The sequence below is a fragment of the Quercus suber genome, unplaced genomic scaffold (assembly GCF_002906115.3).
Source record: "Quercus suber isolate HL8 unplaced genomic scaffold, Cork oak 2.0 scaffold_333, whole genome shotgun sequence".
In the NCBI taxonomy this organism is placed as follows: Eukaryota; Viridiplantae; Streptophyta; class Magnoliopsida; order Fagales; family Fagaceae; genus Quercus; species Quercus suber.
In genome coordinates this window covers 349,160-421,248 of record NW_027069786.1, presented here as the reverse complement: position 1 = coordinate 421,248, position 72,089 = coordinate 349,160, and the positions used below count along the sequence as shown (strand labels likewise).

The window sequence follows — 72,089 nt, the reverse complement described above, 5'->3', positions numbered from 1 at the left end:
AAAAAAAAAAAAATGTAAGGATTGAGAAAAAAAGAGAGAGAGACTCTTGTTAGGACTCTCTTCCCTCCTAGCAATTATCACCTCGAAACCTTAAACTTAACTTGGCAAAGCAACATTCTTTCTTTTTTATTTGCTTTCATATGTGCTTGAGATTTTCTTTCTATCTTATTCTTTTGTTATGTTTAGAATTGATTTCTTTTGAGTATTTGGGTTAATCTCCATATTTTGACAGTGTTTTTTGTGGGTTTGGTTTTTGGGTTGAAATTTCACAGCAACCCTTTTGATTGTTGTAGTTGATTTGTAGCAGCTTCACATAAAAATACCAATAAGAAATTTAATTATTGGTGCAAGAGACTTTGCTTGGTTACAAAACCCAAAGGCGCACAAGAATCACAACAAGATCTCTTTCTTATGTAGGAGGAGGTTAGAGTTTCAAAAAAAAAAAATCATACGAAGCATTCTAGGGTTAGGGTTTTCTTTCTCTACCACCTTATTTATATAGGAGATTAATGAGCATTTTAAATGAGCTCTCCTATTCCTGTTAGATTCATAAGCTCTCTTAGCATCACTTAACAAAATTCAAAGAAAAACTAACCACCGAAAAAAAAAAAAATCAGGTACTAAAAACAGTAAAAAGGTAAAAATAAAACAAATAAATTTCAACTAGCCATTGCTTAATTGTAAGGCACATATAAAATAAAAAAGTATTCGATATTTATTATACCATATAGCAATAGTTTTTAAAAAAAATAATTTTTTCTGTAAGTAACACAATGTGTATGATTTTAAAAATTGGATCAAACATAAAATTTGAATGGAAATTGGTTCTTAATTAGTTTTTTTGGTTTGAATAGGGTTGAACTCATATATGATGAATTAATAATTTCATAAATAATTTTGTTATAATTATAAAAGTAAAAACATAAATAAATGTATAATCGTTTTATAAGTAATGATAGTTATGAGAAATATATATAAAAAAAAAAAAATAAATAATAACTAGGTAATACAGTCAAGTCTGAATTTTACCCGGTGGCAATAATTCCTTCTCCCCCAAAAATTCCCAAACCCACAAACCACGAGCATAAGAGAGAGACCCAGCTTAGTTCACTCACTATGGCGATAACACTGACACCCTTAATAGAAGAAGAAGAAGAAGAAGAAGAAGAAATACACTTAGAGTTGGCTACATCTTATCCAATTCTTCTAGTGTTTGCGTATCAGCTTGTGCTTACTTGTTTGAATTTCCCTATATCCTAATTCCCTTCACTGCATTCATTTACATTACAGATTTACAGGTATTTCCATATTTCTCTCTCTCTGTTTAAGTGTTTAATGTTTATGTTTTGTCGGAAAAGAATTGTAATTTTGCAAAAACCAAATTGTATGTGTTGGGTCCAGTTTTTATTAAAACCAAAGACCGACCATACAATACATGCTCACATTGTCCTTGTCCGCTAAGCAAGAGGAATTCAGACCCAATGAATCAATCACCGCCTCTCTCTATAACTTTTTTTAACAATCTACTATCTACCCACAACTACTAAGCATACAAAATCCTTATATATATATATATATATTTTTTTTTTATAAAATTTTATGGCCACAAAATCCTTATATATTACAACCCTCTCACTATGTACACATTGTCTTCGAAGTGTTTGGTTTAGCTGTTTCCATAACTCAAAACTCAATTTCCATCACCCAATTCTCAAAATCCATGGGTTCCACTAGAATTCAAGTTGTTTGGATAAGTTCCCATAACTCAATTTTCACTCAAACTTATAAAATTGAGTTTGGGTGATGAAAATTGGAAACAAATTTTGGTTGTTTCTGAGAATTGAGTTAGGGTATCATTTTTGTAATTATCCGCAATATATGGGACCTACTTCTTTGTGTTGTACACATCAATTCATAATTGCATTTACACTCCCAATAGACTTGTTCCCTTTTTTTTTTTCTTTTTTTTCTTTTTGGCAAAGGAAATGTTCTCCTTCATTACCAGTGCTCTCTCCATTATCAAATCTAGTGCCGGCTAAAGCTATATGCCATTTAGGCCACCGCCTAAGGCCCCTAACTTGTAAGAGGCCTCCAATAGTAATATATATTATATAATGAAGGTGACAGATTGCGTATAGACGGAAGTATGGTGGACGGATTGAATAGCCATGTGCCATCCGATTTGTTCTTATGTGGTTTCCAAGAAACCCTAAGCTAAAAATACTTGCGGTACATGATTAGCCTTAGTTTATAGAGTCCCAATGCAAATAGAATTTGAGAAGGAAAAGAATTCTAGAATATGCGCGTATTAATGAAGATCTTCCTTATAAGGAACAGACTTGTTACACAAGTATGAGAAGTTCGACTCTACGCTACTATAAAAGCCCAAGGACCCTCAGAAAACAGAAACGCATAATTCCCCCCCCAACTCTGGCACTCTAGAGTTGTAGAAAGGTTTTTTTGACTTAACATTCAGAGGGTCTTTGGCTGGTACTACATCGATGCTCTCTTAAGGTTTTCTCTTTTCAATTGTGCTGGGACTATTTCGAGTGCGCGAGGGTCGTGTGACTCATTGGTGATTTTCTCGGCATCATCAGTTGGCACCGTCTGTAGGAATTTCCTTGCGATTTGTAAGCCATATTATCGCTTCCCGGAAAAAAGAGTTTCATGGTGCTCACTCGCTCGATGGCAACCACTAATAACATACAAGAAGAGAAACCACCCACAACTGCCCTTGAGAGACAGGTCCAAACTCTCGCAGCTACTGTGGAATACCTCACCAAACAAAACCATGATCTAGAAGAACAGCTGCGCCAGAAGAACGCAGCACTGAATAATCAAAGGGAAGACCAAGAAGGTACTAGTGCTGAACGGAGAGACCAAGAGGGGTCGGAAGGGAGTAATGCCCTAAGCAGGCTAGAAAGGCAGGACATGAGCCGTCCATCAACCACTGATACGACTCTGCCACACATTATGGCGGAGATGCAGATGATGAGAGAACGGATGGATTTTATGATGAACGCTCTCAAGGGACGAGTGTCGAGCGATCTCGATGACTTGGTCCACTGAACGGATTCGCCATTTACGGCACCCGTCACTTCCTTCCCTTTTCTGCCAAAATTTCGTATATCGCAGGTGGAAAACTACGACGGGAACAAAGATCCGCTGGATCACTTGGAATCTTTCAAGACCTTGATGCATCTTTAGGGGGTACCAGACGAAATCATGTGCAGAGCTTTCCCCACCACGTTAAAGGGCCCTACAAAGGTCTGGTTTAGCAGGCTGACGCCCAACTCGATCAGCACCTTCAAGGAGTTAAGCACCCAGTTCGCCTCGCACTTCATCAGCAGACACAGGTACAAAAAGTCCACCGCATGCTTGATGAATATCAAGCAGCGAGAGGATGAGATGCTGAGGTCTTACATAACCCGCTTTAACAAGGAGGCTCTCTCGATTGACGAAGCGGACGATAAGATACTCGTGGCTGCCTTCACAAACAAACTGAAAAAAGGGTGAGTTCCTGTTTTCCTTATACAAGAATGACCCCAAAACTATGTCGGATGTGCTGTACAGGGCAACGGAGTACATGAACGCAGAAGATGCGTTGCTGGCTCGAAAAGAGAGGCCCAAAAAGAGGGAAAGACAGGAAGATACACGACAGGACAGAGGACCAAAAAGGGGAAGGATCGGAGAACAACGGGAGGACAGGCGCAAACCCCTTACGGGGAAATTCATGAATTTCACCCCGCTTAATGCTTTAATCGACCAAGTCTTAATGCAAATGAAGGATGAAGGAGCCCTAACCTTTCTCGGCAAGCTAAAAGGAGATCCTAATAAGAGGCCTAGAGAAAAGTATTGCCGGTTTCACCGCGATCACGGCCACGACACATCAGACTGTTACGACCTGAAGCAACAGATCAAAGCCTTTATATGACAACGAAAGTTGCAAAGATTTGTCAATAAGGATCAGACAGACCAGTCGCAAGAGTAGGCCCCTCGGCGGCAGTATGAGTGGCCCAAGCCACCCATAGGGGACATAAGAATGATAGTAGGGGCATGGCGGCCACTGGGTCATCCAAAAAGGAAAACGTACTTGTGGATGGTTCAGAACGTTCAGCTAACCGGCTCCATGCCAAAAATACATCGGATGGAAAATCCCATCATTGGGTTCTCAGAAGAAGACGCCCAACGTCTTCACCACTCATATGACGATGCACTCGTGGTTAGCGTACGGGTAGGAGATTACAATATGTACGGAATTTTGGTTGATAACGGCAGCTCGGCGGACATTCTCTACTACCTAGCATTCCAAAAAATGTGGATAGATAAAGAACGATTGATTTCGACGGACGCTCCGCTTGTTGGATTTGGAGGAACACGGGTATTCCCCCTTAGGGCAGTCACATTATTCGTGATGGTGGGCGACTACCCCCAACAGATCACTAAGGACGTAACCTTCCTTGTGGTCGACTACTCGTTCGCTTACAATGCTATCATAGGACGGCCCACCCTCAACTCATGGAAGGTAGTAACCTCGACCTACCACTTGATGATCAAATTCCCTACGGATCATAGAGTAGGAGAGTTGTGCAGAAATCAGGTGGCAATGCGTGAATGTTACATAGCGATGATGGAGATGGATGACCACCTCCAAGCCATGAATATAGAAGAGCATCGGATGATAACAGAACTCGTGGAGGAGCTTAAAGAGATACCCCTCGACGACTCCAGAAATGACCGAACAACAAGGATCGGTACCCTTGCCAGCCCGATGGTTCGCTAAGTGCTGACAACTTTCCTTAGGGATAACTAGGACGTATTTGCCTGGAGCCATGAGGATATGCCAGGGATAGATCCGTCTGTTATGGAACACAAGTTAAATGTGTCATTTGCCTTCACACCTGTCCGACAGAAGAAAAGGGTATTCACCCCTGAGCGGGACCAAGCTATAGCGGAGGAAGTCCGTAAGCTACAAGAAGCTAACTTCATTAGGCAAGTCTACTACCCCGACTGGTTGGCAAATGTGGTAATGGTCAAAAAAGCCAGCGGCAAGTGGAAGATGTGCGTAGACTTCACCGACCTAAACAAAGCGTGTTCGAAAGATAGTTATCCCCTCCTACAGGTTGACATCCTTGTAGACTCCACGACACAACACCAGTTGCTAAGCTTCATGGATGTCTTTTCAGGCTACAACCAGATTAGAATGGACAAAGCCGATCAGGAGAAAGCTTTGTTTGTCACCAACTAGGGTCTCTTCTGCTATAGAGTAATGCCCTTCGGCCTTAAAAACGCAGGCGCAACGTATCAGAGGCTCATGAACAAGATGTTCGCATAGCAAATTGGGAGAAATGTTCAAGTCTATATTGATGACATGTTGGTGAAAAGCCGAAGGGAGGAAGATCATTTAACAGACCTCAAGGAAACATTGGACACCCTTCGCTCCTACAACATAAAACTCAACCCAGGCAAGTGTGCTTTCGGAGTGACGGCAGGAAAGTTCCTAGGGTTCATGGTGTCTTAAAGGGGTATAGAGGCCAACCCAGACAAGATCTGTACCATAATCGAGATGGCACCCCCAAAGAATGTCAAAGAAGTCCAAAGCCTCAACGGCAAGATAGCGGCACTAAACAGATTTGTGTCTAGGGCTACGGATAAGTGTCTGTCATTATTTTGCATGCTAAAGAAGTCTTTTGAATGGACGGCCGAGTGTTAGCAAGCATTTGAAGCTCTAAAGGCCTACCTCTCATCCCCTTCGTTGCTCAGTCCTTCCCAACTTGGGGAAGAGATGTTCCTTTACCTAGCAGTATCTGCAGTGGCCGTTAATGCAACATTAGTCAGGGAAGAAGACAGGGTACAGAAACCCGTATACTACACAAGCCGCGCACTCCGAGGTGCAGAAGAGAGATACCCACTGATGGAGAAGCTTGCATTTGCCTTAATGACCGCAGCACGTAAACTCAAGCCCTACTTCTAAGCTCACACAATAATCATCCTAATAAACAAACCCTTAAAGAGAGCAATGAGTAATCCAAAAGTTGCTAGATGGGTGGCATTATGGGCAGTCGAATTAAGTGAATTTGACATACAATATCACTCCCGCACATCCATCAAGGGACAAGTGGTCACCGACTTCATTGCAGAGTTCACCAGCATAGGACAAGGGGCAGAAGAAGTCCTATTATGGAGCATTCACATTGACGGGTCCTCCAATAAGCATGCAGGTGGAGCCGGCACGATACTTCATAGCCTGGAAGGAGATAAGATCGAATGCATGATTCATCTGGATTTCCCTACGACAAAAAATAAAGCGGAGTATGAGGCCTTAGTCGAAGGACTCAACCTCGCCATAGTTGCTGGAGCTGAAAATTTGGTCCTCTACTACGACTCCCAAGTAGTGGTGAGTCAAGTCAACGGAGAATACAATTATAGGAGTGATCGGATGAAAAAGTATCTAAAGCAGGTGAAGGACTGGGTCAACAATTTCCAAGCCAAGTTCATTCAAATCTCGAGGGAGGAGAACAAACACGCCGACTGACTCGCTAAAGTAGCGTCAACAAAACATATGGCCATCCCCAGTAAAGTACTATCTTTCATCCAAGTTTCACCGCTAATACACTTTGTCAGCATACAGGAGGTTGGACTGGATAGTTGTTGGACAACATCGATAGTATCCTACTTGAAGGAGGGGACAATGCCAGAAGAGAAGGAGGCTGCCAGAAGATTAAAAGTCCAAGTTGCCCGCTTCGTCATAATCAAAGGCATTCTTTATAAAAGAGGATTCTCTCGACCCTACCTAAGATGTCTCGACCCCGAAGAAGTTCACGAAGGAATTTGCGGGAATCACTCGGGATCACGCTCATTAGTACAGAAGCTGATCAGGGTAGGATATTTTTGGCCAACTATGCAGAACGATGCCTATGCATATGTGAAGGCTTGCGATAAATTTCAAAGATTCGGCAACCTCATTAGGCAACCAACAGAGAAACTTACCCCTACAACGGCCCCCTGGCCATTCGCTCAATGGGGATTAGATATCATGGGTCCATTCCCAACGGTAGCAAGGTAGCTAAAGTTCCTAGTGGTCGGCATTGACTACTTCACCAAATAGGTGGAAGCGGAAGCCTTGGACACTATTGCTGAGAAGAATATATGAGGTTTTGTATGAAGGAACATCATATGCAGATATGGCATACCCAAAGTACTCATCTTAGATAATGGGAAACAGTTCGACAACAACGCGTTTAGGGATTTTTGCTCGAAGCTGGGTATCAAGAACCATTACTCATCACCCGCCTACCCACAGGCCAACGGGTAAGTTGAGTGACGAACTGATCCCTGCTCAAAATCATCAAGACTCGGCTCGAGGGGGCAAAGGGTATATGGCCCGAGGAGTTGCCAAGTGTTTTGTGGGCATACAGGACAACGATGTGGACACCTATAGGAGAAACCCCGTTTTAGCTGGCATACGGGAGTGAGACATTCATCCCGACAGAAGTAGGACTTACAAGCTATAGGGTGGGGAACCACGACGAAAGTAAGCATGACGAAACCATGCGCCTATAGCTTGACCTGGTGGACGAAGTGAGGGCAACGGCCGAGCAAAGATTAGCACGGTATCAAAATCTCATGGCCAAACACTACAACTCCAAGATTAGACATAGGGACTTCCAAGTAGGAGATCTTGTCTTAAGAAAGGTAATGGGTGCTACAAGAGATGCCTCTCAAGGAAAGCTCAGACCTAACTGGGAAGGACTATATAGAGTGGCATCATGGCACAGGAAAGGAACCTACCACCCGGAGACGCTGTATGGATAGAAGTTGCACCACCCATGGAATACGGAACATTTAAAGAAGTACTACCAGTAGGCCATTGGCAATAGACAAGCAACAACACTCCTCACCACCAATTTATTTTCTTTCTAGCTTAGTTTTATTACCTACTTTTTAAGCCCTAAGAGGAGTTATTCAGAATTGCTTGAGCATGTTTTCTACAAAATTATAAAGTCCACAAAGTGGACGGAGTCTATCATTGAATAGAAAAATTTATAAATTCCATAAAGTGGACGGAGTCTATCATTGAATAGACAAAATTATAGTCCACAAAGTGGACGGAGTGGACAGAGTCTATCATTGAATAGACAAAATTATAAAGTCCACAAAATGGATGGAGTCTATCATTGAATAGACAAAATTATAAAGTCCACAAAGTGGACGGAGTCTATCATTGAACAGACAAAATTACAAGTCCACAAGATGGACAGGGTCAATTATTAACTGATAAATTCATCAAGTCCACAAAGTGGACGAGTTCCATCATTAGATAAAAAAATTCACTGCCCATAAAGTGAATGGGATCTATTTTTAATAGAAGAAATCACAAAGTTCGCAATATGAACAGTATATTTACTCCTTTTGTCCATAGAATAGACGGGTCAAATAATAATAAAACAAGTTCATTAAATGAACGGATCGATTAAATAGTTCACATAGTGGATGGATCCAAAGATTCATTGAAAGACACAGAATGTTAACCTACATAAAGAACGAAATCAACATTACAAGTCCGAAATATAGACGGAGTCAATCGCAATTGCAAAGCAGATCCATTCATAAAATAAAAATACGATAGAGTAATTAAGCTGAAACCCAAGAAGGGGATAAGTTCAAGACGATGATTATACATCTAATGTTCTACAAGGGCATCTAAAAAGACAATAATAAAAATAATTAAACTACACATCTGCAGCGGGGGTCTCATCCTTCTCCTCAATATGACGAGCCTGACCATCTTTTGGTTCAACTTGGCTTTCAACAATAGTCCCGTCACTAAGGGCATCATTGACGGGAGCATTCTCACCGAAAAGCTCATTCGTATTCTTAGAATGAATAGGTTGGACGGACATTTTCTCTTGGACATTAATGTTGACGGTAGGCAAATCCAACTCTGGATATAAAGTCTTCACTTGACGAATGGCGTCATCAAAACCGTCAACATATGAGACTCCAAGCTTTGACAAAAGGGCGTCGGAGTCACGGTACTCTCGTACTGCGACTTCCTTCACAAGACAGATCTCATTTTCCTTGTCCTCCAGGACCTTCTTCAGCTCCTCCGTCTGCTTGAAAAATTCGTCCCTAGCTTGCTCCACCATAACAAGTTTCTTTTCTTGGACGACCTTCTAGGCCTTTAGTTCATTTAGCTCATCCCCTGTCAACCTTGCCTTTGCAGATATATGGTCCAACATTGTCTTATGATTTAGACACTGTCCCATTAGCCCCTTCATCATAATCATGGCCTACAAAATGGAAGGGAATAATAAGTTTCGAACTAATTTAGAGGAGAGGATGGATGAAATAGGAGGGGGAGATTACCTAAGCGATGCTAAACGACCCGGTCTCCCCTATTGTTTTCATCAAGTGGTTGCTTAAGTCCTCATAATCTTTAGGTGTTATGAGGGACGAAAGCCTTTCTAAGGCGTATTTGGGGTCTTCTCGAAGGAGGATAGGTGGCTTCTGTTGTGAGGTGGACGGACCCGTCATGAAACCTTTTCCTGCCCCATGTTTTATTGGGGTAACCGTCTTCGCACCAGCCTCCAATCCCACAATGGGCTCCAACACAGTGTTTGGTCTTTTTGGTGCATGGTCTTGCTTGCGGCACCTTCCTTTTTGTGGAAGGGACGTTTGGGTTTGTGGTTTTGGGGATTTGACCTCCCTCTTCCTTATTTTTGGCCACTTGTGCCTTGATCATGGCCCTCCTCTTAGTAGCATTCACCTCTGCCAAGGACGGACAGACTTAGTTCTGAAAATAGAGAAAAAGTAATATACACAAGTGTTGGTGACGGTCTTACATTGGAACACTTGTTCGTCATAACAACGGGCTTCAGGGGTAGGCTTCGGTCTATCACAGTACCAATAAATGGTATCTAGTGTGACCAATTAGGCCCAAGTCCTCTCCTTTGGTTTTGTTTTGGAAAAAATTCTTTCTAGAAAGCTCCATTGCTCGAGTGTAACCTGAGGACGCTTCTTAACTACAAAAAGAGGACGGTTAAAATAATAATAATAATAATAACAACTATGAAGAATTAAAAAGATGACGATTATTTACAAGACTAGTGCGCTATAGGACGGGTGCATACCAGACGAAGACAATATGCCCTAGGTAGTGTCGACGAGCATATACTCTGTATCACCCTGACAGCCCATCCACTCATTCCCCTCAAGGAAGAAATACCAGTTCTTCTAGTTCCTATTTGAGTCCATAGTCTCATATACGAGCCTCAACAATGGACTCCGAGGCACAAAACTATACATGCCCTTTGATTTATCAATTTCATCTGGACGGTAGCAGTGGAGGAATTCTCAAACTGTCAACCTCCTGGCACTGTCGGTCATAACCCCGTAAAGGACCTCTACGCTGAGGAAAACCTTCCATGCGTTTAGGGATATTTGGTTGATAGCCAGACCTAGGTGTTTAAGAAGCTTACGATGAAGGGAGCCCAGGGGAAACCTGAGCCCAGCCTTTAGCATCTGCTCATACACACCGACGCCCTCCAAACCTTCATAATAACACTTCTCCAAAATGTATGGTAGATGGATGAGGATGTTATCTGGTATTTGGAATTTGGCCCTAAGCATTTTGAAATGTTTCTCTTTGATTGTGGAAGTAAACGCATTCATCGTCAACTGGGGTAGCATGATGAACTCCCTAAGTCCATCAGGATCCACGTCGGACTAAATTGGGGGCTTGGCATCATCCAGACTGACACTGGATTCTTCTGGTTCTTCCATCTCCGAGTCCTCATCTCTTGAGGATGGAGAGGAGGCAGACGGGCTTTTATCCTCACTTGGACCCTCGTGATCTTTGTGACTTGACGGGTACACTTTCTCGTAGCCCGTCCCGTCACGAAAAAATGACTGATTACTTGATGTACTAGACATAACCTATATGCGACGATGAAACCTAAGGTTAACGGGTCTATAGTTTATGATGGAAGTAAAAAAAATCTAAGAATTATAGAATGTTTTCTTCTAAGTAGGAATAGAATACTCACCGTAATTGGAAGATGAACGGTGAAAGGACGTTGACGACGGACACAATGACTGGACGGCTTCGTTCGTTTGATAAAGATGATGGAGGCGCTCTGATCACAAATTTCAGTAGAAAGTGAAGAAATGAGAGGAAGAGGATTTGGTTTATATAAAGGGACTGCACGGAAGGCGAAGGGATGCATCGATCCAAGAGAAAGGCCAGTCGTTGAACGACACGTGTTTAGGGTCATAAATGATTTCAGACCAACCTGTTGAGGACGGCCGCACTTCATTGTGATCCAGATCAAGTCGTCACCCAATTAGCCCTTCCCTTCAGAGGTCACAAGCCCATGGGGTGAAGGAGGCAACTAAAGGTGATAGATCGCATATAGACGGTCGTATGGTGGATGGATTGAATAGCCACGTGCCATCCGATTTGTTCTTATGTGGTTTCCAAGAAACCCTAAGCTGAAAATACTTGCGGCACACGATTAGCCCTAGTTTATAGAGTCCTAATGCAAATAGAATTTGAGAAGGAAAAGAATTCTAGAATATGCACGCATTAATGAAGATCTTCCCTATAAGGAAAAGACTTATTACGCAAGTATGAGAAGTTCGACTCTACGCTACTATAAAAACCCAAGGACCCTCAGAAAACAGGTACGCATGATTCCCCTTAGCTCTGGCACTCTAGAGTTGCAGAAATGTTTTTCTGTCTTAACTTTCGGAGGGTCTTTGGCCGGTACCATATCGGTGCTCTCTTAAGGTTTTCTCTTTTCAATTGTGCAGGGACTGTTTCAAGTGCGCGAGGGCCGTGTGACTCACTGGTGATTTTCTCGGCATCATCATATAATATTGCTTTCTCATCTGAAAAAAAGAAAAAAGAAAAAGAAAAAAGAAAAAAGCCCATTTCTCACAAAGCAAAAGGAAAAAAAAAAAAAACAGGGAAGAAGAAGACGACTAAGCAGAGGCTGCACTAAGTACTTGAAGCAGCAGGTTGCCCACACAAGTCGCCGGTCTTCTGCTACTGTTTCCTGTCATGCCCAATCTTCTGTTGCTGCTTCTCGTTCTTCTTCTTCTTTGTTCTTTTTCCTCTTTCTCTTTTCATTTGTCCTTCTCCACTCTCTCTTTTAGTTTTTATATTCTATTTTTATTTGTGTTTGCAAAGCCCCTCCATGTGATTACATTGGAAAGGTAGACAAGTTTCAGCCATTCCTTTTTTTCACCTTGCCCAACATGATGTGACAAATATCTTAACTCTTAAAAGTACTTTCAAGTTTCAATTAATATTTACAATGTTTTTAAAGGAAAAAAAAATCTAATATCACAATTTATCACATAATTTCTTTATTGTAATTGTGATGCAATAGAGAGTAACTAATAAAGAAAAAAAAAATAATGAGTCTATATGTAAATCATAGGCGTACAAATTCACAATTATGCCAAAAAAATTTATAAAATTGTATGATTCTAAAATTACTTTCTTTTAAAAGTAATAGATATAATTGAGTATATAATTATTTTAATTTAAAACTATTAAATAATTTAAAATTTTTATTTTACTTAATATAATATAAGTGTCCTTATAATTTGTATATTATTACTGCTATCACAAGTTTAACTAATCAACATATAAATAAATACAATATCTACCTTTACTTAGTATTTGATATTTCTTATTTGCCGGTCTTCTGCTACTGTTTCTTGTCACGCCCAATCTTCTGCTGCTGCTTCTCCTTCTTCTTCTTCTTTCTTCTTTTTCCTCTTTCTCTTTTCATTTGTCCGTCTCCACTCTCTCTTTTAGTTTTTATATTCTATTTTTATTTGTGTTTGCAAAGCCCCTCCATGTGATTACATTGGAAAGGTAGACAAGTTTCAGCCATTCCTTTTTTTCACCTTGCCCAACATGATGTGACAAATATCTTAACTCTTAAAAGTACTTTCAAGTTTCAATTAATATTTACAATTTTTTTAAAGGAAAAAAAAATCTAATATCACAATTTATCACATAATTTCTTTATTGTAATTGTGATGCAATAGAGAGTAACTAATAAAGAAAAAAATAACGAGTCTATATGTAAATCATAGGCGTACAAATTCACAATTATGCCAAAAAAATTTATAAAATTGTATGATTCTAAAATTACTTTCTTTTAAAAGTAATAGATATAATTGAGTATATAATTATTTTAATTTAAAACTATTAAATAATTTAAAATTTTTATTTTACTTAATATAATATAAGTGTCCTTATAATTTGTATATTATTACTGCTATCACAAGTTTAACTAATCAACATATAAATAAATACAATATCTACCTTTACTTAGTATTTGATATTTCTTATTGGTCTTCTTAGCGGAACTTAAATGCAAAAATTTAATTAGTAATTTTGCCTCTCAAAAAGCAAGAAAAATAAATTTTAATTGAAAAAAAATATATGAATTTATAATTAAATATAATAAAAGGCCTTGTTTAAAGCTTTCGCCTAGGGTCCCCAAATTCGTTGAGTCGACCCTGATCAAATCTCCAAGGCTTCTCCACAACTAGACACTGGTAGCACCATAAGCCAGCAGAACGAGTTGCCACCACAACCCTCCAAATCTTCAAGTCTCACCCATCGCCGCCACTCACCAGCGGTGGGCCAAAATAAAAGATTTGGGTTTGGTGTTTGAAAAATGGAGTTTGATTTGGGTTTGATGTTTCTAAAGAAAAGAACTTTGTTTTAGGTTTTGTGGTTTGTTTCAAAATGGATTTTGATTCTAAAGAAAATATTTTTGTTTTGGGTTTTGGGGTTTGTTTCAAAATGGGTATTTGTGGGTTCTATATTTCCAGATTTAGGGCCATGGATGAAGCTAATGAAAATAGTGAGTTGACTCCTCTAATGTGTTTTGTCCTTATAATTTGTATATTATTACTGCTATCACAAGTTTAACTAATCAACATATAAATAAATACAATATCTACCTTTACTTAGTATTTGATATTTCTTATTTGTCTTCTTAGCGGAACTTAAATGCAAAAATTTAATTAGTAATTTTGCCTCTCAAAAAGCAAGAAAAATAAATTTTAATTGAAAAAAAATATATTAATTTATAATTAAATATAATAAAAGGCCTTGTTTAAAGCTTTCGCCTAGGGTCCCCAAATTCGTTGAGTCAACCCTGATCAAATCTCCAAGGCTTCTCCACAACTAGACACTGGTAGCACCATAAGCTACCAGAACGAGTTGCCACCATAACCCTCCAAATCTTCAAGTCTCACCCATCGCCACCACTCACCAGCGGTGGGCCAAAATAAAAGATTTGGGTTTGGTGTTTGAAAAATGGAGTTTGATTTGGGTTTGATGTTTCTAAAGAAAAGAACTTTGTTTTAGGTTTTGTGGTTTGTTTCAAAATGGATTTTGATTCTAAAGAAAATATTTTTGTTTTGGGTTTTGGGGTTTGTTTCAAAATGGGTATTTGTGGGTTCTATATTTCCAGATTTAGGGCCATGGATGAAGCTAATGAAATAGTGAGTTGGCTCCTCTAATGTGTTAATATTTGTGAGGAAGTGGGTTTGATGGGTTCTGTATATCCAGATTTGGAGCTTGTTTTTGGGTTTCTTTGATGGTGAGTTCTTTGACGAGGAGACTGAAGCTTGAAGGAGCACATGGGTATGTAACTACCTATTCAGACCCAACACAATAAATGAGTCCCACTACTTTATGCAAAATTTTGAGTTATAAAGACCAAGATATGAAATGAAACAAGATTTTGAAACCAAACAAGATTTAGTTTGAGTGAGTGAAAAAATAGAGCTAGAGAAATAAGTTATGGGAATTGAGTTTGAGTTATGAGATTTGAGAAATGAGTCGTGAGTTATGGATGATGCTCAATCCAAACAGGCAATGGTTGTGTGGTGACAACTGCTTTTGAGACATTAAACTCTGATGCTGCTGTTCCTGATGGTCTTATTTTTGCGGACCATGAATTTGAGTGAGGTTTGAAAATAATATATTTTAAATTGAGCATTCAATAGAAATGACACCATTTAGAATTTACAAGTTTTGAAAACTTTTTATTTTATATTTAAAATACTCTACACCTACGAAAAATTTTCTCATAGAAATGTGGTCATCTTTTGCATTAAAAGCATTTTTTTTTTTGGTAACCTGGGAACATATTCAATTAAATAGAAATAGGAGTGTCAATTGTAGGGTAGAATTTGATCTGAGTCAGACCATACAAATCAGAAAGAAAAACCTTCAAAATACTGGGGAGGGGGGGGGGGAATTGAAGAACATAACATTCAGAGATGTAGTGCAGCCTAGTCTTGCGAGGGCATCAGCACAATGATTTGCTTCTCGGTAACAATGGGAGACTTTAACTTGGGGAATTTGAGATAAGAGCTACTTGCAGTCAGCCACAATGGCCACGAACTCAACATTCAAACTTGTGGTATTGTTCATCAAGTCAGCGACCACTTTAGCGTCTAATTCAACTTTAAGAGCTGGAATTTGGATATCCACACACATGCTAAGACCATCCCTAAGTGCCCAGAGCTCAGCTTCAAAGCTGGTGGTTATACCAATCTTCCTAATGAATGCTCTTATCCAACCACCCACCTCATTTCACAGAATACCCCCTCCACTAGCCAAACTGGGATGGCCTAGGGAAGATCCATCCATGTTTAACTTATGCCAGCCTCTATTAGGCCTCTCCCATCGAATGCCTCTTTCATTCCGAGGCTTGCAATTTGAAAAGTTTTGAGCAATGAATGAATACTCTGCTGCTCTATGAATAATCTCCTTATGGATGGAGTGGTTGATTGGTTTGTTTTTAAAAACCACACTGTTACGGTGGTTCCAAATAGTCCATATCCCAAATGCAAATAATGTGCTCCAAGGAATTTGAAGATGGTTTGAGGTTTTAATAGATTTACAATTATTTTCTAGCCAAATTGGAAGGATCAAGGAGTTAAACTCAAGAGTACAGACCCCTATACCAAGGTTCTGCCAGTAGTTTGCAGCTATATGACAATCCCTCAACAGATGGATGATGGTCTCTGGATAGGAATTACAGAAAGGGCACATCAAGGACATTTGCATACCTCTAGAGAACCTTTCCCATATTGCAATGCTATTATGGAGGCACATCCAAATAAAAAATTGAATTCTTGACAGTACATTTAACTTCCAAATCTGCTTACCATTAAAAGATTGAGGAGTTTCCCATTGACAAGGGTATATGCACTATTGAGGTTGAACTCTCCATTGGAAGAAGCATCCCAAATTATTCTATCTTCCTCATTAGCCATATGAGCTCGGGGCATCGCTTGAATTTCTAGACAGATTTTTGTTGGAAGAACCATAGAAAGTTTCTCCCAATCCTAACCATTCAATGAAGCAATATCTCTAACTTTGATCTCATCTTCTTCTCTAGTGAGAGGGCCATGAATGATAGATCTCAAGGGGCCATTTGATGTCCAGATATCGTACCCAAAATTCAAACTGCTTTCTCGGCCAAGACTCCATCTCGTTCCCCTCTTGAACACTTTCATACCCTTCTTCATGACCTTCCAAGTTTAAGAGCTAGGGAGGGAATTTTCATTGCTAGAGGAGATTCTTCTAGGAGACATGTACTTTTTCCTGATGAATTGAGCCCAAAGTGAGTCATTTTTTGAGTGAAATCTCCAATTATGCTTGGAGAGATAAGCCAAAATTTTGCCTTTTGCTATTTGAAGGCCAAGACCATCTTTCTCTGTAGGTTGTGTGATTTTCTCCCATCCCACCCAGTGCATCCTTCTCTTAGAATCACTAGTTCCCCATAGGAAGTTCCTATTAAGTCTATCAATATTATCCAAGATTCTACTTGGGAGGTAGGTTGTCTGCATCACATAAGTGGGGACAGCACTAACAGAGGCTTGGATAAGAACTTTTCGGCCAGCAAACGACAGAAGGTTGGCTTTCCAACCAGCTAGCTTCTAGTTTACCCGGTCCAGAACAAAGTTTAGGTCTTGGTTCGACGCTCTGACATGTCTAAGAGGAAAACCCAGGTAAGCTCCCAGCTTGGGAGTAGAATGAAAACCAAGAATATCATAAAATTCAGCTCTCTGGTCTTCGTCTATATTAGGAGAAAAATAAACTTTGGATTTGGTGGGGTTGATTTTATGGCTTGAAACCATACAAAATTCATTTAAAGCTTCCTTTACGCTCTCACAGTTCTTCTAGTTCACCTTAGCAAACAAAAGGAGGTTATCGGCAAAGAAAAGGTGGGAGAATGTCGGACCACTCTTTGAGGATTTCACGGGATTCCAGTACTTGTTATTGCATTTATCCTCTATAATTCTACCTAGAACTTACATGCAGAGGATGAATAGGTAAGAGGATAATGGGTCCCCTTGCCGAATGTCCCTTGATGGAAGGAAAGGTTCAAAAGCACCACCATTAAATAGGATTGAAGTAGAGGCTATAGTAACACAGCTCATTATAAGCTGGATAAGCTCTGAAGGGAAATTTGCTGCACACAAGGCTTCTCTTATAAAGGACCATTCCAATCTATTGTAGGCCTTCTCTAAATCAATCTTTATAACCATGTACCCCACTTTACTTTTTTTTTCTACTGATAGTGTGGATTATTTCCTAGGCAATAATCACATTATCTACTCCTTTCCTACCCAGAACAATTGCTAACTGGAAAAGAGAGATAAGGTTGTCTAGAAGCGGTCTAACTCTGGCCACAATAATCTTAGTAACAATCTTGTAGTCAAAGTTGCATAAACTAATAGGTCTAAAATTTCCAATGGTTTTCGGGCCTTTGGTTTTTGGAATGAGAGCAATATGAGTTTGATTGAGAGCTAAAGGAACTTTTCTATCATTGAAGATTTTTTTGATCTCCTTCGATACTGATTTACCAACCACCAACCAAAATCTTTGAAAAAATCCAGCGTGCAATCCGTCTGGACCAGGGGATTTGAAAGCCTTCATAGACCATAGAGCATTTTTTTATTTCCTCATCTGTCACCGGAAATGATAGGTAGTGACACTCGGATGAGGAGATTTGGGGACAACCCAAATTATCTGAGGCCACAGATAGAGGGGAAGAAAGTAACTCAATAGAGAAAAACTTGGAGAAGTAATTCCGAACATGCTCTATAACAGCAGGCAGGTCATTGATCTAGTCACCTTAGGTATTTTTAAGACCAAGGATTTTATTGTGCTTTCTTCTGATAAGTGTGGAGACGTGGTAGAAGGAGGTATTCCTATCACCTTGAATCATCCAATTGATTCAAGATTTGAGGGCCCATAACTCCTCTTCTTGGTTCAGTACATCCAATAGGTCAGCTTGGAGAAGTTTATCCAGGTTAATGAGATAATCCGATGGCCTCTCTGCCAAGGCTTTTTGAATGCCACCTAGTTGAGTAAGAATTCTTTTCTTTTTTGCAAAAATATTCCCAAAGTGTACCCGATTCCACTTCGTAACATTTCTAGAAAAGCTTGAGATGGAATCATACAAATCAGAATTATTGGACCAGGCATTTCGAACCACATTTGGCAGTGAGTTATTCGAGAGCCAAAAGCTTTGAAACCAGAAAGGCCTGTTGAGTCTGAGAGAGGATTGAGGTTCCAATTCTATCAACATAGGATAGTGGTTTGATGAGCATCTTGGGAGGTGAGTAAGCAAGAGCTTCAGGGTATAGAACACACCAACCGGGATTTACAAAAAATCTATCAAGTCTTTCTTGAATGAGAAAGCTTAGACCATGCTTGTTAGTCCACGTGTACCTTGGTCCTTGGAAGCCAAGGTTAGCCATGTTACACGTGTCAAGGCAGTCTTTGAATAGATTAGCTCTGTATAAACTAATCGGCCTACCTCCTAACTTTTCATCATTAGACAAAAGCTCATTAAAATCACCCGCAATAATCCAAGGCAAATTATAAGTGTTAGTAACAGTAGCTAAATTATTCCAGAGCATAAATCTTTCCCTAAGTCTTGGACTAGCATAAACAACAGTGAAAATCTAGTTAAGGGAAGAGGATTTTACGTTGACAAAGGTGTGGATTTCCTGCTGTGTGCTAGTGAGGTAAGTGACTTCAACTCTGTCAGGATCCCACAGAAGCCAAAGGCCACCCGCAAAGTCGATAGAATCGGTATAGAGTGCTCCTTGAAAAGGAAGCCTATCAGTAATATCCTGAGCTTTATCATTGCCAATGCGAGTCTCCATAACCACTATCATAGTTGGGTCGTGGTTGGCAACTAAATCACGGACACTTGATTGAAGGGAGGGCTTTAGTGCCCCTATACAATTCCAAATAATGATGTTCATCATAATTGAAATGAAAAAGGCAGTACTTTCATCATCAGCAGGCATGAGACACACCTCCTTCCTCGAACTCCATCCAATCTGGTTTTTCAATTTCTTGGAGAAGCCCCTCCTTGGAATGAGAAAGACACATTGTTGGGGCACTTCCATCATCATCTCTCTGACCCAAGATTGCAAGCTGACCTCGATCATGGAATGGCATATCTAGGTCAGTTTCGGTAAGCTTTTGCTCCCCATTACTAAGGTTGAGATAGGGAGGTTTATTAGCCACCTTCTTTCCGTCGGTATCCACCTTTGGTTGAATCTGCATGAGAACGGTATTAGAGATGGCTGAGATACAATCCTCCAAACTTCTAGACTTACTAATTTCTTTACCAGCTTGCCCAATTTGCAAATCCATCGATGTTGCTCCATCATTTTCCATCCTGGTTCCTCCACTATGACCACTCTTATCCTTACGGGCTTCACTAGAGAACTTGAAGTTGCTGTTGGTGGTTCCATTTGAGATGACCGAACTGCCTCTAAATTTAAAACTAGAAGGAAAAGAAGCATTGAATGAACTGGGCTGAACGGCGGAGGATGTGGATGCTGAAGCTTGAGTCTTATCCCTAGAAAAAACCTTGAGTGAATTACCTTTTTGTCCTTTAGATGGCTTTAAATTCCTCAGGCCTTTATCAGCATGATTAGTTGGGCCAGAACCTGAAGGTTCTACCTTATTGGGCTCCGGAGACCCACTGGCTTTCCTCTTTCCCTCTTTTGCGAGGCCCACTCCTGCTTTGAATAAAGGCACTGAATAGGGAAATTTGGACTCATTCACTGCTGCCTTTAGTGGCTCACCCCCACTACTTTTCTTGTTAATCCTATTTCCTTGCTTTTTACGTGTCATTATAAGCCAAGGGCCATACTTGTTTACATCCACCTATCCCGAGTGGGATTTGTCTCCATTATTCGAGACGTGGGCGTTATCTGTACTATTTTCCTGCTCATTCCCATTCACCTTGCATAGGTGTACGTTTTTGTCTTGATCCTTAGATGCTGGGCTTTTTATTGTGTAGTGGCAGGCCTCCTGGCAGTGACCAACTCGGTCGCAAAAGAAGCAAAGCTTGCTAATTCCCTCATATATCACTGCTTTATGGAAGCCGTCGATCAATAAAGTGTATATCAATGGTTTGTTGACGTCGACTTGCACACAAAGTCTTACGTATCGTCCCTTGGACTCTGTTGCTGTATGAGTGTCAATACGTAAAATTGTGCCAATGGCTTGTCCAATTTCATTGAGCGCCTTTGCATCATAATATTCAATGGGGAGCTTTGGAAGCCTTACCCAAACAGCAATCGATGCAATGTTCACCTCATCGGGATTGAAATTTGGCTCCCACAACCTTATAGCTAGAAAGTGCTCCCTTATAAACCAGGGGCCTTTCTTCAACACCATGTCATGATTTTCTCTACAGGAAAAATGGATAAGGAAAAGCTCACAACCCAGATTGACGCAGTCAAGTCTCCTTGTGGGCTTCCAGAGGGAATGAATCCTTAAGTGAAGGAAGTTAAAACCAACTGGTCTCCTATACACCTTAATGATGAGTGCATTGGTCCAGTTGGCTCTAATTTATTGCTTGGTTTCCCTAGAAAGGTTGACAGCAGCGAACCCTTCCCTGAAGACCTCTACTGATGCTTCCGATTCCATCTCGTTCTCAATGTATCCAGTGAAGTCAAATGCCTGTATATAGGCACCTGGTATTTCACCTATCAGCTTATCCTTGTGCTCCAAATGAAGCGAAAGAGCTATTCCCTTGCTGCCTAACATCAGTTGGAGGCTCAGGTGTGTGGGATTCCTTGGCTTTCTTAGTGCTTTGTCTTAGTTCTACTTCTTCTTCATGGGAGAGCCCTACGGAGCTCATACTCTCTGTTTCGTTACCTTGGATAAAGTTTGTGGCATGTTAAATGCTTTTTATGTAACATAAATTTATGCAACAGCTTTTTATTTATGTTGCATAAAAAGCAATTAACATGCCAATAACATGGCTAATATTTCATGATTTGGGCATTATCATAGTGATATTAGTACAAAGAAACCAATTTAATTGAGGTCAAAGTTGTTAAAAAAATAAATATCAAATTGATAGCTTTACAAAGTGATGGTGAACTAAAAATCGAACTCCCTCTAGTTCATCCATAGAGTCGTCCAGGACCAAAAAGATTAACCTAACAAAATAAGGCCGTTCATGGGTATTGAGCTCGTCCATCAGGGAAGCACTTGGATGACCCCTTAACACTTAGAAAATTTTTTGAATGGATTTATGTACGAAAGCTTATAATTCGGACCATGTTCTACTATTTTGAAGTATGAGCAAAATTCTTGTTCATCGCTATAACTTCCCACTAAGTTTTTAACTTCTAATGACAGTTGTAGAAGATAAGATTGAACATTCTAACTTCTATAGCAATTGTGGAAGTTAAGTCTGAACCTTCTAACTTCCATACACGTTGAGGAAATTACTAAACAAGTAATTACTCCAAAGCTCAATATATAAGGACTCATCCACATAAAATGAAAGTAAGTTTCCACTACTCCTAAAGTTGGAATTCTTGAGTTCTAGAGAGGAAAACTAACTTAAGCATCGGAGGGTTCTTGGCCAGTTCACCTTGATCACCTTTGATCTTGTCTTTCTTTCTTTTCAGGCCTTCCAAGCAATCACTAGCCCATTGAAGCCCGAAGCATTCAGCCTACTGATATTCTTTGCATCATTAGTTGGCGGTGCCTATGGGAAAAGTTAAATTTGTATTTTGCAATTTATCTTTCTTAGACAAAAGGTTGTATGGTCCGAACAAGGTCAATAGTCACTAGTCGAGGCCACCAGGAGAGTGGGAATGCTTCTAGCCACCCCAACCGCGCTCACCAGTTAGCACCTGTCATTCAACCACATTCCGTCTAACAAATACAGTCCATGGAAACCGCTATGGCAGAGCTGACCCGTCAGAATCAAGAACTGACCCAGGAGATCAACCAAAGGAGGCAACGTCATGAATGATGCACGGAAGGGCAAGCTTAAAGTCAAGAAGTTAGAGAAGAAGAAAATGTTGAGCGTCAGAACCACTCAAGGGATACCACTTCACGTAGGGTGCCACGCTTAGAGAGAGAAATGGATCCAATAAGGAGAGCCGTGGAAGAGATGAAGGAGAATATGAGAAGAACGAATCATGTAGATGATTTAGTTCATTGAATCAATTCCCCTTTTGTTAGCTTTCCATACAAAGTAAATTGTTTAGATTTTTATTGTTATTTTTTCTCTAAACTAATGGGCATATATTTTTTTATAATATTTCTATTCAGATATTTTGTATGCCAGGATCTTGAACATAACATATTGCAATTAAGTTGAATGATCCCATGCACTTATCCCTATTCAATTTAGGAAATACTATTGGATCAATTTTTTATTTATTTATTTTGTGTTGTATTTAGTAGAATTTCATGGAGAATGATTGTGAATTGATATTGTATATGTAATATCCAATAGTAATTTTCAAAATTATATACATAATAGCAGTGTAATGAGAAACTTAGAGTGGACTAATGGAGTCGCCACCTAGATTAGGTCTATGAATCATTGGGCCTTTTGGGCTCAATCACTTACACACATGAATCTACGTACCAGATTATGGGTCTAGAGTTTGGGTACGACTTGGGAAGGTGTTAGAAACCCAAGACCGCCTGGCTTGTGGGCCGGCCTCCATTATGTATTGCTAGGCCATATTTAATGAAAGAGTTTATTAAGAGAGTCCTAATTGTCAACCTAAATATACATCATGCACTTATGGAAAATAACACACACAACATGTTAAAGACCACAATATAAAAGGAAATAAATAAAACACAATCAAACAAAATAAATTGAAAATGGCAAGTTGACAATTAAAAAAAAAACACACAAGGAAATAATATCAAATAGACTAAACATGGCAAAAATACTAAAACAAACATGAAAAATAGTTAAAACTAAATAATTAACCTAAAATAGAGTCAAACAAAATAAAAGATTATGTGAAAAATGATTAAAACAAATAAAAACAAGATTTTACTCTAATCTGGATTCGGGGTGTGTGTGCATACTCAACTATGCTTATGTATGGTTGAACCACGCACACACATACTCAATGATGTGCATGCATCCTTTAACACAGATTCTAAAAAAATACATTTTTATAGATTTAATCAAACAATGATATAATATGTGAGGTCAAACAAGCATGTTAGAAACCCTAAAGAATAACTAACATAAAACATCAACATAAACAAATAAACATGAAAAAAAAAACAAATAATTAAACAAAACAACATAAATAAACATACTTGTTATACTTTACATGAAACCAAAATAACAAACCAAGGAGATCAAGAATAGATTATAAACAACCTAAAATCATATTAGAACATATCAAACATAATTAAAACATCAAACACAACAAATATAACAAATCGAGAAACTAATTCAAGAAAATCATGTGAACCATATTAAGCAAGGTGGTAAATCATGGAAAAGAGGCTCACCTTGCTTTAGAATCACAGATTTAATGCTATTTAATTGGCCCTTTAGTGCCTACAATCACAAAGGTTAGATGGAGAAGACAAAGATAATTAAAGAACACAATATTTGTTAGTAATTACAACTCAAGAACAAAATGTTTTGAAATGGTTTTTAGAAAACAATTTTGAAAACAAATTTTCTGCCTTAGAACTAACTAAAGAGAGGTTTTTGGATCATTAATAAATGTGCTAAGGGGCTGCCCTCCAGTTTTGAAAAGAGAAAAAAAGGTTTTAGAGAAAATGGAGGCCAAAAAATCACTCTCTTTAGCTAGGATTTTGATTGGAGGCATAAGATGAGTATTTACGAGTTAAAATTAGGGTTTTTGGGGCTTTTTAATTGTCTTTGGACATTCCAAGGGTCTATGGGCTAGCCTACATCAAAGCATAATGTTTTGGACCCTTAAAATGAAGTTTTAAATCCCAGAAAATCTGACTGCCTAGTTGACCCAACTTCAAATGGGCATAACTTACTCAATATAAGTCCAAATTAGGCAAAATTTGTGTTTATATTGAAGTCCAGGTTGTCTATTTCCAATGAAATAAACTTCACTCACAAATTCTTTGTAGATCCAAAATTATGATCAAAACAGTGAGAAAAAGTCATTTTTCAATATCGATTTCAAAGCGATTTGAGCACTTTTGAGTTGTGATTACTTCCAAACTATTGTGAACTCTTTAATTACCCTTGGTTGACATATATCAAGCTCATCATTTGAGCTGGGGACCAAAATTTATTAACGGGTACAAAATGTGGTGTCTATACTTAGCGTAACTAATATCATAAAAATTGCAAGAAAAAACTATTTTAGTACCTCCAAATATCCTGGTCGAATTAATATTTTATATGTTTTATAATTCAAGCTAATATCAATAGTACCACTACAATTCATAATTTTCGTGTATAAGCACGGGTTATATACTAGTAATAATAATGAAGGACCATGATAACCCTAATATAAAAGTGTTTTCAAAATATTATTATGCCAAATATTCATAAGGCATAATACACAATAAAATTTCACACCAAATTTTTTCTAAAACATCTATAATAATCAAAGTATCTCTATATTCTCCAAAAGTATCAAAATATGCTCAAGAATGTCAAAAATAACCTTAAAATGCCCAAAATATTACTAGAAACTCCAAAATTATCAAAACATCCCCAAAACTTCTTAAATGACCATAATACCCTCTAAATCTGCAATATGATCAAAATATTTCTAAATCATCAAATTGACTAAATGCTCTTGAAACACTCAAAATGATCAAAATGCCTCTAGAATACACAAAATACCATTGAAACCTCCACCAAAAAAAAAAAAAAAAAAAAAATAATACCATTGAAACCTCCACCAAAAAAAAAAAAAAAAAACTACCAAAACGTCTAAAATAATACAAATTACCATTGAAACCTAAAAATGACCAAATTATTCTTAAAACCACCAAAATGGAAAAATACCCCCTTTCAATACCCGCTAAGGTGTTATATATTTTATTTTAACTCACATCAAATACTAGAAAATATTTTCTGAAACATTTTCAAGAATGTAACAAAACACTGGAAATTAAAATGTTTTCCCAATAAATATTTGATGCTGAAGTGTTTTTCATTAAAAAAAAAAAATTTATGTTGAAAAAATCACTACCTTTAAATTTTTATTTTTATTTTTATTTTTCCCCCTCTATATAATTATACTTCACTTTCAGCAAACCAATAAATTAGTAAAAATTTAATCTAAACATACACTAAACTAGTCTTCATTCACTAGAAGAAGCAAAGAGACCAAAAACATTTATTTTATTATGATCGAATAATAAAATAAGTAATAAACCATCTGATGAACTAATATCACCTTGCATTCTCTTTGCCAGGATCCAACATCTCCAGGTGGTGCCAGTCCCACATAAGCACAGTTTGCAGAAATGCACTCATCACATAAAAACCTGGGCAAGGGCCATAAGAGATGAAATAAACCATATAAAAAAAAAAAATCCCCTATAGCCAGATAAGAGATGAAAATTTTAGTTCAGGATCAAATATAAAGAGTAAAGACAATCAGTAGATGTTTGATATTTCCAGCTGTTGTTCCCTTCCCAAGGGCAGGTCCTTACACATCTTCATTTTGGTGCAGTAGTAATAAACATAATAAAATAAATGTTTTTGGTCTCTTTGCTTCTTTGTGGTCTCTGTGTTTGATGAAAAGTGCGAGAATTGCAAAAAAGTTCATAACTTTTGTCAACAACTCGCCACGTGGTGAATTGCAAATAGTAGAGTTGTGAATTCCCATTTTACTTCGATCACTCATAGCTCATCACGTATACTTATTGAATTGTGGCAAAAGTTATGAACTTTTTTGTGGTAGTAGCATTTTTCATATGTGATTCATAATTGGCAAAACTCTTTTTGAGATTCAGATCTTTTAGATTTTTTAAGGTACTCTACAATAAAGAGTTCTTTAAATCCTCACATTTCTTTTGAAATAAATGGGTATGATGTTGCCATATCAACGATCCAAAAATACAAAATCATCAAAACATAAACAACACACTTTTATCTATCCTAAACATTGTGTCGTTGAACTTATAGTTTAACTTTTCTATGTTACTTTTCTTCTTCCATAATAATCACCAACACAAAAAGGCAAAAACAATCCTTGCCTCCGTTTATTAAATAAGAAATGAACCAGTAAAAGTTAAGGTACAGTCTCAAGCTAGAGCAAATCCTAATATTAGAGTCTATATTCAATAGTTGGATGGTTAAACTTAATCCTCCCAAAGATGAAACAGTAAATAAGAAAATTGCTTGATCAGCTCAATTGGGGAGGCAAACGTTTTGTACTGGTTTCAAAACCAATGCTGAAGATCTCAATCCAACAACTCCAGATGCAAGCTACCCTTCAAAAACCATCTGATGAAATATGATTGGATTTTTATTTGGTTTTCAAAAGAGAATTTTGAAGTAAATTGATTGGATTGTTAATTGTTTTTTAAAGATAAAAATATGGAGAAAAATGCTAAAGTTATTAATGATTAGTGTCTTTGAGTTGAAGGGTTTTTTTTTTAAAAAAAGAAAAAGTAATAGAGATAAGTTTATAAGATTTTAAAAAAAAAAAAAGAAAAAAAAAAGAAAGAAAGATAAAGTCTAGAAGTTGAACGGCATTTAGGATAGACATGAATGACTTTTTTGTGTTTTGATGATGTGGCAGCTGCTTGACCATTTAATTTAGAGGGAGGGTGATGATTTAAAAAACTCTATATTGCAGAGGACCCTAATAATTCTAGAGAATCTGACTCCATCTTATTGGGTTTGTGTTTGCAAATCGTGCTTTTGTGCTACACCAACGCTATTTCCAGCCAAGATGGTGGAACTGTCGTTTAGTCACAAACATTCAAAATGGCTTGCCGTTTTGGACCCTGAGGTTTCTGCCGTCGTTTAGGTCCATTAAAAATGCCACAGCCACAACTTGTAGTATTAGAAGAATCTGGAATAGTAACCGATCATTGATTAATAATAGTAGTATTATTTTCTCAGCTAAAAGTAAATCTTTTCTTAGGGGTTTCAAAAAACAAAAAAAACAAAAAAAAAAAAACTTCTCTTAGGGTTTGGGTTTGGGAGCTCTCTCTCTTTCTCTCTCTCTTTGTTTTCTGGGACAAAATGGGTGGGTCAGTGAAGGACGTGCAATCAAAGGCGGAGCTTGATAAAGTGGTGGCGAGTGGCGCAGCGGTTAGTGTACACTTCTGGGCGTCATGGTGCGAAGCTTCAAAGCCCATGGACGATGTCTTTTCCCACCTCTCCACTGATTTCCCTCATGCCCACTTTCTCAGGGTTCGTTTCTTTCGCTTTGAACCAAACATTAAATTTTCTTTTATTATCTGTCTCAATATTTTAGATAGTTTTGGTTTGGTCATTTATGTTCAAACTGAATGAATACACCAGTGAACACGAGTGATTTGATTTTAAGATAAGTAAACGAAAACAGACACACACACACTAAACTTACTTAAAATAACATTGGTACAAGTACTAAAATTTTTACATATTAATTAAGGAAGTAATCGAGAATATGATTTTGGATTTGAAACAAATATGAGTCCTACGAAAAACTTAAAATTGTGGTGTTACTGTTACAAGTTGAAAAAGTGACATGTCAATTAAGGAAGTCACTTAGAATATTATTTTGGATTTGATTCAAGTTAAAAAGGAACCCAAAAAAAAAAAAAAAAGCTGATGAAAAGGTTAAATGGTATTATTAGATGTTGTAGAAAGGTACCACATTAATTCGTTATGTATGGATGATGAGATCGGCCTAGTTCATCTGTTGATGATTCATGGCGGATCCCAAAGTTTTAGGACTAAGGCTTGTTGTCATTGTCATATTTTTGCTTGTCAATTCATCTCATTTTATTTGTTTGTTTTTTTTTTTTTTTGGTTGAAATTTATACCTTCTGCTTGTCAATTTCTCTCCTTTTATTAATTTCTTGGAAATTTTGGGTAAAACTATTGTAGGTTGAAGCTGAAGAGCAACCTGAGATATCTGAAGCTTATGCAGTTTCTGCTGTGCCTTATTTCGTTTTCTTCAAGGTTTGTTTAATGAGAATTTCCTAGTTACTATTTTATTGGGTTGGGTTTATTATGGAGATGCTGTGGTGTTTAATGGTTGAAAAACTATAGAATTTGAAAATTAATTGATGTGAAATTTGGATTGCATTCCAACTGCTAGCATATTAGGTTACACTTGACAATAGTATGTATTGGTACCAGGTACAGTAGTATCAATGATTATGCTTTTTGGTAGTCTCCCCTATACAGTTTTGCAACTACTGTTTGTGAGAGTTATTTTTTGGTGTCAAGGGATGGTGCCACCGTATTGGTGTGTATGAAAATAATTTGGTGGTAATTTGTCAAATATTATATTCTAAATTTCTAATAGGAAGATTTTAATTTTTTTTTTTTTTTTGAGAAATGAGTAAAAAGTATATATGTCTGCATAATTTTAGTGTCTTAATTTGCAATAAGACTTTGAGCTTGTTAACATTGATGAAAAAGGAGAGGAGAATTATTGGTGAGTATATGATGATACAAGTAGTTATATAGGTTTTAGATGGATTGGAAGTAGACTAGCAACAAAAATGTTGAATTGCATGATTTGAGGAAGAGGGAACAGTGGATCAAGACATTTACTTGGCACTAATATTGTTTATAAGGTTAATGTCATCACTTCTATCAACTTGAGTGACAACCTATTACAAATGGAATCTAATGTTTAATGGAAGTATTAGAAAGTGAGATGCCATGATATAATGAAGTGATGCACTATATCCTAACTTGCAGAAATTTTTTGAGTGTTTTGGAACTACTAAACGGTCCATTTGGGTATGGTAGTAGACTTAAAATTCTCAAAAAATGCTCAAATAGATCTTGAAATTTGCATATTTATGTTGTAACTTTAGTGGCATCTCGTTATAAATTTTTATAACTATTGACCCATGAAGTGAATTAAATAATTATGTTGGTAAGTTTTACATGCTACCCTTGAACTTGTGACCTCACCCTCACCCCATACTTTTGGAATAATTGCATTTGAGCCAAGGCTTATCTATCACCTTTTTGTGTGTGATTAGGATCATTTGTTACATTTGGGTTCTGTTTTATGGGTGGTTTTTTTTCCATGTTTTCCCTTTAATAATTATCGAAGTTTGCGAGGGTTTTTTTTGGGGAGGGGGTTTTGAAAGATCTTATTATAACTTGTTTTAGATACTCAAACTAGGATGGGATTTGGAAATTTATAATTTGATTTTGTACTTTGGTAATTGTATAAATTTGAAACCACTGCATCTAAATACTTGACCCATCTCTTCCCCCTCCCCCTTAGAATATTCTTCTTTTGGTGAATCCTTGATTTTTATAAAAAATTTACTTTCTTTGTCAGGATGGTAAGTCTGTAGATACATTGGAGGGTGCAAATCCATCTAGTTTGGCCAACAAAGTTGCTAAAGTTTCTGGGTCTGTTAACCCTGGAGAACCTGCTGCGCCTGCCAGCCTTGGGATGGCTGCAGGACCTACCGTCCTTGAAACAGTCAAAGAGTTTGCTAAAGAAAATGATTCTTCAGAACTTAAAAATCAAGTGCAACCTGGTGATGCATTGAAAAAGCGACTCCAGCAACTAGTTGACTCTCACCCAGTCATCCTATTCATGAAAGGAAACCCTGAAGAGCCAAGATGTGGGTTTAGCCAAAAAGTTGTTGATATTTTGAAGAAGGAAAAAGTTAAATTTGGAAGCTTTGATATCCTAGCTGACAATGAGGTTCGTGAAGGGTTGAAAAAATTCTCTAACTGGCCAACGTATCCTCAGCTCTATTGCAAAGGAGAGCTTCTTGGTGGGTGTGATATAGTAGTTGCAATGCATGAGAGTGGTGAATTACAACAAGTTTTCAAGGATCATGGGATTGACACTAATGACACTAATGCGTCTAATGAGACAAGAGTAAGTGAACCTGGAAGTGGAAAGGGTGGCATCTCTGATTCCACTGGACTAAGTTCTAACCTAACCTCTCGGATTGCAAGCCTGATCAATTCAAGCCCAGTTATGCTGTTTATGAAGGGAAAACCAGATGAACCCAAGTGTGGTTTCAGTCGCAAGGTAGTTGAAATCCTTCAACAAGAAAAGGTGGAGTTTGGGAGTTTTGATATTCTTTCCGATGAAGAAATCCGTCAAGGGCTCAAAGTTTATTCAAATTGGTCTAGTTACCCTCAACTATATATAGGGGCTGAACTCATTGGTGGATCAGACATTGTGTTGGAAATGCAGAAAAGTGGGGAATTGAAGAAGGTGTTAGCTGAGAAAGGTATTGGTCAAAAGGAGTCTTTTGAAGATCGTTTAAGGAAATTAATCAGTTCTTCACCTGTGATGCTCTTTATGAAGGGTACCCCGGATGCTCCTAGGTGTGGATTCAGTTCCAAAGTTGTAAATGCCCTACAGGAGGATGGTGTAAGTTTTGGGTCCTTCGATATATTAAATGATGAGGAAGTGAGACAGGGGTTAAAGGTATTCTCCAATTGGCCTACTTTTCCTCAGCTTTACTATAAAGGTGAGCTAATAGGTGGATGTGACATTGTAATGGAGCTGCGCAACAATGGAGAGCTAAAATCTACTCTATCTGAGTAGGGTTGTGATTTTATCGAATAATTCGGGACATCTTTTTGAAGCCAATTTACATGCGTCAGAAGTGTGTCTATTGACATTATAGATGTTTTAAATGTTTTGCTTTATATACAAATATGATTTATGTTATGATATTTTACTATGGTTTTGGGGTATATTTAATGTTTGTGAAACTCCTGCGTTAATAATTTTGACGACGCCATGTTTTTTTTGCAAGACTCCCTCTCTCTGTCTCTCCTTGTCAGGATTTACATGCTTCGGAATAGGTTGCATACGAACACTTCCTCCCTCTCCCTCCAACAAATAGGAATGTATAAATTGCCATGTTCTTATTAACGAGAGGATTCTCAAATCTGGAAATTTCCTCTTCTTTTTTGATTTCAAAATCTTGATGGCTTTTGTGAGCATCTGAGAAACAATTCATGGGATACTTAAAAATAAAATAAAATAAAATAAATGAAACGATAGCCATGGAATGGGACGCAATTAGATGTTGCTTCAGTGTGCCAAAATCTGTATCCACTAGAACCATTGGACCCAAAAAGCTGCCTTTTTCCTTTGGGGATTTGCTGCTGGATAATTTGTTAATTGTGCCAAATTCAATCTCTCTCGTGTGATATTTCTGCCTATTTTAAGCCTTTGGCCATGGCTAAATTGCTGGCAAACAGGTTAAAAGAGATCTCTCCTATACCAGCTTGAGCATACAAATAAGGAGGCCAATAGAGCCTGGTATCCTGCTAAAAAATCTTTAGCTTACAATATGGACTTCTTACCTTCTCTCCAACTTCTTGCAAATTAGTATCTTGTAAGGCCATCATATGTAATGCTTTCCTCACACACCTATGAGGCACATATATATTGTGTATTTATGTGTGTGTATATATATATTATTTTTTATTTTAATTGTTTTTGGTGTAGACCATTTCAATTCATCACATTATTATTGTTTTCATTTTAAGGGGGGAAAACAAAAAACCAAAAAAGAGGTGAATTACAATGGTACAGACTACAGAGTACATCAATGACTGCATATTTTTTCATTTATTTAAATTTAGTTGGTCAGGAGACTGCATAGTTAAAAATGGCACTTTCAAGTGAGCACAAATCAGGAAGCACAATACGATCCTAATAATTCGAAAAGATTTGTTGTTTTGTAATTCCTCCAAGGAGCAGCAATGCCGTGATATAACCCTGACCTCTTTTGAGCAATGAACGGCCTTTCAAAGCAAAATTAGCCACTAAAGGACATAGAATGGGTTAAAAAATAAAATTTTAGGTCTGCCTCATGTCAAGCATTTTCTGTGTCTCCTCATCTTTGCCTATCTTATCGGTTTTCATGCGGTGCAGAAGTTCATCCACTTCTTTACCGTCTCTTATATTGGCTTTGATTAAAGCATGGTACATCTGTCTGTTCACTGGGATGACAGTCCTCAGTGAGCTCACAAAAGCTTCCACATCTGCAATGGTGCCTTTATCACCAAGCCAAGACAGTATCCCTGTGATCACCTTCAGGTTGGGTTTCCATCCTTTCTTCTCCACGTTTAGAGACAAGGCTGCTTTCAAGCATTCCAGAGCTCTCTCCATCTCACCCTTATCCAGGTATTTAGCTGCCACTATGCTCCAACTGTTAGGAGTGGTGGCCTTTCCTTTCTCCATCAAGTCTTCAAGAATTGCTTCTGCTTTCTCACATAAACCTTTTTCAGAATACCCAATAATGACAGTATTGGGTACTCGAAAATCGTAACAGTTACCAGATGATTCCCACTCCTTTAGTACATTCTCAGCGTCTTCAAGCTCACCAAGCCTCACAAGAGACTCTAGCATGTTGATAAAATCCCTGTTTATGCATCTCTTACAATCACTTTTCTCCAGACCCCATAATCTCAAGACCTCGTCCTTCTTCCCTATACTAGAATAAAGTGAGATTAGATGGTTGTAGCCAAGCCCATCTTTCTTATCTAGCTTCTTTTCTGCATTCTCCAGGGCATCAATCGCCTTATTGGTTAGGCCAGCTTTTATGTAGAAATTAGCAGCTACAGTGTAAGTGTTCCAATCCATGACAATATGAGGTTGGCACTCCATCTCTTTTAAAATCTTCTCCATTCTCTCAAGATCAGATCTTACACCATAAGAATTGATGCAGATTCTGTAGCTGAAATTGTCAGGGGAAACATTTTTCTCCTTCATCTCCATTAGCACATCTGGAACTTTCTCGTGCTGGCCAACGTTTGTGTATAGACACATAATGTCATTGTAAGTGAGAGGCGATGAAACAAAACCCATCTCCTTCATTTTCTGCAAATGGGAAAGGGACTTCTCAATTTGGCGCTGGCGGACGTAGCAATTCAATAGAGCACCATACGTCTTATCAGTCTTGTCTTGATCCTTCAACTTATTAAAATAACTTTCTGCAGAATGAAATCCATGAACCTTACCGATGAGATCCAACTGCACCGCATGTTCACTCGGCGAAAAAATACATATACCCTTTTTATTCATCCACTCAGATACCTGCACCACAAAGTTGGAGATTAGGAACAAATCACTCACAGCAAAATTCTTAATATTATAAGTACATTAACTAATCCAATCTTAGCAAAATCAACTACTCTACTGAAATTCCTTTCCAACGATTTATATACGCAAAATCAATTACTGAATATGATTCTCCCCATTTCAAGCGAAATGAAGACAGTCAATTTTACAGTTTTAAGTATTATTTCTTGTATCTTATAGTGTATGATAACCCACAATTTAAAGTTTTGGATGATTTATAATATTTAATCTGAACCATGAAATGTATCCATAAACAAATTAAAAGAAGCTATTAAACTAGAAATCCATCCATACCACTTAATAATATGCAACTAAGATAGTAAATGAAACTTAATTTTCATTTCCATTTGCCACATAAACATGCATTATCGTCAGAGACAAAACCAAAAGCATTCAGCGAATTTAGAGAAATTACAAACCTGGAGGGCCTGAGTGAACCTCTTTCGCTTGCGAAGATCGTGAACGATTCGCTGAAGCTCGGCGACTCGGAGCTTGTTACCATTGTGGACCCAATCATCGAGCTCTGGTACCACGCTTGTCTTAGGATTTCCGAGGGGACTGATTTTGGAGTACAGACTAGGCTTGTGGGTTCGAGTTCTACTAGTGTAGTACGATCTTCTTGCAATCGCAATTTGGATTAGGGTTTTGGTGAAGAGCTTCGGATCCATTTAGGAAAACAGCTTTTGCGAGTGTTTTACTTGGAATGGAATTTGGGAGAGCAAAGAATAGAAATAAAATGGGAGAGTAGGGTTTAAGGTTTTGGATAAATGGGCTTCCATGTTGGGCTCATTCAGATATGGGCTTCGAATTGGGTTCCGTCACTAATGTGTAGAAATAAATTTTATAGAGTTTTAGGGTCCGTTTGGTTTGGTTGAAGTAAAAGAGAGATGACAGAAAAAATAGGAGAGAAAAGTGGAGATAAATGATTTTATGGGTGTTTAGTTGGAGAAAAGAGGAAGATGAAAAATTGGTGGGGTCTAGGTGATTTCTTTCCTATCTCCCCAATAAGGAAAGAAAATAGAAGGGAGAAGAATAGTTGCAATCAATGACTAAACTACCCATCCTTCTCCATGTAAACTTTTTTTTTGTTGAGAAAATTCCAACTTATGACATTCGCTTCTAATGATAACTTTTTATCATCAGATCAAAATACCAATTGATTTTTGATGTAGGCGAGGGTTAAACCTTGGATCTCTTGTTGACTTGGTTGCCTTTTTTTTTCTTTTTTTCTTTTTTTTTTTTGGTTTAACAATATGTGAATTTTTTTTTTTTTTTTTTTACTTTTTTTTTCTTGGGCATAATTTTTTTTTTGGTTTAACAATATGTGAATTTTTTTTTTTTTTTTACTTTTTTTTTCTTGGGCATAATTTTTCATTTTTAATTAATTTGTGTGATTGGTTTTTTTTTTGGTTGTTTGACACTTTTTTGTTTTAATTGGGCATCATTTTTTAATAAGGGTATATGAGAAAATTTATATAAACTCTTTTTTTTTCATCCCTCCACTATTCTACTCCAACCAAACAAATATAAGGGAAACTAAAATCTTTTCTATCCTCCCACTTTTTTTTTTATCTCCTCTCCATTTTCTATCCTCCTATTGGACTCACAACTAAAATTCTTGCATTACATGACTCTTTTTAAGAGTCATATGACATGCAAAATAATATACATGAATAGTCTTATATAATTTGCCACGTAATAGGTTGAAAAAGATAACTCCCAAATAATTTGGAGTCAAACTTTGTCCTTTGCAAATTGCTAATATGGTTTAATGACAAATAATTTTTTTTTAACTTTAAAATACATGGTTAATCTATAAAATTTACTTATTAAATATTGTGGGAAAATAGGATTCAAACACAGCGTAGAGCCCATGGGCCCAGTCCGAGGATGGGTAAAGGCCAATTCGGCATCAATTCGAACCCGACACGTGGGTTAAGTCTGAGGAAGGAAGACATAGAGACCACGCTATTAGGACATATATGATTCGCTTGTTAGGAACATATGTCTGTTAGGAACATATGTCACTACTTTATGTAATTGGCTAATTTTTTGACAAAATGCACTTTACTTGTATTTGGGTAGATCTAGGATGTGTTTAATACTTCAAGAAACTTTGTTTCAAGATCAAGTGTTAAAACCATGCAAATCTGTCCAAGATTCAAGCTGAAGAAGTGCCTGTTATTAAAGCTTGACAGCTAGCCATTTATCGAGCTTAAGAAGCTGTTCCAGCCCCATGGCTTGACAGCTGCTCGATAGTAGCTCGACAGATAGGGTATCTGTCGAAGTTTATGAAAAACAAAATTTCAGTTTTGTTTTGACTCTAATTCGTGTTTATTTGTTTGGGCTTTTTTTTTCCTCATAACCCTAGACATATAAAAAGATTATTTTAAAGGCTATCAAAGAGGACACAAGTTGCACAAGTATTGAGCAAAGTTTGTTCAAGCAAATTGTGACCTGAGACAAAGTTTCGCCTTAATTCATAATTCTTGTAGAAGTTGCTGTGTTTGTGCACTATATGGTTTTGTAACCAAGCATCTTCTTGATCTTCATCATGGATGAACTGAAAAGCTTTGCAACCAACAACTTTTTCTAGTTCGTGATTGAAGTCACATACTGGGATCCGCGCAATTGGTTAGTCACGTACTAGAAGCCGTGCATCAAAAAAAGAAATTGTCACTACAAAACAAGTCCAATTGGGTATTGGGGTAACGGTTCAATTGTAGGTTGGTATAAGGTACTGTGATTCCTTTACTTGTAACCGCTTGTTGTGATAATAGTAGAGTTTCAAGAATGGTGACCTTAAATTCACCCGGTGGGGTTTTTGCTGTGTAGGTTTTTCCCATTCGTAAACAAATCACCATGTCAATTTATTTTTCGCTGCATACTTATTTTATTAGTGATTTGTTTGTGCTATCATGCGTTTGCATGTTAATCTGATTAACTAATAAACTTGACTAATTGGTCAATTAATTCATTACAATGGGTCAATACGTTTTTGGCCTATCGCACGCTAATCTAGACTTGACATGTGGACTAAGGTTTGAGGATGGAGAATGAGTAGACCCATCATCCGAGGAGCCCAAGGAATGAATGCACCTTGGGAATGCCTTAGTTGGCCACCTACACCAAAAGACAGGTACTATGGAAGACATCAAAGACGTGCAAGTAAAGAAGAGAGGAAATATCTAGAGAAGGTAGCATCACCTCCACATTCAATGCTCTACACCAACTTAGCTGGCTGCATTTATGAGAAAAAGACACCTGAATGGTAGTTTCATAGCTCACAACACTCTCTACAACCTCCAGCAGGGTCCCGTTGGGACAAGCATCCCAATTTCTACCCAGAGATGTACAGGTGGAAGACTCAGATGCATTATGAGGGACTATATAAAGGAAAGGAATCCCTTTAGGAAAGGGGTTGGAACAATAGAACTTGAACAAAAAGGGAAGAGAGTATCAACTTGTACCAAGATTAGAGAAAATAATATATGAACATTGCATCCTCGGACTAGCTTGAGGAAGAGTTTTATACTTATTCTATGTTTCTTTTCATCATATTGAGAGTCATGACTTTTTTCATATTTGGACCATATAGAGCATTATAGTTGACTTAGAAAGCCCATTCTCTTATAAATTAATTGTGTTGGGCTAGAAATACTGAGTGCCACTATTCTAAGTGGGCTTGGGGATCATTTTTTGGGCTCTTACAAATACTTTTAGTCCCTAAAGTTTCAAACAAAGGTAGACCCAACGAGGGATGAGGGGGTTCAATGACCTCCCCCCATGCCCCAAATTCCTTTACAAGGAGTCTGCAGATTATTTTGCACCCAATCGGGTTTTTAGATTAGTTTGCCCTTTCATTGCCAAGAGACAAGTATTAATTACATCTTATTTATAAAAAAAAAAAATAATAATAATAAACTAGACTCACAACACTTTTTTTTTTTCTTTTTTGATAAAATATTGGAGGATTAAAGGCACTTTTTTTAAAGAAGAAAAGAGACTAACAATATTTTTGGTCTTTAGTAACAAGCGGAACTAAATTTTCCCATATTATAACATTTTTTAAGTTCAAATCAAATTATCTTTCTCACTATACTATAACAAACCTTGGTTTTATTTTTATTTATTTTATTTATTTATTTATTTTTTTTTGTGTTCTAGGTTTTCTCTAGAAACCTTAGGCACTGAAAACCTTTGCCTATCCTTGCATAGGCACCTCTTTCCCTTCCATGGTGAAATTTTTTTCTTTTTTCTTCTTTCTACTCTATTAGTCTTGCTTCTCTGCCGGTCTTGCTTCCTTGCCATCTAGTCTTAGCGATGGAAGATCTCACAGGTCGATGGGCAAATCTTTTACTCAATACCAAGGAGAGCACTACAATAACGAATTGTGGTGCATATGTTTGTTATAATGACTCTATGACTATTTTTAAAGATTGTCCTAACAATGAACTTCTAGAGTTATTGAAAACAAAGAAACATGCTAGAATGTTTGTTCATATGCTAAAGTATCTTGAACACAAGAACCATGTCTTACACAATAGTTTATGTTAGTTAAAGTAATTGATTGAGAAGTATAAAAGAAGAAATAGAATATTGTGTGACAAGTTTGATCACCTTAAAAAGAGAATTCAATCTAGTAAGAGAATAGAAAATGAAGATGATTTTCTTTTTAAAGGTCAAGAGTGCTTATCTCATGCTTGCTTGTTTGTGCACACCTCTTTAAAAGTGTTCAATTCTTGTTTATGGTATCTTGACAGTGGATGCTCTCGTCATATGACAGGAGATAAATCACTGTTTAAGTATCTCAAAGAGAAGTTTGGTGACTATGTAACATTTATGGATGAAAGCTATGCTCAAGTTCTTGGCAAAAGGACTATTGAGATACCAGGGCTACCTTTATTGAAAGATGTTCTATATATCAAAGGGCTTAAGGCGAATCTCTTGAGCATCACTCAAATATGTGCTGAGGACTTTCCTGTTCAATTATCAAAGAAGGGGTGTGTGATCATCAATGAAGTAGGGATTCAAGTCTTGGAGGGATATAAGACTATTGACAATTGCTATGGAGTAGTTCTTACACCAAATATTTCTTGTAGGAATGCTCAAGTAGATGTGTTGGAACTTTGGCATCAAAGATTTGGCCATGCAAACTTCAAACAAGGGGCAAAAGTGTCCAAACTTGAAGCCGTTGTAGGGCTCCCAAAATTTGGAAAGGTGGAGAAGACCATTTGTGGCGCTTGTCAAATGGGAAAATAAACAAAGGTGAATCATTAAAAAGTAAATGTGATCTCTACATCACGTTGCTTAGAGCTTCTCCATGTTGATTTAATGGGGCCCACAATAACAGAAAGCTTAGGAGGAAAATGGTATATTATGATCATTGTCAATGATTTCTCAAAATACATATGGGTGGAATTTCTTAGAGAGAAATCGGAAGCATGTGAGAAGATGGAGAATCTTTGCAAGAGGCTTCAAAACAAGAAAGGTGTACCAATTGTCAATATAAGAAGTGACAATGGCAAGGAGTTTGAGAATGCAAGATTTGAATTTTTGTGTGAGAAGAATGGGATCAATAAAAAGTTTTCAGCTCCTAAACTCCTCAACAAAATGGGGTGGTTGAAAGGAAGAACTGGGTGATTTAAGAAATGGCAAGAGTTACGCTACTCAACAAGTAAATTCCTCAAAAATTTTGGGGAGAAGCCGTGAACACCTCATGTCAGATTGGCAATAGAATATTCTTCCGAGTGGGAACAAAGAAGACCGCCTATGAAATTTGGAATGGGAAGAAGACAAAACTGAAATACTTCTGAGTCTTTGGGAGTAAGTGTTACATTCTAAATGATTGGGAGAACTTTGGAAAATTTGATGCAAAAAGTTATGAAGGTATCTTTCTCGGGTACTGAAACACAAGCCGAGTATATAAAGTCTTCAACAAGTGAACAAAAACGGTGATGGAGTCCATCAATGTGGTCATTGATGATGCCATAACAAAAATAGCTATTGATGAAAATGGCTCATTGAGTTTGAAGCCCAAGATGTTGAAGTGAAAGAACGTTCACCAGAAAGAGAATTCACTCCCGTGAATTCTAGAATGGAGACAAGATCATTGTCTAAATCCTCAAGTGCTCTCACACATCTGGAAGCTCATCCTCCTATCTCTCGGAATGATGAAGTGTCCACCTCAAAGAAGCCATCATCTAGAGTGGTTAAAAATCATTCGGAAAGTAAAAATATCAGTTCTCTAGGTGAAGTTCTTCGTCTTAGAAAGGGGAGCACACTTATTACAAACCATGTGACTTATCATTGCTACCTTGCTCAATTTGAGCCAAAAAGGGTAGAAGAAGCTCTTCAAGATGAAAATTGGGTGGATTCAATGCATGAAGAATTGAATCAATTTATGAGGAATGATGTATGGGAACTTGTCCCAAGGCCCAAAGACGCTCATGTCATTGGCACCAAATGGATTTTCAGAAATAAGACCGATGAGAACGGTGAGATAATAAAAAATAATTCTCAGTTGGTGGCTTAAGGTTACACTCAAATGGAAGGAGTAGATTTTGATGAATCCTTTGCTCCCGTAGCTAGACTTGAGTCTATTCGCATCCTTTTGTCCATTGCATGTATTATGGATTTCAAACTCTATCAAATAGATGTGAAATGTGCCTTTCTCAATGGGTTCCTTAATGAAAAAGTCTTTGTTGAACAACTCAAAGGTTTCCAAGATTCTCACTTTCCGAATCATGTTTTGAGATTGAAGAAGGCACTCTATGGATTGAAACAAGCACCTAGAGTATGATATGATCGGCTTACAAATTATCTCCTGGATAGAGAATTTAAAAGAGGGCATGCCAACCGGACCTTATTTGTGAAGAAAGATGAGAATTATCTTGTAGCTCAAGTGTATGTTGACGACATAGTGTTTGGAGCGACCATATATGATTTTACATACATAACATATCAATTTAAAGATTGACTACATCCTATGAAAATCACATTATTTTTTGAGAATCCATTCACCTTAAGTTTGGATAAATGAATAATATATAATAATAATAATTATTCAACGTCATGGTTTTATAGTATACACTGTGACGGAGTTAAAATTTCATTTTGGAGGCTAAATATTAAATAATAAATCATTTTAATGATTACATAATTATTCAATTTATTGAAATATTTTTAATTTGCATTAGGAATTCACTTAGACTTTAATTAAATTGTAACTCTACATAATATTGTATAAGTTTGCTCATATTCTTCAAATTAAATAAATTTTTTTGAAAGAAACAAACACACGCACATGGAAAGAAGAATGAATGAAGTTATAACACCACAAGCTCCATTCCAAAATAGTTATTATGGATGTTTATCTCACATTGGTTGTGTGTGTCTAGTGTCCGCTATTTATAATCACACTCTACAACTACAAAGGTTAAACCCTTTTGTAGTTGTACTTTAGTTATGTAACGTATTATAAACCCGGTTTAAAACACTAGTATTACCATTTTCATGTGTGGTCTAATAAATATTACTGTTTACTCAAAAAAAATAATATCAATCAAAGAATTAAAAATAACAATAAATGACAACAGTAAGTTTAATCTTGAGATCATATTATAAAATCTGCAAACTTACAAATCATACACAAATAATTCAATGATTCAAAATGATTGAAAATAATAATTCAATGCATACAAGATTGATTGACTTGGATGGAAAAAAATAATCACCCTTAAAATCATTAAAAAAAAAAAAGATAAAATTATTATATTACTAATTGACAAATTTCTTAAATTTCTTTAAAGAAAAAACCATTTTTAAAATAATCAACTTATTTGTAAGGTATTGGAGGTGATGTTATTGAAGCAGTGCTGTCTTGCCTAAACTCAGAAAAGATCTTTCAAGTTTGAACCATACCTATCTTACTCTTATTCCTAAAGTGAAGAGTCCGGTGAAAGTTTTAGACTTTAGGCCTATAGCTCTTTGTAATATTTTATATAAAATTATTTCAAAGGTGTTAGCTAATAGGTTGAAAAAATTGCCACCACAAATAATTTATGAGTTCCAAAGTGCCTTTCAGATTGATAAGGCCATCTTAGACAATATTTTGGTGGCTTTTGAAACGTTACATCATATGAAAACAAAGAAAACCAGAAAAATGGGATTTATAGCTATAAAGTTAGATATAAGTAAGGCTTATGATAGCTTATGATAGAGTGTAATGACTCTTCCTTATGAAAATTATGGAGATGATGGGTTTCCATAAAAAATTGAGAGGTTGGATTTATGAGTGTATAAGTTCAATGTCTTTTTTCTATTATGGTTAATGGGGAACTAAAGGGTCATATTGTGCCATCTAGGGGTTTGAGGTAAGGGGATCCTTTATCTCCATATTTGTTACTCTTATGTTTTGAAGGTCTTAATGGTCTGATTCAAAATGCTATAAATGATGGGAAAATATAGGGATTCTCTCTATGTAAGGGTGGGCCAAAAATCTCTCACTTATTTTTTGCATATGATAGTTTACTGTTTTGTCATGCAAAAGTGGAGGAGGTGCATACCATCCAAGACATATTGAAGGTGTATGAAAAAGTTTCAAGCCAGTAAATAAATTTTGATAAAACTACCCTTTTCTTTGGCAAGTTAGTTTGTGAGGAAACAAAAAATGCCATTAAGGAGCTTTTTGGGGTGCCAGAAATAAAGTAGTATGAGAAGTACTTGGGGTTGTTGGTAGTGGTGGGAAAAAATAGATGAGCCAGTCTGAATTATATAAAGGATATAGTTTGGGGCAAATTGCAAGGGTGGAAGAAGAAATTATTGTCTCAAGCTGGTAAAGAAGTGTTTTTGAAGGCGGTTGTCCAAGCTATACTCACATTTGCAATGGGATGCTTCAAACTCCCGTTAGGCCTTTGTAGAGATATTGAGATGTTAGTAAAGAAATTTTGGTGGGAACAACGAGAGGAGCGAAGGAAGATTCATTGGAAAAATTAAAAAACACTTTGCAAACCAAAAAATGAGGGAGGATTCGGTTTTAAGCAGCTTGCAAAATTCAACGACACTATGTTGGCAAAATAGGTATAGAGGCTTAATCATGATACAACTTATTGTTTTATCATGTATTTAAGTCCAAATACTTTCCCACCGGTACTATTTTTGATGCAAAACAAACTTCCGGTTCCTTTGCTTGGAAGAGTATCTTAAAGGCAAGAAGAGTAATTATGATGGGTGCTAAATGGAGAGTGGGGGATGGAAAGTCTATTAGTGTATACAATGATAGCTGGATACCAGGGCTTCCAAGTGGCAGAGTGGTGTCTTCCTTCTCGGGTTTGGGCAGAGATATTGGTGTGTTTGAACTGATAAATCGGGCCACGGGTAGCTGGTATGTGAACCTCATTGAAAATTCCCTTTTTTCCTTTTGAAGCACAACAGATACTAGCTATTCCCTTATGTGCATCGCAACAATCAGATTTTTTCTACTGGTCTTTGGAAAAAAAAAAATGGCATCGACTCGGTAAAATTGGGCTATAAGATTTTATGTGATGAAGCAAGGAGTGAAGAAGCCTCGGGTTCAAACGGAAGTGGAGGCTCGGGTTTGTGGTCTGGTATTTGGAAACTTAAGGTACCGGGTAAGATTAAACATTTTTTGTGGAAGGCATCCACCGATAGTTTACCAATTAAGGCAAACTTGTTGAAAAGAAAAATCATAGCAGATCCATCATGTCATCTTTGTGGCAGCTTTCCTGAGGATGTAAAACTTGCTTAATTTGTGGGACTATGAAGCTATGAAAATTGTGTGGTGTAAGGACTTCAGTTGGGTTAACCGTTTCAAGGCAGCAAATGGAACCTTCCTAGATTTAATGGAGCGGCTCATTACAAAACTAGGAATTGTGGATTTATTTGTAACCATGGCATGGCTCATCTGGACTCATCAGAAAAAAAGCCGATTACTGGAAAAAACCACACCGCTGGGAAGTATTGGTGAAGCTGCGAAGAGTTGGCTGCTGCAATTTCAGTAAAGTCGAGAGGAGCATTGCTGTGGGAAGTTGCCTCATGGACGCAAATGGTTGCCACCAGAACTAGGGGAATTTAAAGCAAATTTTGATGGTGCAATGTTCAACGAGAGTGACGAAGCCGGGGTTGGGGTTGTGATCAAGGACACTATGGGTTAGATTATTGCAGCAATGGCTGAAAAAATAAAAAAAAAACCTCAAAGTGTGGAGTGCTTGGAGATGTTTGCAGCTAGACAAGCGGTGACTTTTGCTTCGAAAATCGGCCTTCAATAGTGGCATTTGAAGGAGATTCAGAAATTAGTATTAAAGCTCTTATAACGGGCATATGTTTGTTGGGTCCCAAATAATGTTATCAACAAAATTAGCAATTTAAAATAATAATAACATACAAGAGTACAAATATTTACGTGGAAAACTCTTTGTCTTTGAAGGGAAAAAATCACGAAACAAATTTTGAATAATTTCACTATTATTAAATTAATTATAATAATTATTGTGTATGTCTCATAACTAAAGAAAAATATATTTTATTTTTCTTTGCTCTCTCACACACACTAATTATCTCTTTCAAAGGCAGTAACACTTTACTCTTTCCTTTTTATTTTTTTCTCCATACACAGCTCTATCTTGGTTGTCTTTTCTTTATGTGGCTCCCTCTTGGTTGCTCTCTCTTCTTTTTCTTTCTTGTGTGGCTTCCTCTTTCTTTGCTCTTGCAGATACTCTCTTTGTGTCTCCTCAAAGGTGGCAGTACCTTACTCTCTCCTTCTTCTTGCATTCTTCCCAAGAAAAAATTTATTTTCTCTTTCTTGGTTTCATGCTCTATTTTTCATCTCTCCATAGGGAGGACCCTTGAGCCAAAGCCAAAATGAAAGCCCATCAAATTTTTTTTAGCATTGTCTATTTATAAAACTTTTTTGCTATTTCCTCTTAGATTAAGAATACATTACCTTTTTACTAAGGAGTCTATTTGCTCTTGGATTAAGAATACATTACCTCTTTAATAAGGAGTAGACTTCATTCTACACTAAGGAATAGTCTTTCTTTTTATAACAAAGAAATCCAAATTAATTTTTCCTTTTTCAGTTAAAAAACCTTATTAACTTTCTAAGCCACAATTGGAATTTGAGGCAATTTCTCAACAATGTTTTCCTCGTCCTTTGGCCATTCAGTCAGAGACACTTTAACTCATGTTAACTCCCTTCGGAGTTGTTTTTTTTCTCACATTATTAGACAAGGTAATGTTATTGCACATGCCTTATACCAGAGAGCAAGATTTTTATTTCCTTTGTTAGTTTAGATAAAAAAAATGTTCCACATGATATATATGCTTTTGTTTCGAAAGATTTTTCAACTTCTTAATAAGAATATTGGGCATGGTCCTGTTTCTCAAAAAAAAAAAAAAAAATACTGTTATTGAACTAAAGCAATAAAATAAAGTACTGTTATTGGTAAACGTTAATCAAATGACTTTTGCAACCAAAATATATATAATAAAAAAAAGGAGGGAGACATTACTTTTAGGGGGCAATCTTTAATTGGTACAGGAGGGATGGTTTTTGTTTTCGTTTTTCCCCCAGAGTGGGTCGGGGGCAATTTCCCTTGATATATATACATGCATGTTACAAAGGTTAGTTGCAACCGTATACATAACTTTACAAAATTGTCGGTCAAAACCTCGTGGAGTACTATTCTACCAACAAAGTGATGCCTTTCTTCTTGAAGTTGCTTCCAAATGCCTCAATTGATTTCACTAAATCCTTGTAGATCGAGTACCATGCTATATATGTTACATTTACTCCTAATTTCTAGAAGTAGAATAATAGAATTAGACTTGTATGAGAGAAATCCCTTCAAGACACCTTCCAATTAATTGCCTCTTATATATCAATTATTTGTGGCATCTTCTTCAGAAATTTGGGACAGTTGTTTTCTTCAAATTGACTCCCAAATTTGTGAAACTTCTCACGCCATCTTTAATTTTTGAATTCCTTTAATTGGTTGAACCCCTTTTTCTTGTCACCTACACAATTTCTTATTGTTTCCCTAGCTTACAACATTATCAGATTTTATTTTATAAAAACTTCTACACGGTGGTGCGAATTTTAGGGCTGAACAGATATATATTATATTTGATACTCCGGTCGTGTTAATATTTTCAAAGAGAGAATGAAGAAAAGGTGAAAAATAAATTCCATGCTTTAGTACAAATATGCGTTTCTCATAACCTAACATAGCTTCCTAACTTTATTCTGGTTGTTTCCCATGCATTGAGCTAGGTAATCCAACAACTTACTTTCTAGTGCCTTGAACTGTGCAATTTGAGTCTGCAATTCCAACTTCTCTCTCCTTAGGTTCTTGTTCTCCTCCAGGAGTAGCTGATGATTATTGTTTTCCTCCATGGCAGTCATGGTGTTCTCTTCAGAAGCCTTTAGGTATGCTGGAAAGATACTTGGCTCGCACTTCTTCCTGGTGATCTCTACTAGCAAATTTCTACACCCCTTCTGGAACTTCTCGTGCTTGAATTCCCATCTTTTGGATGATGTTTTCTTGAATCCCTGCTTTTTAGATGAGGGGTTAATTACCACACTATCCAAACCCATAGATATATATATATATATATACACATATACACCTTACACAACTTTCATTCAGTATATATGTACGTCTTTATTTGGAGTTTTTAAATGTACGTAGTCTCCTATTAATTATACGGTTGTAAAATCCCTACTTGAAAATAATTATCTTCATTTGAAATGAATTTAAAATGAATTTTATGATTTATATTAAATATTATAAATATAAAATGTAACTATAAATAACATGACACTAGGTTAACTGTTAGCTATATATATTACGCATGAAATAAATTCTTTCAATTTTAACTTAAAAGAAGAGTAGAGAAACTAATACGGAAATTGTTTATCACGCACAATTGTAGAACCTAATCTTTTTCCTTTTTCTTCAACTTATCAAATAGCCAATGATAGGTTATACTAAGTCTTCTCCTGAATTAATAATCCTGCAAGTTCGAAGAGAGTTTTGATCCCAAATCTCCGACACCTTTAATTTTATCTATCTATTTTTTTTTCAAGGCTGAGGCATTAAAATAAACCTTTGTCATTTAAAAAACTTCGCACTTCTTGTTGAAAAAACTATTTTGTAGTGTGTACTCTGTAATCCATCCTTTTCTTTTTTACCTGGTCAGCTAGCGTGATTATTTTGACTCATTTAAAATTAAAATAACATTCACATTCTTTGGACTCAATTAATTCTTTTCCATCTTTATCATGACTAACTTGGTGGAATCTTTAACGGCTTTAATCCTAATCTTTGAAAATGGGTTTTTAATTAGAACTTGAAAAGTGCATATTATTTTCATTCAAATGTTTTGAATGGTACTACCACCACCATTCAAACATTGGCTACAATATTACAACATAATAATAATAATATGTTGACAACGAATTTCTGGCCAACATAAACTCTGATGTATATTAGATGAAATTCTCCACCAAAAGGTATATCCAACATAATCCCAGTATATACCTCTTTCAAGAAAGCAAAATCAATTTTTCTTGCCAACGTACCATATTTAGCAAGACAAACTTAGTAGAAACACATGTTGATACTACTAGATTAATGACAGCTGATTTTCTTTGATGCATATATAAGAAGACTGATTGACAGTATTGTTCAATTTGTTCTCAAACTTGAAGAATGGCATGCATATTGGACAAATTTAGACACAGATCCTATGGAACTTAATTTAAGTTTTATAATTAAATTCAAACATATAATAGTATTGACTAATAAAACAATTTTTATTATATTAATCAATGCAATCTTATAGTTAAATTCAATTTGAGATAATAAAAGACAATATCTAATGAATTGTAACTAAGTTTTATCCTTATTCAGAGTTTAAGAGAAGGAGAGAAGGGAGTGTGGTGTGCTCACATATGTATTAAGTTGGCGAATGAAGCTAGAGAAGTTGTTGTGCTTGAAATATTTAGGCAACATGAGCTCTGAAAACTCAGCAGGAGACCATACTACAAATCCAGTTCCCTCAGCATTCCATGATACTATATTTCTCTTGTCATCATCATCATCATCTTCATCATCTGCAACTCCTTCTAGTAAATCATATGTCTTCGATAAAAATGGAGCTGGGCATCGTGCCCTTGGAGACTGGCTTGTGCCCAGCAGGTTTAGCTCCATTTCATTTGTTGCCATATATACCTGTAAGTTTATTAATTTGTGATGACCAAACTGTTCCTAATTCTGCTCCTCCATACTTATACCGTGCTCTCCAGGAAAGTACTAGTGCCGTGGAAGGTGGACTGTCTGTTTCTTTAATTTGCCTTTCCCCCCAACTTTTCTTTTTTCCCTCTTTCTTTAATGAGCTTTACTGCATGCAACTTCTTTTAGGGGCAAAAGAGATAATCTCCTAGCTACATTATTTTTATGTTTGAAATCTTTACAAAAGATTGAATGTGACCGATGATGTTTTCCAAGGCGAAACCGAGGGATGGAAGTTTCATGATTTCGGTATTAGGCTGTGACAAGTGGCACTCTATAGTTTATTTATTTATTTATTTATTTATTTTGAGATACAATGGCACTCTATTGTTTTGTATACTTAGCTTAGATGGAAATGCATAATATAAAACTTTGGAGCATGTAACTTCAGGTCATAATTTATGTGCAATTTGAGAGCATTTACATCAGTTAGTTTATAATATAAAAAGTTGTAAAATGTCCACATTTTTGCCCATAAATTACCCAAATTAGTTGTGGATGTATAAATGTGCAAATATATAGTAATTGTGCATATATCCACTGTTATTGGTCATGTGTAAATGATTTTTTAATTCTTTTTTTTTCCTTTCATAATAGACATCTTCTTATTCAGAGCATCAACATCAACTGTTCTAAAAATATGTCATTTAAACACATCAAAAAGCTACTTTATTATTTTAACATATCATTTTACAATTCACACTATATCACATCTTCTTTTCTTCAATTCAATACATTTAAATAATATTTACTTAAAACTAAGCTCAATACAAAGCACAACCTAGTGGGTAGCAGCTACCAACCAACAACCACCACCACAATCTCCGCATCCTCCACAACCCAAAACACAACTCAAAACAAACCCAACCAAATATCCACAACAAACCTATTACCATACCCAAAACCACCAAAGGCAAGTCGACTGCCACAAACCACAACCAAAACTGCTAGAATCCTTCAACAAATTTCAAATCGAAAACCACAAATTTAAATAATAAAAAAAGCTCATCGATTGCCAAATTTCAAACCCATCAACTACCCAACCCAACCAACCCAAAACCTTGACCCATAACACCACTACAACCAACCAGCCCATAGTGCAGACCCAAAATACTCTTGACGACGATCCACAACGCTACCGCTCAATAAAGAGAGAAGAAAGAGGTTTATCTAGACTTGATCTAAGGTGCAAAGAGAGAGCACGTGGTGTGTGAGAGAAACTTGAATAAAAAATACTCAAAATATGTTTAGCACATCCAACTGTATCATTCTACTATTGGAACAATATTGTAGCATATGCCAAATTTATTTGGCATTTGACACATCTCATAAGGGTAAGTTTTTGGTATATGGTGTGCCAAAGCTCTCATCCTCTTCCCCTTCATTTTCTTCCTCCCCTCATACAAAACTATCACCCCAACCCGACAACAAAACCCCAGCCTGGCCCAACCTCAATGACTGGTCAACGTAGTACCACCCAAATACAAAAACCCCAAAACTAAAATAAATAATAACCCATTATAGACTAGCAAGAACCCAGATGAAATCAAATCCCAAAATTAACCAAAACCTAGATGAAATCAAGTGAGGATCATGCCTGTGTGACATCAAGAGGGTAGGGATTAAAGGTGCTAGTGTTGGGTCGTTGCAACTGGGGCCTACTTGGGTTGTTGGCGATGGTGAGGTCGGTCATGTTGATCCTATGTTCGGTTTGAGAGAGAGAGAGAGAGAGAGAGAGAGAGAGAGAGAGAGAGAGAGGTGAGGTTAGGTCAAGTTGTGAGAGAGAGAGAGAGAGAGAGAGAGAGAGAGAGAGAGAGAGGTGAGGTTAGGTCAAGTTGATTTGTGTTGGGTTTATGTTAGAGAGGGAAAGTGAGATTGTGAGAGGGTTCTACCGTTCTAGAGATATGGATAGAGAGCTGAAGGAAATACCGTGAAAAGAAGGGAATTCTTCATAAAAAAATGTAAAAGAATGAACATTTTATTGAAATAAACATTTATAATAGATAATTTGATATTAGTGTTTTTGTGTCTTTGAAAAGTGGTTGTATAAAATAGGAAAATTAAGTTCTTATACTAAAGTAGACAAAAAATTTGCATGAACTAATGCGAATGTGTTGAGTGTGTAAACTAGTTTTTACCCTAAAATGTTTTCTTCTTTAAGTATGTTTGTAACCGTGAGATTTATCTTGGAGTGCCAAATTATATATTGAAATTTTAGGAAGTCAAAGTCATATCTTTATACACAAGCGTTTAACATAAAATATGATATTGAAACAAAATATTTCAAAATTTTGAGGGGCCATGGCCCCTCATGCTTCAACGTGGCACCGTCACTACGAGAAAGCATGGGAAGAGTAAAGAAAAAAGTGAATAAAAATATGCTCATTTTTTTCCCTTTCATATAAACATAGAGTTAGATATCTGTCACTTGAATTTGGAGATAAAGATCCATAACCAAACTTCAGAATTGAGAAAGTATACAAAATTAAACCATTTAATTAATTAACAATATTTTTTTTCCTTCAAAATTTCAATCAGAAGATATAACAAGGGCTGAATGTCGCATTCTACATATCCGGGCAAGAACTTTACATAATATAGGTATTAAATTTTATTATTAAAAAATTATATATGTCATTTCCTGGGTGACTTGAAGCATACGAGGACATACGATAACATAATAAAGGTATTAAATTAGCCAATTTATTGTCATGTTAGTCAAGGCATTGATGGAGTGGGGGCTTGGTTTGAAATCTTTCCATGAGCCAAATAAAAAACTAAGATTAAAATTTATAACCAAAAAGAATAACAAGTAGGACAAAATTTTCCATAAAACTAAAAATATCAATAACTCTAGGGACAAAATATTTTTTTTGTTTTAATTAGAGCACGATAAAAATTATTTTGAACTCACGTGAAATTAACGTCAATTCGTTATCTAAAATTTAATTTAAAAAAAAAAAAAAAAACTTTATGGCTTAGATTACTTTAACAAAAAATAAAATTGCAACAGGTTTGGGTGCACTGAATATGATCCTCTCCTAGGTCATCCCATCAGTCTACCAACAGGTTCCCAGAAAAAGAAAAAAAAGAATGGAAAATCAAAGGGCGGGCCGCGAACTCTGACCTAGTTTTGGAAGAGTCTGGTAAAATTTTCTAATATCTGCCGTCCCTTGATGATGAAATTTTTTTTGCATAATATCACATTATTTGAGCAACACTGTCTTATCTTTTCTTATTTATATGTTAGGTATTTGTTTGAAATTTGTTTTATTTTATTAAAATTAAATTTTTTTTGTTAAAAATATCATAAATAAAAGTAAAAATTAACTAAAATAATATAGTAAAACTCATAAATAATTCTAAAAAATATAATGAAACTTATTAATATAACAAAAATAAATTAAATAGTAAAATAAATTAGTAAAAATAATTAATACTAATCGCATACTGAATAATAAGTACAAAATCCATCCCGCGCTGCCCACCTGCAATTTGTAACACGTTTTACTTAAAAAAAAAAAAATGGTAGGTGCATGATTGATGCAACCATTAATAAAAGTGTGAGATTGATGGGGGCGGTTAGATTTAATTCATGTGCGTCTTATTATCAAAATCACTGTCAGAAATTCAGAATTCTGAAGAAGAGGAATCATAGAATTGTTTAGCTAAAAAGGAGGATTCGTAGAATTTCCTAGAGTCTTTGGAAACCTTGATTTGACTGCTCAGGCTGTTAGGTGTTTACTAATCAGGCATGATATATAAGGCCTATCAATGTGCATATCAACTGTCAAGTCATCTCTCTCTCTAAAAATTGTAGGCTGGAAGAATTATGCATTCAAGTTCTCATTCAATAGAAAATATAATAGTAAGATGTTTTGGTTATTTATCCCCCCCAAAAAAAAAAAGGGGTTTTTGGTTTGTTTGTGTAGTAATATACAAATATGAATTGAAATTACCTTTTTTTTTTTTTTTGGTTCATAACCGAGTTGCAAGAGAGATGTAGATTATAAAAGGATTTTTGGTGTGTTAGTGTGTCTTTTTTTCATTATTTTCTAAATTTTTATATATATATATATATATATTGTCTTTAGATAGGATTGAGATTTGAGAGTCAAAGCAAGTTATTTCAATTTTTTTTTTTGGTGTGTTAGTGTGTCTTTTTTTCATTATTTTCTAAATTTATATATATATATATATATATTGTCTTTAGATAGGATTGAGATTTGAGAGTCATAGCAAGTTATTTCAATTTTTTGTAATTTTACTTGCAAATTTGCAATTGAGAAAGATATACCCAAAAAAAAAAAAAAGCCACAAGATAGAGAGAGGAAAAGTCATATCAATAAAAGTTCAATTAAAATAGACCATCAAAGATTTATGAATTCAAATACTTAATGTGGCATTTAGTGTTAGTCATTTAAGCTTTTAGGAACTCATAGGTAGAACTCACATTTGAAAACTGACTTGTAAGGGAAGGTTGTCTAAGAACTTATAAACACATATTTAAACTTATATTTTATCCATGTGGGACATTAAGATCTTAACATATCAACACACTCCGCAGCCAACGTCCATGATGGCTCACTCTAGTAACACTAACCCAATGGTAGCCCTTTCTATTTTGGTGGCTCTACTTATCTATCAGTTATTTTAATCTAGCCTCTAAGTCGCCCCCTTGGGGATTCAACCACAAAGCCACAACTCATTTGATCCCATACTCAATGAGCTACACCCAATTACTCAAGATAGCGGTTGGCTCTGATATCAAATGTTAGGAATTCATGAATAGAACTCACCATTGAAAACCGGCTTATAAGGGGAGGGTGCCAAGAGCTTATAAACATATGGTTAAACTTATACTTAATTTATGTAGGTGTGGACACAATGGGAGAGTCGCCATCTAGTTTTTACGATGGTCTAGAAATCATATATATAGCGTCCTCTTGAGGAAGGACCTTTTGATCATACTACCAGAGATATGAGTTTAGAGTGAAGGTACGATCTTGAGAAGGTGTTAGACACCCAGAACTGCCTAACTCTAAGGTTGGCTTCCCTTCATTGTATCTTATGTCTTAACCCTATTAAAGGCATACATTGCATATATACTCACACTCAACCTAGAATACATCTAATCACACAACATGGCATCAATCATCCCTAACCATACATTTATCATGGCAATCAAAAAAAGCCTAACATTCATCTAATCATGGCACATCATCACATCACAAAACCCTAGCATACATCTAACATGGCATTTCCTATCATATAACATCATCTAAGGCAGTCATACATTTATCATGGCAATCAAAAAAAGCCTAACATTCATCTAATCATGGCACATCATCACATCACAAAACCCTAGCATACATCTAACATGGCATTTCCTATCATATAACATCATCTAAGGCAGCAACAAAACAAGGTAGAGACACAAGCATGAAAGATTCAAGCAAACATGTGATTAAGCACAACTCATCAAACAAGCATGTTCAAATCTATTGTTATGTAGGTGTGGACACAACGGGAAAGTCGCCACCTAGTTTTTACAATGGTTTATGAACCATATATATAGCGTCCTCTCGAGAAAGGACATTTTGATTTTACTACTAGAGATATGGGTTCAAAGTTAAGGTACGATCTTGAGAAAGTGTTAGGTACCCAGAACTGCCCAACTTTAAGGTTGGCTTCCCTTAATTGTATCTTATGTCTTAACCCTATTAAAGGCATACTCAACATTGCATCTATACTCACACTCACACTAGAATACATCTAATCACACAATATGGCATCAATCATCCCTAATCATACATTTATCATGGCAATAAAAAAAAGCCTAACATTCATCTAATCATGGCACATCATCACATCACAAAACCCTAGCATACATCTAACATGACATTTCCTATCATAGTACATCATCTAAGGTAGCAACAAAACAAGTCAGAGACACAAGCATGAAAGATTCAAGCAAACATGTGATTAAACACAACTCATCAAACAAGCATGTTCAAATCTATTGTTAAGCAAAATCATATTCAGATATGCATGCTCATGTGAATGCATGACTTACCTTACTTACCTTGCAACAACTCAGCACCTATGGCATTATGCATGGACATGTGAATGCGTGTTCATAGCATTTGAAAAAGAAAAGAAAGCAAACCCTAATCTAAGCATGTGAAAGGCAAACAAACAAACATGTGAAACAGAAACTCAAGCTATATACATGTGAAGAGAAGAACAAAACAGAAGCTTAACACATGGAACAAATAGAGAAAACAAAACAGAACATAAATTAAGGTTTCTAGACAACGGCCTGTGTACGCATATAGAAGCCTACGTGTGTAGGATTTGACCTGTGTACGCATGCACAATGCATGCGTGTGCAGGGTTGCTTAAAAACTCTAACCCAAAAAACAGCAAACACAGAAACAGGGCAAAGCTTAAAACTATAAATCTAACACCCTAACATTCTTTAAAACAAAAATAATGCTAAACCTAGGCTAAACGAACATGTTATAATATAAACAACACAAAAACCAAGATTAAAACACAAATTAAAGGCAATAAAGAAAGAAAAGTTTAAAATATATCTCAAAGCAAAAAGCTCCTAGGCTTGATTTTTTATCATTCTCCTCAGTCAAATACATTCACAAATCAATAAACGTGCGATTAGTAATCTTAAAATTTAAAGATCGAGGCCAAAAAAGAACCTAATCAAATAAAATTGACTTAATGATGTTTTGTGAAAAATTTTCTCTTTGATTCACGATTTCTAGTGAATGTTAATGTTTATCCGTGAGATTTTTGTGTGTTTTGAAAATGTATCGTGTATAGCTATTTATATTGTGAAAATGGGGGTTTGGAATGACTCCAGACGATGTGAGATTCGTTCCAAACCTCAACATTAATGCAGAAAACTTACATTTCTTATGCTTTTGAAACCCTACCTGCATACGCAGGCTCATGCTTGCGTACACAGGCTTAGGGTTTCTTTTGGCCTTTATTTTCCAAAAATAAATTTTTTCCTCATTAAAAAGTTATATTTTCCATTTTAACATCTCTCAAGTCAATTTGTAATCTAATTGGGCCCTAAACCAACCCTGGCGCTTAGAATTTCGGCATCATTGGGGAATGAGGGCTCAAGTTGTAAGGGGTATAAAATGCAGTGTTGACAATGGGACACTAGGATCATAACATAAGCTTATTTAGTCCCCAAATATATATTTTTTTATTTGATAAGTATTCCCCAAATATTATAATAAATAGTAAGCAGTTTTTAACTAATTATCTTATCATAATTTCCTATGATGTTGAAGAAATAAAGTCCAAATCTTCTGTCGCACCTTATATGCTTCACTCTATACTTTACTAAGGTAAGAAGATTATTAAACACAAACAAAAGACTTAGTAGAGTCAATCTCTAGCGCTCAACTCACGTTCCAAACCCAAAAAACAAAAAACAAAAAATCACAGGACCACCATCGAAATACTCAACCACAACCAAATTTCACCACCATGGCTACCTTGAGAAGATGATGATGGTGAATCTTGACAACAAAGAATAGAGCTTGCAAGCCTTCATGATCAAGCCAATGCTCTGATTTTTTATTCTTTTCAAGCCAATGCTCTAATTTTTTATTCTCTCTCACAAACCCATATGAGATTGTTCCTTTCAAACAAAATCCAAATCCATTGTACATATTTGACTGAGGGTTTTAGGGGCTCCTTTGCTTTCTATCCATTATTTAGATGTATAAAAGAGAAAAGTTAACAAATGGGGACTAGCATCATGGTGAGTTTGAGTTTTTCTTTTATTTTTTTACGGGTTTTGGGCCAAGAAGACAACCGTGAGTATATGAGTTGTTTCAATGAATGGATTGGGGTGGTCATCTTCTCCAGCACTAGCGTTGGTGTTGGAGTGTTGCAGGGGCTAAGAATTTTTTTTTATGCACCACCATGGGTGGTGGTTTTGTGAAATTTTGTTTTTTTTTTTTTGTTTTTTTTTGGGTGTGCTGAAATAGGGGTTGGTGGCTAACGAGATTCATTGTTCTCATCTTCTCTAAGTAGCCAAGGTGGTGGAATCTGGTTGTGGCTAGGTATTTTGATGTGATCCTGTGGTTTTTATTTATTTATTTATTTATAGAGAGAGATTGACTATGTTAAGTCTTTTGTTTGTGTTTAATAACCTTCTATCACGTGGCTTGCTATGTTTGATGGAGTATATAGTGGAGCACATAACTTTGGTGGCTTGATATGTTTCGTTTATGAATTGTAATACTTAATGTGGCATAGTCATTTAAGCCCATTTATTCCCCAAATATTTTTTTTTTAATAAATATTCCCCAAATATTATAATAAATAGTAAGCATTTTTTAACTAATTATCTTATCATAATTTCCTAGTATGTTGATGAAATATGCATTTTAATATAATAATGTTAAAAAAGAGGGTAAAGTATCTTTAAGGATTAGTATTCATGCTGATTTTGAAAATTACCAAGTACTTATGCCGTTCAAAATTGTAGGACTACAAAATAGATACATTTTCCAAAACATTTTAGTTTTATGGTACAATACAAAACACACCCTTGTAGTATGTGAGTATTTAGATTTTACATCATAAAATTTCAGAATTTTGATTTTATACTTAAAATTATATACTGTTTGCATAAACAACCTCTCCATCTGTTTTTTGCTAATGTTTTCATTAAGTGACACATCAGTTTGCCATGGATGTTGATTTTTCCAATAAAAATATGACAAATGTATAATACTATCCCAAGTAATTAACTAACTTAAAAATATTAAAATAATTCTTTAAAATCTGTTAAAATATTACTTTTTTAGAATTGTTTCATTTTTACAATTTTTCAGATGAACATTTGAGCATTCAAAACCCAATCAGTGGAACACAAAAATATCATATCAAAAATTAGACAAAACTAAAACAACATCAATAACAAAAGTTACAAAACCTCCGATTGTTCATTGTGAAAAAATTCCATTATCAATCCAGCAAAATTGTTCCAAAGAATTGGGACTCAAACTCAAAAGTAGATTTGAAATCTCATAAAAAGAATTAAATCATGAATTAGTCCAATAAATTTAAAATTTTGAACCAACAACATATCAATTTCCCCAAATGAATCAAACCAAAAAAAAAAAAAAAAAAAAAATCGAACTCAAGAAATTGAATCATCAAAGGCCAATTGGAACTGTTAACTCAGTAAGTGTCCAAAGTGTCCTTCGCGCACCGTTTGAGTTCTAAGAGAACTCTGGTTAAGAAATGGTTAAGAGATTGATTAATAAAGGTTCTAAGTCAAACAAAACCTAGACCTTAAAAGTAAAGAAGAGCAAATGTCTGGGGTTTTGTTGGTATGGATTTTGGTGAGAGGTTGTGAGTTGATACTCAGTTTTTTGGGATTGATGATCATTTATCAGTGTTGCTCTTTATGATTGGTTTGAGAAATTATGGTTTTTGTAACTTCTGTTGTTGATGTTGTTTAGGTTTTTCATTTTTTTCTAATTCTTGATTTGATATTTTTTGAGTTCTAGTTTGGGATTAATGTTCATCTGAAAAATGCTAAAAAGGAAAATAATAATAATAATTTAACAGATTTTAGAGAATTGTTTTAGTATTTTAAAGGTTTTTTAAGTTATTAATTACTTGAAATTGTGTTATACACATGTCATATTTTTATTGGATCAATGGGCATATGTGGAAACCTGATGTGTCACTTAACGAATATATGAGAAAAAAACTAATTGAAGGGTTGCTGATGCAAATGACATAAAAATCGAAATTCTAAAATTTCAGATATAAAATCCAAACATTCCCAAATTTTAAGAATATGTTCTTCATTTTACCCTCAATTTTACAAAAGCATTGAACGTTATGGAAGGATGATATCATGGTGATAAGTTTTCAACTCACAACAATTGAGTCTCCACATCCCCATCCCCCCCCCCCCCCAAAAAAACTATTGAGCCTCGACTTATCAAGAGCTGTAGGGTCAGTTTTTGCGGCCCAAGCCCAAGGAGGTATGGATTTGGAACCCTCTGAGCCCAAAACAATAAATTTTGTAGAGAGTGGGCGAAAGGGCTAGGCAAATAATGAAAATGACAGTATTAAACAGCAACACCAATGAGAGAAGTTGAATTAATGTGCTCTCGGACTAATATGAGTACTCTGTCCGAAGAGAAGTTGTTCATTGATAATCAAGGGTTACAATTGCTGGAGCTACAACCATCTAAGGTACCCTTTCTCTCTCCTGTTTTTCGATCCCCTTCCATCAGAGGTACCCTTCCCTTATATAGCATTACCTTCTTACATCTCCTCCGTCCACTTGTTCATCATCCAGGCATCCACTCGAGTACATGTCCCATCATCCCACCTTTAGCCTTATGTGAGTGGCGGTAGCTGAGAAAGCACCGTTCAGGTGTCCTGTCCACATAAATGCGGCCAGAAAGGTAGGTACAGGGCATTAAATGTGGTGGTTGAAGTACGCCTCCTTGATATTCCCCTGTTGCTGTTATCTTCATGTGTGTTCGAGGTTCCTCTCCCTCCTTACACTTGTCAAATAGATCACTTGAACCTCCCATACTCGCGTTTGATCAAACCTCTTCGGATCCGAGGACTCATGACTGCTCGGACGTATGAGCATCTCCTCGGATGGTATACGTGTTCGTCTCCAGGCATCCCCCATTGGCGTGGGCTTCCGACTGAAGGCTTCATCTCCTCGGATGAAGAATGTTCCTCTTTTAGGGCCTTGGGCCGAATAAGCTGGGCTGGGTTTTTCTCCCCCCATATTAGCCCCTCAAAATTGTAGTTTTTCGTACGCATCCGAAGAGAAAAGTAGGATTTTGACTTCCCCTGGGGCAAAAGCTTGTAAACAGGCAAACTTGAATTGACACGTGTATAAGTATAGGCACTGCTGCTTCATTAATGTCGCTGCGGCTTCCTTATTCCCCAGGCGCCTCATTAATTGCACCAGGTGACGCTTCGCCCTTCCTATCCAACGGTGATTAAATGATCCAACGGCTGAGGTTGTTCTTCGAAATTTGGGCGGGAGTGCCCCTGACCCCTCGTTTGACCCCGTATAAAGCTTCAGAGGACATTATTTCTTCTTCACTTCGCGAATCTTCAGACGCTCCAGAGAGAACAGACGCACCGCTCCGTCCAAAACTCCCAATCGCTGCTTTCAGGCTTCCTGAGAGCCATCAAAAACCTTCCCACAAGCCTGAAATCCTCTCTCCGATTTAATCCCGGTGAGTCATCGTTCACCAAATCTTTTAATTTTCTCTTCGGCCATCAGTGTCAACTGAGCATCATGGGAAAACTCGAATACATGGTGGATACCCCTGAGCGTTTAGAAGCATTTAGGTCCACGTACCACATTCCCCCCAACGTGGGTGTGAGGTACTGCCCCCCAGAAAAAATTCTAACGGACCGGGAGACGGGAGAAGTAGTTATTCCTCTTATCGCCTTCAAAGAAGGGGGATGACCATCCCCATGGGTCCCATTACTACTAGCTATCTCCGAAACCATAGGATCACANAAGCTGGGCTGGGTTTTTCTCCCCCCACAAGAGCTATAGCGACAAATGTGTTATTTAGGCATTATTTCCAAATTAATTATCTATAAAGGAGATATTGTTGTATTAACAACATAAACATAACAGTAGCCACAATAGTAACCTCTTAAAATTTTTAGATTTTTCGAAGCTTTTGCAAGTTGATATTTATTTTTAAATTTTCTATGCCTTGGAATTATTCTTCTTTACTTTTGATTTTACTCATTATGCTCTTTTGTTGAGCAAAGGTACAAACTCTCATGATTAATTCCATCTAGTAAAATTGTCATAGAGGCTTTTATAAAAAAACCTTCTTTTCCTAACATTTTTTTTTGAAGTCTAATTGATACGAAATGATTAAACGACCCAGCTTAAGTAATTTTTCTTTATATATATATAAAAGATGGGCGAAAGTGCACAATATATTAAATTAAAATACTTGAAGTAAAATGCTAAAATAAGAAAGCTTCAAAAGAAAAAACAGTATAGTAGACGCAATTGATATTTTAACAAAATAAGGTTTCAATAATAGATTGAAACACTTACGGGAGATAATACTATTTGAAACTATATGGTATTTGAAACTAGGAAAATTGAGTGATGTTTCAACTTAAAAGAGACATCCCCCTTTATATGCAAAATAAAACACTATTTAAATAGTGAATAGTAAAATTGACTTTTTTACTATTCATCTTAGGATAGCAAAATTGTCAGCATGTGCTATCTGGAGGGAATCATCCCTCATGAGGAACAACTAGAGCAAGAGCTATACTCTTATCAGGGAATCAAAGCAACTTTAGTAACTTTAGTAGGGAATCAATGCAGATCAGTAGATTTAACAGGAGATTCTTTGTTTGTTGGACTTAAGCAATTTTGGCCTTTATACCGACAGAGTTAATCCTCACCTAAGTCTAGTGTGGAGGCTTCATCATGTCCAAATAATTCTTGATTATAAGGGTAATAAGGATCATTATTAGTAACAGAGGCTTCTGAGGATGCCTTGGATTCTTGGTCGTCTTCTTCTTCTTTTGAGTTAGCATTTGCAGCTTCTTCTCCATGCTTCCATTTTTGTTTCAATAGTGCAATTATATTAGACCTTCTGAGAACATCAAATGCAGAGTTCTTCTTTTTGGTACATATTGCCATTTCCAGGGTCCACGACACCTTGTGTTTTTAACAAGATATAGGGTTGCAAGAACTTAGCACCATGTGCGTCTGTCTTAAAAACACTTGTAAAATACTTGAAGGAGCCAGTCAAATGTTTTGGAAAAATATCAGTAATAGGGCCAAATTGTGTCCACCAATGGATGAACCACAAGGAAGCTGGGATTGAAATTTTTATCAAACTTAACAAACTAGGAGTGGGTCATAATAGCATCTTGGTTTAGCATGAACTTGAACTATGCATGAATATAATCATGGTATAAATATGGAATAGCTAAACCAGGTAAAGGTTTTGTAGAAGTAGGATAGAGTCCCCATTTTTCTTTAGTAACAATTTGAGGATGAACACACTATGGTAAATAATTTTTGATTTATCAATCTTATCAAGTATGGATTTGATAAAGACCGATTATTCATGAAACCGGATAGCAGAGTAATAATTTAGATTTTTACCCATTGTGTTTGGGTATCCAATGGAAGTTCAAAGGAAAATAATATGTAGCAAGTTTAAGAGGGTCTTTGATCATAGCTCTATTGGGTTCTATGGAAAACAGGTTCTGGAAGTATTGTTTTTTAACATATTGAGAAGCATTGGGGTTTTTGGAGAAAGTGGCTTTAACAGGTTGGTTGGCAGGGGCCATAGCATGTGGATCATAAGAGGATGCTAACACAGTGGAGTAGTTTTGTTTGGGGATAGTACCCAAAGTAGTAAAATGGTTAGCAATGTCAATAGGGGAAGCAGATTCTTGTTTAACAAGTTGTTTAGTAGTATTTGTAGTAGGATGTTTGTCTTTGGACCTTCTACTTGCCATTGTAGCACTGTAGGAATTCACGGTAAGGAAATTAGGAATACAATTTTGAGAACCTTTAATATATTCAATATCAATATATATATATATATATAAAAATAAAAAACTTAAAATAGTTTGCCATCGGCCAAAAATATGTTTTGAAGCAATATTTTCAACATCTTTTTCTATAACATTTTTAGCACTTTTGCAATCAATGCATAACAAAAACTTTTGANCAATCAATGCGTAACAAAAACTTTTGATTTAGATAATCACTTTGAAATTTGGAGATACATAGTGGTTTCCTTGGCTATGACATTTCTGAAGGACAGATTCGTCCCATTGACAGAGCCATTCAATTTGTTGATAAATTTTCCGATGTCATTATTGATAAAACGCAATTACAAAGATTCCTTGTGTCTTTGAACTACATTGTTGAGTTTTATAAGGACTTGAGGAAACAATGAAAACCTCTCTTTGATCGATTACAAACTGCTTCCTCTCTGTTAATTTAATATATTGCTTAAGTCTGAATGCTAAGTTTAGCTATTGGACTCACGTAAATTGTATGAATACATTTAGATTCTTTATCATAGAAAAACCATATGCAGGGGCATAGGCAAGATTTTTTATTTGGAGAGGCTGAATTACATATTCATATGTTAGTCATAACTCATACATATATCATATACAAAATGGTCAATGAAATTAAATAATATTTCTAAACTCAAATCAGTGTCCAAAAATGAATAATTTGCTATAAACATGAACCAAAAAAAAAAAAAAAAGTATCTCCTATATAAGTTATATTCAACGTTGATCTTTCATAGAATAGAATTTATTCATTATCAATTCTATAGGATTTCCTATTCAAATCTTCAAATAAATAAATCTCTGTTGCAACCTAAATTTTCTTCTAGAAAAAGATAAAATAAAAATTCAATGTTAGCACAACTTATCAAGCACCTAAATCCAAAAGTAAAAGATACTATCAGCTAGGGAAAAAAAAATCAAATTTGTGGGCAGATAAAACCTCATAGTTTCAAGTAGCGCACTGTGCACAATGAACTTCAAAATTGAACATAGAATACATAGTACTTTTGCATTCTTATTATAAAATATAAAAATGATGGAAACATGGCAACTAGGCATTTATTAGGTTTTGTTAAAAGCGTTTGTTTTATTTTGGCTGTGTGAACATAAAAACTAACAATGGATCATTGCAAGATTTCAAAGGGTGTACTAGGTTGCATGAAAATATTTGGAAGCCCGACTTATTTTTATAGAAGTGCAGCTTATTTTTATAAACAATTATAAGGGACCTCAATTGTTTTGGAGGGGCCATGGCCCCCCAATGCTATATGTGCCTACACCTCTGACCATATGCAATTCTCTAGATAAGGTTTATCTACAAATTAGTTTAGAGAGAAACTCTTTAAATTCCTACTAAAAAATTAATATGGCTATATATTTTAAAAATTTAACCGTATGTTCTTTATGTTTAAACATTGATGTCAAATTTCATTCAAATCATATGTTAATTATTATTTGATTATACATATATTTTTTATATAGAATTTAAGACTATAAAAACTTGAAATTTAAATATTTGATTGATGACATAACTATTAATCTTTAATTTTTTTTTTTTAATCTGGAGAATATAATAAGAACATATAATCTAACAATGATTTTGTTAAAATTCACATCCAATAAAAAGATAAGAGAACTTTCTCCATATTCTCTAGAAGTAAATAATTCAACCAAGCTAACTTTTGACAAAACAAAACGCATGAAGATTTTTCCATAAAGAAACCATTAAAGTGAATCCTAAAGATACCTTCTTCTTCTTCTTGTTGTTTTTATTTTTATTTTTTTTACTATCACTTTGGAATACTATTGTGGAAATTTTTTTAAAGGAAACAAGTCTTCCTTGTAGTACATGACTTTGTAAGAATAATGAACAAAAATATAGTGTATTCACGATAATAAAATTTGATCTCTTGATTACCAATTTTATTGTAGCTCAAATTGGGCTGTTAATGTTTGACAAGAACCTGTGAACACAATATGAATACGATACGGATTTTTATAAGTTAGGGTTGTACCATAGTAGGTTCGGGTCATAAACAAATTAACCTGAAAATGACATTATAAGAAACATGTCATAAGCAAGTCAACTCACATAACCCGTAATTGACACGTTTAACACGCTTTATTCGTGTCAACCCGAAATGACCCATTTAACACAACTTGTTTAACACGTATATCAAATAAATATTCATTTTATTTTAGATTTGTCAAATACCTTTTATATTTAACATATATTTATATTTAAAAAGAAAAGTGAGTAATTGCTTATAAGTAATATAATTGTAAGTTGAAACTTTATAAACCATAAATAAATTATTTCTAGATGGATGGTACTACACTATGGAGTTAATATTTATTAAGTACTTTGATGTTTTTGAACTTTTGGACAATGTGTTTTAAGTATTTAATGTTATTATTAACTTGGAAATTGTATGCTTAATAGGTGTTTGACATTATAAGTTTGTGTTAAATTTGTTATTTATTAAATTTATAACAATTTTTACCAGTCACCTTTTAAAGCAAGTTAAATGGATTGAATTTGTGTCAAGCCAACATGTTTAATATTGAGAGGGCTAAAATGGGCTGTTTCACATTCATGTTAACTCAATACAACCTGTTTATTAAGTATGTCAAGTAGGTTGTGTTGTATCAACTTGCTTTATTAATGTGTCAAGTTAGGGTTGAATGGTCATAATACAATTATTAGATGGGTCGGTTTGGGTTGAGTCATTTAGCCAAATGCCTTTACATTGACACGACATATTAACTTGAATTGACACCCGTTACCTTTTGGTATGTACATGATATTCATGTTTCAAATATTCCATTTTTTATTGTAATTATTAAATTATCAACAACGAAAAAAACATTCTCGTTTTTCATGATATCCTTTCGATGGTGAAATTTATTTATTTTTCTAAAAGAATTCTACGAATTCAGAAGTGTTATGTTTGAATTTGTAATACGCTGGTCATATATATTATGTAATAATTAATTCCACTTTGTCTCAACCAGTTGCTGTGGTGTAGTGGTTATCACGTCAGTCTTACACACTGAAGGTCCCAGTTCGATCCTGGGCAGCAACAGCTTGTCCACTTTACTAATTTTTTTTTTTTTTTAAGCGAAGGAAATGCAGGTATTTTTTCTGAAGTGAAGGAAATGCAGGTCTTGTTATTCATCGAGTTTGCAAATCTTTTGTCTTGACTTCTCTACACTCTAGAGTCTTAGACTGTAGGCAGAGTTTGAGACTGCAATGCTTATTTTGTTTTTTCAAGTCGGTAAGCCGTAGGCATAGCCAACTTTTCGCTTAAATAATCCTTAATTCCATCACCAATCTTTTTAAATTCACAATAAGGAAATATTAATTTCATAGAAAAATTATATTATTCAAATGAAGCTACTACATGTAATTTACATTTATACTACAAATCTTAGGTATAGGAAATATAACGAAATAATAATAAATTGAAATTTCCCGCAAGATAGTTAATTGAGCCGGGAGCCATAAAATATTGTTTTGGTCCTATTTTGTACAAAACCCCAAAAAAACTCCAGCCATTTCTTGAAACAATACCACTTGGGCCCATTCTTTGTAAGCAATGGGTCTTTCAATAAACACAACTAACTTCACTTCACAAATTGGGTTTCACAAACCCACGGATTTTCCTCACAATATGAGCTTTATATGCTATGAACTTCACTACATGATGTGGAATGTGCGACCCGAAATTTTCCCTCATTTCATGGATTGGGCTTATGAACCTATTCTCTCTTACTTAATAATTCGAGTTCATGTCTCTTATTAATTTCTCTCTCTTTACATAATAGGTCCCGTTATGGGCTTTTTGTGTGAGAAGTTCGGTTCCCAAGTTCAAAATATTTAACAAGATTTTAGGGTTATCGGGGCGACAAATTCCTGAGGCTGACCAATGCCTTTCTTGACTTTAAAGTTTTATTAGACTAGGCAAATTGGTTGGTTGGGCAAGAAGGTCACTTAGGCCACGTTAGTACTTAACAAGAAGAACTTAATAATCCGTTTCGTTGGGGAAGATAGAAAAGTGGAAAAATAGAAAATAAAGAAAAGTTAAAAAAATGGAATAATAGAAAAGATTTTAGTTTCCTTTATTTGTGTTTGGTTGAGGGTGGAAAATTAGAGAGATGAAAAAAAAATGAGTTTATGTAAATTTACTCAAACACTCTTATTAAAAAATGATGTCCAATTTATAAAATTAAAAAAAAAAAAAAGAGTGGCAAACAACCAACCAAAAAAAATTAAATAAAAGACAATCACCTAAATTCATTAAAAAAGAAAAATTATGCCTATAATATATATATATATATATAGATATCATGTGTAGTTAACACACCCCTCCAAAAAATAAAAAGAAAAGAAAAAGAAGAAGACAAAAGAACTTATTACTTGTACCATTACCACGCCCATGCCTAGGAAACACATTGCCAAAAAAAAGAGAGAGAGTAAGCCTAGCACACGTAAGAGAGGAGGAGGGGTAGTTTGGTAATTGATTGTAACTATTCGTCCCCCTTTATTATCTCCCCAAATTAGGGAGATAGAATTTTGGTAAGTCAGGAGAGAAAACACTCCACCAATTTTCTATCCTCCTCTTCTCCTTAACCAAGCACCCATAAATCAGGTTTATCTAAATTTTTTCTCTAATTTATTTTCTATCCTTTCCAGTCCACTTTTACCTAAAGGAAAGGTTGTTCAACTAATCATATACTATTTGATCTCATTGCCACGTGCTTGTGACCTTCCCATATAGCAAACAAATTCAAAAGGTTGGATTTTAGGCCAAAGTTTGGGACCCCATGGCAAATACTCTTAGAAGCAATAGATATTTCATGAAAATCATGTCACCTTTAACAAGTCAAGACGTAAAATCCCCTTGAGCTCTGATTCATGGACTAAGTACATGAGTTTTCATCAGTGGCGACTCCATGATTTTTTTCTAGGGGTTCAACAATGATAGAGCAAGAAATTTGTCATGACATTAAATAAATTTTTTTTTTCTGTACATACAACTTCTATATTATATACAATAATCTAAAATAGTATTCTAAATACAATTCAGTATATAATACAACTATATTGTACAATAATAAAAAAAAATTATTAATAGTTTAAAGATTAGTAAGACAACAAATATAATTAAATAATAATCATAAATTTTTGTCAAATTAATAATAACTTATTATATTTATATGTATTGTAATTAAATAAAATATATGATAAAGAAGAATACTAACACACCCAAGAGTAGAACTAGGAGTAATGTGAAACAAAGAAAAAAAATAGTAACTAATATAAGTTTTTGCTTTTGAAGTGTATGGCTTTTTTTAGAATCATGTATGGCTTTTTAATTATACATGTGATCACTCTCTTGGAATTTGAACAAGCACTAAAAAACTTCTTGGACTTGAAAATTTATAGAGTATTTATCAAACAATTTGATCAAATAAAGAGAAAAACTAAGAAAATACAAAAGAGAGAAAGAGAGATAAAGAGAATGGGAAAGAATCACAAATGTAAAGTAAAGTAAGTCAAAGTCCTGCAAAGAATATACATATATATTTTTAACAAAGGAGCAAAAATGAAACTTTTTTTTAAATAATATTAAATACACAATACTTTCACAAAAAATTTATAACAAAATCTAGGTGGTAAGTTGTTAGTGCTAGGTAAAAAGTGATATTAATTATGGGTCCAAATAAAAACCAGTTATAACTTGTCATATAATATTTATTATAAAAATATTGTGAAAGTATCATTAAGATAATCATATTCAGATTTATTTTAGTTGGGTTTAAATAAAATTTAGGGACAGAGTTTTCAAAATTTTATTTTGGAGGGGTCAAAACAAAAGTAAAAAAAAAAAAATTATACATATAACAAAAAAAATTGACAAGTCAAGGGGCTCATTTGAACCCCTGGCTTGAACACAACGTCGCCCCTAGTTTTCATTAGGTAAGTTTTACGACTTGTATTTTGGAGGATGGAAAAGTGTGGTTTAGCTTTTTTCAGCGATGCATGAAAATACCACATGCATGAGTTTGGCATGTCACAGCTTAAATCATTCATTAAATCTTTACCTAAAAGCTTTAAATAAGACATCATACCACTTGCAATTCACATATAGGATTACCATACTTAGACAATTGTTATTTTCAAACCCGATTTTGAAAAAGAATATATTATTTTATACCAAATAACTATGTAACAATTCCAATTTAAATAATTAATATATTAAAAGTATGAGAAATGTTATGTTCACAATATTTTCGTAATACTTTTATAATAAATTCTAATTGGCAGATTGTTATTAACTTTTACTAGTTGGGAAAAAATTAATTTCAGTTATGAATTTAAATTAGAACAGGTAATAATTTATGATCTAAGATTTAGTGTGAAAATATTATGAAATTGTTGGAAAGTTATAACAAAAAGTATATTATTTAGAATTCTGATCAATTCCCCTATCCCTTTCTCTCCCTCATTCGCACTTATCAATTGGCAACACTAGAAACACAAAAAGTCTAAAACCCTTTGTAGTAGGCCTTTTTGTAATGTTGGGTTGGGCTACCTCCTGCTGCACTAGGCCCAAGTGTTCTAAATTAGGGAGTTGGGACTGGTCCAATTGTAACCCACCTTGGTCCGACTTGTGCACAAACTATGCTCAATTTACCAAAGTTTTGGTTACATACCCATGACAAGTGGAGCTGCTACTAAGAAAGTTATGGCAGACAGATATAATAAAGATAACCAAAGAGATAAATTTGCTACTCAGACAAAAATAAATAAAGGGCAGCGACAAGAAAATGCCCTTTTCATGGAATAGCAGAAATAAATGAGGAAGAGATAGTAATAAGTTTATTGAATCAAAGAGAAAAATGTTAGTTTGCTGTGACAAGTTATGTTATAGGGTCGAAGTCAAGAAGGGAACCATTTCCTCAATGCGAATAATCTCCCCAGGAAGAAATTAATTGCTTTGAAGGAACGAGCCTAAATGACTTGTGCCAAGAAGAATCTTTTGCCTTTAACAGAGAGCATGGACTTGAGAGAGAGAAAGGAGATCAACCTATTGGTGCATGTCTGCCATTCTATCCTTTCCATTTTTTTTTTTATTCTTTCTAATTCTTCCTTTCTTTTCTTTTCATTTTCTTTCTCAGCGTTTGCTTATTTTGTTGCGATTCTCTCCTAGAGGTTACTATTACTGTGTTCGTTCCTCCCCCTTATGCATGGCAAGGATCCTTTATATAATGCCTGTCGTAACCAAATTTTACTATTTTAGCCTTTAACTACCTTTGTCTAGTCTGGGTGTCCTTGCTGATCACCCACTGGTTTGTCAGTCGTCCAGCCACCACCATTTACCTGTATTGGCTGTGCTACCAGACAAAGAAGACTATTTTGTTTGTTTGTTTGCTGTGACACTCTTACCTGCTACGATGTGGGTGCTCTCTCTCTCTCTTCTTATCCCTCATGGCATGCACTTAGTGGTTTCAACTCATCCTTACTTCTTTTGAGCAATATGTCATTCCAGCAGAATATTTCTCCCAAAAGAGCTTGAGCAAGAACCCTAAAATATGTTTTCTCCTCTCCCTACCGCCAGACCATGCCCTTTTACCTTTGACCCATGACCCACCCTTTCCTGTATTGGCTGAGTACAGGCTAGTGATGTCTAGGCCTTGTGCGTGCTTCACTTCTGTGCATGTCCAAAACCTGCTTGCTGCTCATGCGTTCGCTGTGGCCTAGAGGTTTGTCTACATATTCTACCACCCATCCTTGGCTTCTCATGGCGTGAGTCATTTTCTGACTTCTCATTCTTTAAGGTCTACTCCTTTCGAGGGCTGGGCCTTGCTTGATTATGAGATTTTCCTCCTTTAGCCCATTCTTTTGCTCTTTTCTGCAGTCTTTACATTTCCTGCCGTACCGCTCTACCATTCCTGTTGTGATGTTATTTGACCCAAGCTTGTTGGGCTTCTTTGGGCTTGCTGCTTATTCTTCTCTCAATGACTTAGTATGGTCATTAGGCTTTTTGATTACATTGCTTGCAGGGTCCTGTGTCTCATTTATTTCCTTTTGGGCATTCTTGGCCCATTTACTTTCTTTGTACATCCTCAGCCCTTTCTAATTCTGCGTTCCCATGGGTTTTTACTAACTCTTTTGGGCTTCCTTGGCCCAATTACTTTATCCTTCATCCTTGGGGCTCATGAACTTTTCATCAACCCCTTACTTTCTTTACTTGTATTACTTTGGGCCCGCTATGGCCTATTCTTACTTTTCTACATAACATACTGCCTATAGGTTTGCTATTTCTCTCTTTCCGGGCTTCTCAAGGCCCGTTTGCTTCCTCAAAGCTCATTTGTTTATTTTATGGCCTTATGATCCATTATTCCTGCTGCTTGGGATTAATGGCTTTTCTATCCAATTACTAACTCATTTCTGCCCATGTTGCTGGGCTTCTTCCTTTTGCTGGGCTTCCCAAAATGAGCATTAATACCCTTAACCCAAATGAACCTCTTACACTCAACAAGATTGTCTCTGCCTCTTCTGTTCCCTTCTCAAAAGCTTTTGACCCCTTTTTTTTCCTCTAATGCCAAGCATTCTCTGTAAAACAAATATGCAAATCCGAGAGAGAGAGAGAGAGAGAGAGAACTCAGATTACCATTGCACAACTAATTTATGAAATATATGGGATGAAAATCCACAATGGGAGAACTAAACAGATAATCAAAAGTAGAAAGGAATGAATCTCAACTTTTAATACATAGATTAAGTTTTCCAGATATGTATACAAATACACAGAAGGGTGAACACTCATAAGAAGTCTCCTTACTTTCTTGCTCCTAACTTTTCCCTCAATTTTTTTGAACCCCTAACCTGTTGCCTTCCTCCTCCTTTTATAGCCAGCCCATTCTTTTTCCAATTGTTCTCCTCTCAATCAGATTTTGGGGGATATTTGTCCCATCAGAGCCTCTTTCTACCATTTCTTAATCATGAAGGTAGGCTTTTTAGGGGTGTCCTTACTATTCAGGTCAGTAATTTAGCAATTAATGTAGCTGACATTAGGTGAGGATAGACTTAAATGCAGAGGTGATTGTTTCATTGGGCTCTGCATTTTTCATAACTAGCTCCCCAAGAAAGCGATGATAGGAGAGCTCATGACTTAAGCCATGGCCTTCTCAGGAAAAGGGCTCCATGGATGACCTCGATTCTGAGCCTAACTAGTCTCCCTCCCATGAGAGGTTCTTTTATCCTTTCTTAGTCTCTAACCAGGCCCTCCTTTCAGGTAGGGTCTTGGTTCCTTGAGGTTCTCTCTTATTAGTTTAGGGTCTTTGGGAAAATCTAGGTTCATTCTCTCGTAGTTTCAAGTCCATTCCCTACCCTCCCTAGATTTCTTCGAGTATTTGACTATTCCATTGGATGTGCAGTCTACTTGTCTCACACACACTGGGTTATTATAAGGAGGAATCCCATGGAGGTTGCCTCAAGATGCTAGTAAGAAGTTTCAAATCTAGGATTTCATGGATATCATAATTCATAAGACCTTAATAACTACTAAGTCTATCTCTTGGGGTTTAGGGAAAGGGTACTTAGTTTGTGCATAAATTAATGATAAGAAAAATATACGGAGCTTTGGTTGCTCGGGTAAATTGGCAGCTCACCCAAAGCTCCCAAAGGGTAAGGTTGTGGCTTTGGTGGTTTTGATAACTGGGGCGAGGCCAAAGTTGTCTTGATCAGTAAAACTACATCCATGTTGTTGATAGTCCTAGTCTCACCATGGATTCCCTCAAACAGGTATAAATTTTCTTTTTTATTAAATGACTAATGTCCTAGATTTTCATTCTATGAAATTTGAGAATCCTTACCTGCAAACGCATTCGCTGTCTCTTTATATTATTTTAGCATTTGGATCTAGATACTTTTCTTCACTACTCTATTTGTTTATTTCCTTTTTATTCCGTTACTTGTAAAATTTAGGGCTTGTATTGTATGGTTAATATTTTAAAACTTGTTCTAAAAATAGCTGAAAACTTGTTTTGAGAATTCATTCTTGGAATCCACTTTTTTTTAGTTGTTTCTGGATACCATATCTACTTTATGCCGTATTCTTATGTTTTCGAAGTACTTGTAAATATTTGAATTTGTGATTTTATGCTTTCTAAATACTTGTATATATAATATTTGAAATATGTTATATTGGTGGATACTATTTAAACTTCATTAATAGTAAAACTTCTTGATTAATGATTGATGATAAAATTTCTAGGCGGTCACAGATCAAATGATTTACATATTTGCTTTCTGTTGTATATGGGTTCTAGTTCTATGTTTGAACTTATATTACTAGGCACGTGCGACACAAGGGTTCCATAAAAGTAGCATTACAGCTAGGGCCGGCTCTAGGCTTAGGCAAATTAGGCCATTGTCTAGGGCCCCTTACTAGAGAAGGCCCCAAATTTGAGGGCAAATTTTTATTTTTTATTTTTTTT

The 72,089-nt window shown here is 35.9% G+C and overlaps 3 protein-coding genes and 2 non-coding genes across 5 annotated transcripts; 2 read left to right on the top strand and 3 right to left on the bottom strand.

Moving 5' to 3' along the window:
* Positions 1-18,907: 18,907 nt before the first annotated feature.
* LOC111990031 (uncharacterized) lies at positions 18,908-19,992 on the bottom strand. The gene is made up of 2 exons (XR_010623429.1): positions 19,705-19,992; positions 18,908-19,633 (listed from the first exon to the last, which is right to left on the bottom strand). It is a non-coding gene; the product is annotated as an uncharacterized LOC111990031 (transcript).
* Positions 19,993-27,458: 7,466 nt separating this feature from the next.
* On the top strand, positions 27,459-31,296 carry LOC111989922 (monothiol glutaredoxin-S17). Its single transcript, XM_024021709.2, has 3 exons — positions 27,459-27,743; positions 28,425-28,499; positions 29,848-31,296. The coding sequence occupies exons 1-3, from the start codon at positions 27,573-27,575 to the stop codon at positions 31,081-31,083; spliced, it is 1,482 nt and encodes a 493-aa protein (XP_023877477.1). The 5' UTR covers positions 27,459-27,572; the 3' UTR covers positions 31,084-31,296.
* Positions 31,297-32,050: 754 nt separating this feature from the next.
* On the bottom strand, positions 32,051-34,372 carry LOC111989686 (pentatricopeptide repeat-containing protein At4g21705, mitochondrial). Its single transcript, XM_024021474.2, has 2 exons — positions 34,056-34,372; positions 32,051-33,591 (listed from the first exon to the last, which is right to left on the bottom strand). The coding sequence occupies exons 1-2, from the start codon at positions 34,302-34,304 to the stop codon at positions 32,353-32,355; spliced, it is 1,488 nt and encodes a 495-aa protein (XP_023877242.1). The 5' UTR covers positions 34,305-34,372; the 3' UTR covers positions 32,051-32,352.
* An 11,447-nt stretch (positions 34,373-45,819) lies between these two features.
* Positions 45,820-48,041, bottom strand: LOC111990149 (heat stress transcription factor B-2a). The gene is made up of 2 exons (XM_024021944.2): positions 47,610-48,041; positions 45,820-46,207 (listed from the first exon to the last, which is right to left on the bottom strand). The coding sequence occupies exons 1-2, from the start codon at positions 47,883-47,885 to the stop codon at positions 45,878-45,880; spliced, it is 606 nt and encodes a 201-aa protein (XP_023877712.1). The 5' UTR covers positions 47,886-48,041; the 3' UTR covers positions 45,820-45,877.
* A 16,553-nt stretch (positions 48,042-64,594) lies between these two features.
* Positions 64,595-64,666, top strand: TRNAV-UAC (transfer RNA valine (anticodon UAC)). Its single transcript has one exon. It is a non-coding gene; the product is annotated as a tRNA-Val (tRNA).
* Positions 64,667-72,089: the final 7,423 nt, after the last annotated feature.

Excerpts from the sequence above, each read along its gene's own strand:
- LOC111989922 (XM_024021709.2), top strand. The coding sequence starts at position 27,573 with ATGGGTGGGTCAGTGAAGGACGTGCAATCAAAGGCGGAGCTTGATAAA. Across the intron at positions 27,744-28,424 it reads CTCATGCCCACTTTCTCAGG|GTTGAAGCTGAAGAGCAACC; the intron begins GTTCGTTTCTTT and ends AAACTATTGTAG. Across the intron at positions 28,500-29,847 it reads CTTATTTCGTTTTCTTCAAG|GATGGTAAGTCTGTAGATAC; the intron begins GTTTGTTTAATG and ends TTTCTTTGTCAG.
- LOC111989686 (XM_024021474.2), bottom strand. The coding sequence starts at position 34,304 with ATGGATCCGAAGCTCTTCACCAAAACCCTAATCCAAATTGCGATTGCA. Across the intron at positions 33,592-34,055 it reads GGTTCACTCAGGCCCTCCAG|GTATCTGAGTGGATGAATAA; the intron begins GTTTGTAATTTC and ends TTTGTGGTGCAG.
- LOC111990149 (XM_024021944.2), bottom strand. The coding sequence starts at position 47,885 with ATGGCAACAAATGAAATGGAGCTAAACCTGCTGGGCACAAGCCAGTCT. Across the intron at positions 46,208-47,609 it reads TTCGCCAACTTAATACATAT|GGATTCAAGAAAACATCATC; the intron begins GTGAGCACACCA and ends TCTAAAAAGCAG.